This window comes from Nothobranchius furzeri, chromosome 14 (assembly GCF_043380555.1).
Source record: "Nothobranchius furzeri strain GRZ-AD chromosome 14, NfurGRZ-RIMD1, whole genome shotgun sequence".
Lineage (NCBI taxonomy): Eukaryota > Metazoa > Chordata > Actinopteri > Cyprinodontiformes > Nothobranchiidae > Nothobranchius > Nothobranchius furzeri.
In genome coordinates, this window is record NC_091754.1 from 43,514,563 (window position 1) to 43,586,651 (window position 72,089).

Genomic DNA, 72,089 nt, shown 5'->3' on the forward strand with positions numbered 1-72,089 from the left:
TGTGATCTGTGGGGGAAACCGGAGTACCCGGAGAAAACCCACGCATGCATGGGGAGAACATGCAACTCCACGCAGAAAGGCCAGTTTTGAACCTGCGACCTTCGTGCTGTGAGGCAACAGTGCTAACCACTGCGCCACCATGCAGCCCAGAGAACCTTACCTCAACAAGATTGCGGAAACAAGTTCCTACTTTGTCCACAGTACTAAATCTAAAAGAAGATGAAATGGATCAATTAGCCACCTTTCTTGGACACGACATCCGTGTCCATCAAGAATTCTACCGGCTTCCAGAGAGTACCCTGCAGCTTGCAAAAGTTAGTAAACTGTTGATTGCAGTGGAGAAAGGAAAACTGTCTGACCTGCAGGGGAAAGGTTTGGATGACATTGCAATCAATCCTGATGGTGAATTCTTTTTTTTAACATAGTTAGCTTTTAATATAACATTTGTGAATGTTCAGCAGATTCTAACATAAATATTTTGTCTTGACTATTTTCCCCAAAAAGATTACCAACAAGTGATGATGATTCCAGATGAGAAACCATCACTGACCCTCAACAACACAAAGGTATCTTGACTTGCCCAGTTTGTGATAATATCTTTAAGTTATGAGACTGGAGACAGTTAATAGGTTCCTGATAGTCATGTTAGATGGGCTTAAGGGACAGCAGTATATAAAATAGACAGAATGGTAGACACCATTCATTAATATGGTACTAAAAGATCTGGATACATTGAAGTCTGGCAAAATGCATAAATAAGCAATACAAAGGCAAATATTAAATATAAGGATTAGGAGGTCCACTTCTGTGAGATTAGGCACACAAGTTGAGAGGTAGTGCATGCAAGTAATGTGTTCCTAGGGAGATGCCTGAGTATTGATGAGTATTATTAGTAGATTATGTTCACATGTAAAATATTCATATCAAATGTAAAATTACACACTGCCCAATGCTGACTTTGCCTACAATGCAAACAAAAAAGCAAACAAACCTATTGCATGCATTACTTCTCATATTTCACTTACTTTTCAAAGGCTCAAGAACCAAGAAATCTGGAAACCAAAGCCACACACTTTACTCAACTTCCCTGGACAATATGGAGGGCACTTCTGCCTCAACCACCCTGGACAGCAAAAACATCAGCAACACTGCACCAAGAAAGGGTAAAGGCACCCGTATACAAAATGTTTTAAGTGAATATACTTGTTATCAATAGACATGTTTATTCTTTTCAGGCATGACACTATTAAGAGCTTTTATCATAATCTGTTTCTCCTTCTTTGATTCCCAGCAGAACACAGCACTTCAAATGGTTCATCCCAAGCATCCTTAAAGGAGCATTAAGCAATATCTTTTCACTGCTAGGTGTGCTGTTGTGCACTGCCTGTAAACCAAACCAAAGTTTACGGCTGGAGATCAACACAGAGAGAGGGAGTGTGACTTCATGCTGTACTCCCGATGAAATTACATCTCTAATTCTTCACATAGCCGTTCTGTGATGAATTGTGCTTATTGCTCCTTTAAAGTGCTCCAGTAGAAACTAAGGTTTGAGAACATTTTGTATTCACATTATAAACTAGAATATTTTCTCTCTTATCTTACATTCGCATTATGATTATTATTTTTTTGTTTCCATTTATGACAGCTGGGAAGGCGAGGTGCAAGTGGACAGATGCATCTGGCCCGCGGGCCTTGTATCTGACACATGTGCCGTAAAGTATTACATCCACAACAGGATCATAACATTGAAACAAAATGCAAGTTCAGGAATGCTGCATCAGTTAAAATTAACTTTATTTTCATTTTATTTTATTTTTTTACATTTTTGACTTTGTTGGGTTACTAATGACTAAGTTACTCAGTCCTTTCTCCTGGTTTTTGCCATCATAAGTTCATACGGTTTTCAGTTTAAATAAGCAAAGGAGACAATTTGTTACTCTCACAGTTATTTCAGTATTGCAGGTCTCTGCATTGCGTTGTTCTTACTCATAAATCTATTTATGGGTGCATTTTGTAATAAAAAAAATTAGAGAGGCAGATAATGTTCCATGTTTTCATTCACATAAACATTCACTGCAAAATGAATTAATGCAATATAATATTAAGATTAACCCTAACCCTATACAGCTCAGATTTACTGTGTTGTATTAAAACTTGAATGTCTGATATTTCTGTCAGAAGTTACCCGACTGGTCATCGTTACTAGTGTACATCTATGCCTATTATATTGTCATTTCAAAAACCTTTAACAAGAGCCAAGCTGAAAATACAGACGCTAGCCTTAGCGGGTCCTTATAAGTCATGTATACTTGAAAATTGTGTGTGTGTCTATTCAATTCAATTCAAGTTTATTTATAAAGCGCCAAATCATGACAAGAGTCGTCTCAAGGCACTTCACATAATAAAAATTCCAATTCAGGTCAGTTCATTAAGCCAATCAGAAACAATTTTTCCTATATAAGGAACCCAGCAAATTGCATCAAATCACTGACTGGTGTCAGTGACTATACAGCAATCCTCATACCAAGCAAGCATAAAGCAACAGTGGAGAGGAAAACTCCTTTTTAACAGGCTTCACAATTCACCTAAACATGAAATATCAGTGTGTGACCTTATGGTACTCATAAGTCACAAACCTGACAGTGTCCTCACAAGTAGCATTAAATTCAGGTTTGACCAAAATGTCGCCCTAGCCAAAATCTCAACAGATGGGCGTGTTCTTGGAAGCATGGGTCAAACTTTTTATGATTCCCATGCCTCTAGGCCCTTCGGAAAGGCACGTTCCTTTTTGTCACAGGTACTGATATATCATGAAAACACGTATGTGTGTGCGTGTGTGTGTGCATGTCTCATAAATGGATCTGCAACACACACACACACACACACACACACACACACACACACACACACACACACACACACACACACACACACACACACACACACACACACACTTTCAGTAAATTTCTCTAAGAAGTAAAATATTTTTAAGGTTACATTCAGACATTTGTCTAAACCTCTTCTCACAAAGCATCCTTTGTTCTGTAAATGCACGGCGGGGTTTTTTAAGCAGTGCCAGGAAGTTTGTGAAAGAGCTCAGCCACCCTCCATCAACCCAGAGCTCACCCACTTGTAAACAAAAAAACTAGTTCATCTTTCACCATCCATTTGGCTATTCACACACACTTTCAGAAATGCCTGACTCTAAGACAAGTAAAGAATTAAGAGTTACCAACTCTAAACCATTCAGCCATTTATTGTTTTATTCTTTTGTTGTACAGCACCTTGGTGGCATGCTCATGCCTATAAGGTGCTTTATAATTAAAGGCTGAGTTGAGCATGGAGACAAATGGCACCTCAGCCACAAACCATCCTTTGTTATGTAAATGCACGGCAGGGTTTTTTAAGCAGTGCCAGGAAGTTTGTGAAAGAGCTCGGCCACCCCCATCAACGAATGAAGGCTTCCACTTGTAAACAATTGTTTACAGCAAACCTCCGAGAAAATGCTGTGGTATCAGTTTACAATGAATGAAAGAAGTTCTACTTTTTAAGATTAGTTGATCATTTATAACTATTCAGCAAAACACACACACACACACACACACACACACACACACACACACACACACACACTCCTACCCCCTCTCTTCCATCCTCTACCACAGCACTCTTGTCATGCATTGGTGGAAGAGCCGCAGGGGTGCCGGCCATTCGGAGCCACCCCAGAAAAGACTGAGGCTGTCTCATCTCAGCTGCAACATTTTAACTGATGAGTTTTGATCCAAAAAATCCTCATTTTGCTTTGCTAAAAATGACTATTAAATTGCGCGGTGATGAGATAGGCCTGACATCACAACAGATTTTTCATAAACGTTTCCACGAACAAATGGCAGGTACAAAACCGGTCAACTATTATTTTTTGGATAGTAAAGGGGATTTTATTTCTGCAATAGAACAACATTTTGAAGGAGAAAAAGAAGAACCGATGGACACAAGTTAAAAATAGACTAATTGACAAATTACTTTAACACACACAAGTTAAAACAGACTAATTGACACACACACACAGTGGTAATAGAATTCTTTGTGGTGTTTTAAAACATTAACCTCGACCAATCGCGTCATTTCTATTCAAGATTTTTTTTTAAAAGACGGTATAAAATGTAAACGGATTTTTCAACCCTGATTCTCTGAAGCTACAGCGATGTCAGGTGAGTTTTTACTCAGACTCCACTTTTCAATGGTTTACCAATCTAGCAACATCTAATATATATTTTTTAGATGCAATTGTTGTATCATTGGAGAGCGAATGGGAGGAACTTCCTCTTTCTCAATTACCACGTACTCCCTCGCCACCGCCCCCACCCCCACCAACCCCTCAAGATGCATTTAGTCATCTTGACCAAGCTCTAAATAATCCCAGTAAGTGATTTCTACACGTAATTTAATAACATTCATTTTTTCAGCTGAGAAATATCTAATTTCTCAGAAAGGGAGGGAGCTAGAATGGAAGAGCAACGATACCCCGGAAGTCAAAACTTTAACCCGCCCACACCTCCATGCAACAGTCACGAGGAGACGGTCTCCCAGACAGATCCGCATTACATGACCATCGGTCAATATGGTGGCCCGCACCGCCCCGTAGCTGCCGCACAGAGACCTGGTAAGTGGTCAAAAAAGAAAGTTTTTTTAATTAAAAGATGATGATTCGTTCATACTCTCTCTTTTTTTCTCCTTCCAGAGCAGCCGCCGATAACTAGTGGTCAACAAGCTGCGCCACCCCCTCCCCCTGCACCATGCGGTCCCGCTGCCGCGCAGACACCTGGTAAGTGATAAAAAAATAGTGTTTAATAAATTAAAAGATGATGATTCGTTCATACTCTTTTTTTCTCCTTCCAGAACAACCGTTGTTGACCAGTGACAAAGACACCACGCCTCCCCCAGCACCACGCGGTCCCACTGCCACACAGAAACCACGTAAGTGAACAAAAAATAATAAAAAAAAACTTTATTAAAAGATGATTATTCGCTCATACTCTCTCTTTTTTTATCCATCCAGAATTACGTCGGAGGAGAAATCGGCGCCTCACTCCGCTTCAAAGAACAAACTGCATGAAAATGGCCTACTTGCTTCTTCAAATTAATTACGGCCTGGTGAATATTGTGGGAGACGTCCTGTTTTTGTAAGGATTATCCTGTGTGGAGGACCCGTGGATTTATTTTTTCTTCATTCGTCAACTTTATAGTAGGCTTTCTTTCTTTCTTTCTTTCTTTCTTTCTTTCTTTCTTTCTTTTTCTTTCTTTCTTTCTTTCTTTCTTTTTGTATCATGAGTCATACGACTGAAAATGGTGGTCTGCTGCCGGATTGGTTTGATGGACTTTCAGATCTGAGTGAAGTAGATGATAAACTAAATGCAAATGATGATATTTTAGATAGAATTATAGCTTGTCAAAATCCTCCTCCTACTCTGCCTGACAAAATTCTATTAAATTCTGATAATTTGCTGTGACCGGATTGGTTTGATTTAAGCGGACTTTCAGAAACGGATGAATTAGCTTCAAATGATGAGATTCTAGATCAAATTATAGCCTACCAAACCACTTCAAACGAGGTCAATGAAATTCTAATAAACTCGTTGGAGCCTTCTCCACAAGCTTTAGATGAAATTTTGAGGCAAATAGAACAACCATACTATCAGCAGGGGGGAGGAAGCGTTAATGAAGCTTTTAACCAGCGTGAAATTAGAGATAGCGTCTCTTTCCATGGAATCACAGATCCTACAGAGTTCTAAATTAACGTTATGGAAATATTGAACAGATTTGCTGAAAGAGGAAGTCATATGGCTCGCGCAAACAATAGAATTCAGTTTGAAATCAACACTATGCATACAAGTCACCACGTTAACTTTAATTATGATGGAACAAATATGATGCAGAATTTTCAGCAATTATTTGACAAATTAGTTCAATTGAATGAAGCGTTAGAGGCTGAAAATGATTTTAATTTCAGAATGCAAGTGGTTAATAATCCTTCTGTTGTTGGGAAACAAAAAATCGATAGTATTCTTGATCGTGAATTAGTGAATAAAAAAACGTAGTCATCTCAAGACATGAAAGTAAATTTCACTATAGTCGGTCTCTATCTGACAATGCTGTTGCATCTTTTAAATCAACTGTTCCATCTTTACTGTCCTCAGCATCTCAGAGGAACGTAGCAGAGGGCAATATATTCATTTCTCGCCCCTCACAAATTGATGCCTTAGTTCATAATGTTACTTCCTCTTTACGTGTGGCATTAGATGATGTTGCCCCTTTAAAAAAGAAGGTAATTAGGGACAGGAAGTTGGCTCCCTGGTTTAATTCTCATTTACGAGCTTTAAAACAAAACTCTAGAAAATTGGAGAGAACATGGCACTCTACGCACCATGAGGAGTCCTACTTATCCTGGAAAAATAGTCTTGTGCTTTATAAAAATAAGCTTTGACAAACTAGAACTGTTTATTTCTCAGTGTTAATTGAGGAGAATAAGACTAATCCTAAATTTCTTTTCAGTACTGTTGCCAAACTTACACAGAATCATAGCTCTGAACCATCTATTCCCTTAGCCCTCAGCAGTAACGACTTTATGGGATTTTTCACAAGTAAAATTAATTCTATTAGAAACAAAATCTTTAGCATCCTCCCTAATGCGATTTCTTCTTCCTCAGTAAGTGAGGCAGCATCAGAGGTAACTGTAGAACCTCATCTGTGTTTGAACCGTTTTGATCCAGTTGAGCTTTCAGAGTTATCAAAAATATTAGCTTAATCTAAACCTACAACTTACATTTTAGATCCAATCCCAACCAAATTATTTAAAGATGCATTTCCTTTGGTTACTGTCCCCATTCTAGATATAATCAAAATGGATATGTACCACAGGATTTTAAGGTTGCTGTGATCAGACCTTCACTTAAGAAGTCTTCTCTGGATCCAGATGACCCAATGAATTGTAGACCAATATCTAACCTTCCATTTTTATCCAAAGTCCTGGAGAAAATAGTGGCCATCCAAGTATGTGAGCATTTAAACGCTAATGATCTGTTTGAGGAATTTCAGTCTGGTTTTAGAGAGTATCACAGCACTGAAACTGCTTTAGTGAGAGTTACAAATGATATTCTCATGGCCTCAGATAAGAATCTTGTGTCTGTTCTAGTCTTGTTAGATCTCAGTGCTGCCTTTGACATGGTTGTTCACAATGTTCTTGTAGAAAGGCTTGAACATGTTGTAGGGATCAAAGGTAAAGTGCGAGGCTGGTTTAAATCCTACCTGTCTGATAGATATCATTTTGTAAATGTACATGACTAATCTTCTTCATACTCCAGGGTTACTTGTGGAGTACCACAGGGTTCAATGCTTGGACCAATTCTTTTTACTATATATATGCTCCCAATTGGTAAATTCATTAGACAGCATGGGATAAACTTTCACTGTTATGCTGACGATACTCAGTTATATTTATCAATTAACCCTGATGAACCTAATCGGTTGGGTAGATTACAGCTTGTCTTGAGGACATAAAAAATTGGATGACTAAACTCTTTGCTTTTAAATCAAGACAAGACAGAAGTTCTCATCTTTGGACGAGAAATCCAGAAATGGAAATTGCTTAGTCAATCACCTGACCTGAAAGGCATTACATTAATCTCCGAGAACAAAGTAAGGAACCTTGGTGTTATCTTTGAACAGGACATGTCATTCAAATCCCAAGTTAAACAGGTTTGTAGGATTTTCTTTTTCCACCTTCAGAATATTGCTAAGATTAGAAGCATCCATTCCAGGAGTGATGCTGAAAAACTAGTTCATGCATTTATTACATCAAGACTGGATTACTGTAATTCATTACTCTCAGGAAGTCCACAGAATGTAGTTAAAAGTCTTCAGCTTGTCCAAAATGCTGCAGCTAGAGTTCTGATGAGAATTACAAAAGAGAGATCATATCTCTCCTGTCTTAGCTTCCCTACATTGGCTACTTGTTAAATTCAGAATAGATTTTAAGATCCTCCTTCTCACATATAAAGCTCTTAGTAATCAAGCTCCATCATACATCAGTGATCTGATTGCTCCATATGTTCCTAACCGAGCACTTTGCTTTCAGACTGCAGGTTTACTGGTGGTTCCCAGAATATCTAAAATTAGGATGGGAGGCAGATCTTTTAGTTGTCAGGCTCCTCTCCTGTGGAACCAGCTCCCAGCCTTAGTCCGTGAGGCAGACACCTTGTCTAATTTCAAGACTAGGCTTAAAACATTTTTATTTGATAGGGCCTATGGTTAAAATATGATGTTAGCCTAGATCTGGACAAGTGGGGGACTAGAGGGAGGTGGAGTGTACAGTCGGTAAAGACGGCTCTCCCTTGCCCTGCCTCCAACATGCCTCCGTCTAAAAAGGCTAGGTTATCCAGAAAAATCTCTGTAGTTATGCTGCTATAGGCTTAGTCTGCTGGAGGATATACTGACCACTTTCCACACTCTACTACTTTCTTCTACAATCTGCTCTTTAACTGTATTATTTTCTGCAATTTCAGCTGTTAACTTTATTTTTTCTTAGTGCTTTTCTCACCAGAAGAAGCTACAATGATGTTCTGCTGAGCTGTGGTAGCCTCACGGAGGGGGCCATCGTCTAGCACACTGCTGCTAACCACTTAAACATTCTCCCTCTCCTGATAATAACTTTTTGCTTTCCTTGACGTTGGATGTGCTACCGCTAGTTTGCCCGTTTATTTATAGATTCACTAGGATAAATACAATAACGTTTATCTCTCGCCAAATAGAATATTTAGTAAGAAATCACAATGTAACCATAGACACATTGCTTGGTGTGTGTGTGTGTGTGTGTGTGTGTGTGTGTGTGTGTGTGTGTGTGTGTGTGTGTGTGTGTGTGAGTGTGTCTGCTCTGTCTTCTCGATCCCCAGTGAATCGTGGTGGATGGCTGCTTATACTGAGCCAAAATACTCTGGAGGTTTCTTCCTGTTAAAAGGGAGTTTTCCTCTCCACTGTCGCTATATGCTTGCTTAGTATGAGGATTGCTGTAAAGTCACTGACACTAGTCACTGACGATGTAATTTGCTGGGTTCCTTATATAGGAAACATTTTTTTCTAATTGGCTTAATGAACTGACCTGGATTGGAATGTTTATTATGTGAAGTGCCTTGAGATGACTCTTGTCATGATTTGGTGCTATATAAATAAAATTGAATTGAATTGAATGATGGAGGTGCTAACATGTGTCCGGTGGATTCATCTTCTCATTAGGAGGATTTAGTCTGCACAGATCAGACAGTAGTGACCTGGAATATGAAATCTCTTCTTGAGAAAGGTATGTAACTATTTTCCCACAACTCTTTCTTTGATTTGGTGTAAAATTACAGATTTTTTTTTACCAAATAATATATATTTTATGTTATTTATGTACATAATCCTGTCCATATCAGCATTTTGGCTTATTTTCTCTTTTCAAATACGTTATTTTTCTCTGTTATTTTAAATGAGTATAAATTTACAATATAAACTCTGATTTGGTGTAAAATTACAGATACATTTTCCAAATTATATACATATATCTTCTTCTGCTCGTAACCCAAGGAAAGGAAAAGCCCCAAGCTCATCTTTGCTGTAACACCCAGAAAGGGTCAATTTTGACCTACATAGTGACCGGTCATCTACAGAACGAATTTCACTATCTAGGTGGATTTTCTATTCTATCTTTTAACACCCATAAGATTCTGCAGTGCTTCTTGACATTCCATGAAGACAAAATTTTCAAACTAGGTCTCCAAACAAGGCTGTGCTCTTATCTCAGATTGTTGGATTTCACAATATGAATTAAAAGTTTACTTTTACAACTCATAGTTTAAATAATCATATGGTTGAATGACCCAGATGTTAAATGAAATGTTTTAATAATATGTGCCTAATTCAGTGAAGTTGAAATGAATATTGTTCTGCAGCGACATGAATGGCCTCATTTGTGATCCAAAGGTCACACTTCCTCAGCTGGGTCAAGCTGTCCTGGCTGTACTTCTATCTACAGATTATCCAAAACAGGAGACGCAAAGTCTGCTGTAAATCATCTTAAATATGACTGCCTTTATCTGACTGCTGTTCCATTCGCAAGATGAAGGACACTTCAAGATTCAAAAGAATTATTTCTAATAAACTCTTTTCACTGTCTATTACAATGTTCATAAATAATCATCACGGTCCATTATAAATGTATTTAATTACTGAAATGAATTATTATTCATTGGTTAATAATTATTATTATTTATGACAATCAGTAATGTTTAACAGTGACAAGAAGATCATGTGCACTTATACACACCATGCAGGACACAGTAAATCAGGGTTAAAGTTAACTGCACTCACATGTCTTTGTTCCATAACACCAGAGCTTTCTATCTTGAGAGGGCGTGTTCTGAGGTATGTTAAATCCCACCCTCTAACATGTCAAAATCTAATTCGTTAGAATAAGATTACCGGCCGTCTCTTAAAACCTAACTCCTCAGTTCAAGTTCAGTTCTTGAGCTCACCAAAATTCTCTCCGTGGCAACGAGAGTCCAGAGGATCGGGTCGGCCGCTAAAAACCTCTACTAAAGCTTTTCTGTCACGCGGATAGAATTGCTTCAACAGAAACGCCATCTGCAACAAGCTGACGCTACGGGATTCTTTAAGAATCTGCTCGGACGCAATACAGCTTTAGTTCATAATGCATATAAAAATACATTTATATAAGTTTCATTACCAATTTGTTTGATCTTTCTCAGAATTTAACAAAGCTCAATAGCAACAGCTTAAAGGACACTTAAACTCGGCAACTCTAGGACCAGAGAGTCGGTACCACTGGTCTACCCTACCGGATCGAGTACCCAGATGCTGATCAACGACCTCCCTTGACCTCCGGATCCGAACAGAGGGTCGTCTGAACGGTGAGGTAGAATACAGATTGCGTCTGAATGCCTGTTCTTTTAAGAAATAATTTAGCTTAGCTGCAAACCAAATTGTACCACCCAGAACGCGTTTTTCTCTCTCTAAGATAAAAAACCTTCGGAGACCTACATTCACACATCCAAACACACACTTCATTTTTAGTTTCGTCCAGACACAGATTGCTTTAATACCAAAGCTTTTATAAATTGCCATTTATAAATTGTCTTTTAAATTGTCATCTTTAAATTGTTAGTAATAGATTCTTCACTTTTTTTAAACATGAGTCTTCTTTGAATAAAACACAGAGTGGTGTATATTTGGTCATTGAACGAGCAAAGATGTCTTTAGATCTTCTGAATTAATAAATAAACTTTTGCTATTAATTTAAATCTCTTAAATTAAATACTAATCTTTTGATTACATATAGACCAAGCCAGTTGGTGTATGAACTTCTATCAATTATATAAATATCCGTGGATGTATATATATATATATGTATATATATATATATAAGTTTCATTACCAATTCGTTTGATCTTTCTCAGAATTTAACAAAGATGAATAGCAACAGCTTACATTCTAATTATGTAGAATGCCAACGCTACATAAAATGGCGAGCCTTTGCCAGTTGTGTTCAGATCACAACACCCTGTTTTTGTATTTTATCTTCAATAATTTGTAAAACGGGGAGCTGTGTCTCTTTAATTGTCTTCCTCCGGAACGCCCAGGAGGGAAGCTTTATACTGTAACACCATAACAGTGTTTCAAATTCCATTCTAATTGCTAAAAAGTAAGTGGATGTGTGTTTACTCGTGTGTTTATGCGTTATTCGCCACCTTGTCTGTATACGTTGTGTCACTCCTGAGTCAGAGAATTCGTTCTCGCTCTCTTCAAGTTAGCGCAAAGCTAATCGCTAGACAGTCTTCACAGCCTTCGGACCAACCAGACTGTGGTCTGAAGAGTGATCGTGATCAAACTCGACACATCACTGAATGTGCGCACTTTCACCTGCTTAGCTTAGTGACTAGCACAGCCTGCTACCGTCCGAAGCCACAATAGCGGTAGAGCGTTGCATCTGAACACCGCATAATATACACTAAAACTGGCCTAAGACAACGAGAACAAGTACACAGGTTCGTTGCAGTCGAAGAGGTTGTCCCAATTGGACGTAAACTAACCTATTAAGTACTGATTCTGTTCAAATCTAGGCCTTGCCAATGAGCTAATTAGCTTTGTCGTGCGGGAGATAGGAGCTGATAAGTCAGCACCGAGCAGAAAAACCCGCCGCAGATGCCTGCGTCTCCATTAAAATCCTTTTGGGTAAATAGTTTGGCTCTTAAAACTGCCGTGTTTTTAACCAAAAAACAGAGCTCAGCTAAAATAGCTCAGTTCGCCTGTGGATCTGATTAAGGGGAGTGACGCAACCTTGCCTCGCCTCCATTAATCATGTTCCTTTAGCCCGGTGCTGCCATCTACTGGCAGGTTTTTCACCCGGCTCAAAAAGCCCAAAGCTTTTCTTTCTTTCTAATTTCTTATTCCTCGAAATAAGGTTTCTAGTGCATCATCACAATGTCATACCAGCATGACTATCTGGTTTCGTTCCTCATTGGAATGGCAGAGGAAAGGAAAGCTGACATGCAGCGGCAGTGTTCCACTCCGAACCAGAAATTCCAAAACATGGAAGAAACTGTCTCATCTCTGAGTAACACGCTGGATGTAATTGAACAAGATCCTGATGTTGTTCAAGAATTAAATCTTTCTGCTGTTCTGCTTCCAGAACAAATTCTGCAAACAGAAGATAATCCTTTTGATTTTCTCCTTCTGGAAATGGGACCACCTGTTCCTGCTACACTGGAGACTGGTTCATCCGCAATGGACGAAATTTTGGTCCACCCTGTCGTCGAGTCCGCCAAAATGTTCTTGGGACACCTAGTGACCCAAGAGAGAGCTGGTAAATCTCTGGTGTTGGCCAAACTGACCCAGAATCTATTCTGCAACGCACCTCTTGACTCAGGTTCAAATTTTACACTTGTAACTTGAGCGATGTTTGACCGCATCTGCATTACTTGTGGAGCGGGGGTCAGACCCCCAGAAGTTGTTCCATGTTCTGGAACTGACAAGACTTACTGTCATGACTTAATCTTGTCTTCTAGGTCTGCCCTCCACTTTTCAATTGGTCCCATGACTCTGACACATCCCGTGTACATCTCCGAGCATGCAAGGATGTCCTTCACCCTTGGCATGGACTTTCTGAGGTGCATTGATGCTTTCATTGATGTGGAAGGGGGAGAACTATGGTCAGTGGTTGAAGAATCTCTGCCCAGTGGTCTGCCTCCTGACCTCCACTGTCTCACGGTTGGTAACTCTGAGCAAGCGGGAACAACATGTTCACCACCTAGCCCAGAACCTTTGCCACCACAGATTCAGCTTTTGTTTTCACCATCGACATATACATATATGGACAATGGGTTTCCATAGACTCCAATAACACGTTTTTGAGGAGAAATGGGAGGTGGCCACCACCGCCACTTTGACCGTGTCACAGGTTCCGTCAAGCCCAGACAATTCCACAAAAGGGAAGAGAGGTGGAGCTGAGGGTGGGGCTGTAAGGCTGTGATCAACTGACGACACCCGGTCGAACTAGCTACAAGCTAACGCAGAGGTGGTAGCTAAGCTAACGGAGGTAGCAACCTAGCCACAACCGGAGTTAACTGTGCACAACACCAGAGCTTCTGAGTCAGAGATACGACGGGCTGGCCGCTGGGTAAAACCGGGTGGAACACCAGAGGTCTCCCGAGAGCGCCACAAGCCGGCAGCCGCACAGCAAAGTGCCGCTGCGATCTGAGATGCGCAGAGCTGCCGCTGGGGAGAACCGTGTGGAAAGGTTTCCATCCCAGAGCTCCACAAGCCGGCAGCCCGCGCAGCAGACAGGAGCCGCGATCAGACAGAGATGCACCGAGCTGCGGGGAGGAGAGAACCGGGTGGAAAACATCGGTTTCCATTCGAGAGCTCCACAAGCCGGCAGCCCGCGCAGCAGACAGGAGCCGCGGCGATCAGAGATGCCCCGAGCTGTGGGACGGGTGGAAAAAAGAGGGCTTCTGAGAGCTCCACAAGCCAATAGTCAGAACCCAGCTCCACCAACATGTTATATTTCAACCAATTTTCCAAAGTGCAGCATTATGTTAAATGCACTGGGTTTTACCTTATTACATTTAAATTTCATGGTTAAACAGTACATGTTAAAATCTAAGCTCAGCTCGGCAGTGACCTAAAATACATAAATATAATTTTACTTACCGAAAAAAATGAAGTGGAGACTCTTTCGACGCTCAATTCGTGCAATTAATGCCACAGGAAGTCATTTTGTCCAACAATTGCACAAATAATATCCCAAAAAGAATACTCAAACGCTACAACTAATGGTCTAAGTTGAGAGACTGAAACTGACGGAACAGTTTTCAGGCGAGGCCGAGGCTCAGGCTGAGGCCTTTCCCCGGAGCTAGCTCTGTGGTCACGTGGGTCTGATGCTCATTAATTATACAGAATTTTAGGCTTTTAATACACTTAAACAGAAGAGTGGGAAAAAAATTCACCCCTCTCAGAGTTGCAAGGGTGTCAGTTTGTTTTCAGGATTGCTGGGGACAATAACCATACACTTGAGTGGGGTTTAAAAATTGCTGGGGACAATAAAGGCTTTTTTTGAAAGTGGGGGGGGGCACAGCTGCCAATCACAAATTTTGCCAGGGACATGTCCCCGGCGTCCCCGGTTAAAATGACGCCTATGCAGAGTTGTCATGAATGTAAACTAGATCATTTAAACCTAAAACATGTTCTGGAACGAGGCTGTAAACATGTTTATTTATGCTGTGAATTGGTATTTTTAACATGGGAGTCAATGAGGATTTGCTCGCTTCTGACACCAGCCCCTAGAGGATGAGGGTGGAACTGCAATTTATTTCACCTTAGCATTGGCCTCAATTTCTGTCCCGCATTGGTGGGGCTTGGTTTTCACTCATCAGCCACAGATTGCTGCTCTCGCTCACAGCCAGCTGGGCTTCCTACCGTGGTGACTCCCTCACATGTTCTCTCCTACATTAGTTGGTGACGCAGTGAATTAAAACATTAGGATTCCTAAAGAATCCCTCCTCCTTAAACAGGTTACTGGTACGGAAGCCTGGAAAGGCCAAAATTCCTCAAACGTATTTTTTCCTACTGGCTGATAAGGATTTATTGAATAGAACAGAATAAATTATTAATCCCACAGTGGGGGCATTCACTCAATACAGCAGCACGCACTTAGAGAATAATAACAAGATTACAGAAAAACTGATTCCAGCCATGTTTGCTTTCATAACTTCATGCTGATGACCCACATGAACATAATCCTCTGTGCAGTGGATGCAACTACATCATGAAGTTAGCTTAACGTGATAGATTTTATTTTTCTTGGCAAAACATAATGACCAGTACCTGCTGCTCCCTAGCGATGATATTGCACACCCCTAGATGGAATTTAAATAATTTTACATGAATTATAATTAAAAGTTCCTGAGACAGACAGATGAGTTAGATGATCTGGTTTTAACAAGTGTTACAGCTGTTGCTGTTTTGTCCCAGAAAGCTAACTCTGCAGAGGACAATCAGTGCATTGCCTCCTCCTCCTACCTGCACAGCTGCATTCACTTGGGCTGATCACCTCCTGAGCAGCATAAAAGGGAGAGCTGCCGGAAGGAAGAGGGCCAGTTCTGTGCCAGTTCTCTCATGAGCTCCATTTGTTTGTGTTCTTATGGCTTTTAAATGTGTTTTAGTTGTTTAAGCTTGGTGAAGCTTAACAACTCTCAGAGTTTTTAAACAGATGAGGGACCAGAGTGCTGGTTTCCTCTTGGCTCCCAAACTTGTGTATAGTCAGTGGACTTTGTGTGTGAATGTTTGGGAGCATTCAGATGTCTGTTTTAAACATAAACCCACTGCCATTTTAACACAGTGTTTTAAGTTCTTTTAGATTTAGAGCTTTTGTCGTTTAAAAATCCTTTTAATAAAATCATTGTTCACAATTTTAACACCTGAAACACATGCTTCTGTGTTATTCCCTGTCCTTCTCCTTATCCACCAGTAGAGGATGTAACAAGTTCCTCCTAATAAATTTTCCTCAAGAAAAGAGAACTTGTATCAAAGGTCAGTTCCCTCTCTAAAGTCAGAGGAATGTGTAGAAATAAATAAAATGTAGAGCACTAAAATTCTTATTGAATACTTTAAAAGATAAGTCCTAGAACCCCCCCCCCCCCCCCCCCCCCCAACCCCACACTTTAACGCATGGAAATGTCAAATTTGTCAGCCAACATATGAAAATACCTGAAATGCATTTCTTCGTCCATGTCCCTCAAAGGTCGCTCCAGACCTGGAAATTCAATTGAACTGCTTCTTCCTGGTTAGTGGCTGGGCAATCCCCCCGACGCTGCAGTCTCCTTTTATGCTCTCACTGAAATTTTTGCAAAATAGGCATTTTTTCTTGCAGATCACTGTTCAGTTTCAATCAAAATTCCTTCTGTGGCTCGCCATTTTTTTTGATCTTGGAAGTGCGTATCCAGGCAATAGTAACAAAAGATGCGACTGGACTGACTACTCCCTAGTGATGCTCCCTCTGTTGTCCTGGCGGGGAATTGCTTTCCAACACAACCCAGCAAACAGAGAAGTCTGAAAGCAAAACATTTTGTGTAGCTGATGAAGAATTATAAATCAGGTTTCAGGCAGACTGGCTCTGTCGTTCTGATCCAATCTGTTTTTCAAAGTAAAATTGTTATGTTCCAGATAAAACACAAGAGCTAAACTGAATTCTGACTAGGAAAAACTCACTTTAAACACCTAATAATTCTGTAGTATTGCTAGTGGTAAAACGTCTTATTTTAAATGGATACAAGGGAAAAACATCCAACTATCAGTAATTTTATTTTACATTTAAACTAGAACTATTTTCATTTCAGACAGGCAGAACTTCAGTCTTGTGCTGCAAACCCAACACACGAATGGGAAAGTGACTTCATGTGTTCGATATCTGAAGTGTTCGGTGTGGATAGTAAGAATGATGTCATGGATATCAACATGTACTTGGAACAACAGATTCATAGATATCTGGAGTAGATATCCAATGTTGTATAATGAATGTTGCTTAGTTTTTTTTTTTTACTTAGTTTTTTTTTCAGTTTCTTCCTATATTGCAATATTTATGGACTCTCAGCGTAGCAGGGTTCTGTTGAGTGGAGAGAATGCAGAGCTCTGATCGTTGGTGCACCCACTGCATCCGGCGTGCGATACATTCTCAGGGTGGTGCAACAAATCATTTTAACACATGATCATTCATATCTGTTTATATCCTCTGGTACTCTGTCTTATCATTCATGATGCTCTCCGCTGATCGTGTGCTGCGGTGATTTCACCTCACTGATGCAGTATCGAAATGCACACTCCGCTTTGCGGTCAGGAGATCCCTTTGATCTGCTCAAAAGTAACTGAGGTGAAAAAGTAAGAATCCAGGCTGCAGTTTTTCTGGAGAGTTTAAAGGAGATTCGGGAAGATGAGAGACAGACAGGACAGGAAAATGGTTACATAAAAACAAGAAAACAAAGCTTGAAAGTAAAATGTAGGTAGATTGATTTCAACTACACATTTTTACTCATAAGCAATAAGTTATACACATGTAATATTTATACATTTGATACAATTCAGATCACCTTAAAAACTCACGTCACACACCCAGGGCCGTTTCAAGGCATTTTGGGGGCCAAGGCAAAGCAGAACATTTACCCAGGAGCCTTTGTGTAATTCATACCCTGTCCAGGAGTATTAGTTATACAGTTTTTGTAAAAACACCTCACACAATTCTGGCATGTTTGTAAGAGGGGTAAATATGTTGCTTTTAAGCTTAATATACTACCTTTACTCATGACCAACACGATGTGATATTCTACATAAGTATAGGATATCAACCTGATTGATCTTTGAATGTTTAATCAGAAGAATTAGGATTCTTTGCTTTTTCAGTGATCATAAAAACACTTCGTATTAATGCAGTCAAGTTTATAAAAAATAAGGAATTTATTTTCTAAACAAATTATAAAACATGCCCAGCTATAAACAACTTTATGTGATAGATGAATATAAGTGGATGGAATGTGATGTATGATGATGGAATGGTGTGCGATGTTTACCAGAACCTTTGTATCTGAAGGAAATTATGAATTCTGGGTGTAAGAATTTTTGGTTGTTATAAGCTGACGAATTGATTTATCTAAATGGCATCAGGTGCAATTCACGTCGTGCCTACGTACCCTTGATCGGACACCTTCGTGGCAGATCCGGAATGTCGGGAGTCTGTGTGGACCCCCCAGGTAAGTCCGTAGGAACAACCGCAGTACGACCAATTCCAGTCTAGAGATGTCTCCAGGTCACAACAATAGAGGAAATCATTTGCATCTAGAACGGTTGGATTTCTAAGGAGTCGGAGCTGTGTCAGTTTTGTTCTGCAACAAACGTTTGCTGTGTCAGCTGCAGCGTGAAACCGGTTTGACAGCTTGTAAAGAGATGCGGTGGTTAAAGAGTTTTTTCCTCCGGTGGCCATTCTGAAGTTAGGCTCAAGCTGAATCACTCAGGAAGTGATTTCTGTTTTAATAATTGCCATATTATGATTACATGGCCAACCAGAATTTGACATGTAAAGAGATTTTTACCAACCAACCTCAGATACCACACCTTCCTCAGATACAGGAGTTCTGATTTGTGGATCAGAACGCAATGTGTCATGAGATTACTTTAACTTTATTATCTTGTCATGTGTATGAGTGTGTGTGCTTGTCAAGTCATGTACGCTGATTAAATATATGGGTCATATATTTCATTTCATCCTTATTAATTTAAGCACAGGTTACTCAAAACATTTCATTTAATCATGTTCATTTCATTATATGATTAACTCATGAGCTGAAATTTTTCACTTTTTCAGATGCAAGAGGAATCCTGTAGAAGCGATAAGAGGAAAGCTTGCAAGGCCTTGAAACAGGAACACTGTGTGCAAAGCTGCAGATGCCTGGACTTCAGCTGGTGGAATAGCAGAATCCAGCAGATTAAAGGCACCAGATGAAATTCATGTCTCCACTCGACCGGATACTGAAGAGGTGAAACTGTAGATGAAAAACTGACCATTTCTAGATGCTACATCCCCCCCCCCCCCCCCCCCCCCCCCCGCCCTCTTCAAGGACACGGGGTCCTGGCAGAAACCACAAATCGTTGAATTATCCCAGAGGCCCTAAGGGCTTAGCAGAGGAAGGAAAGGTTAGTTCTCAGGCATGGAGCAGCAGCAGTGAGGAGAAGCAAACCCCTACACCGGAGAATAGTCAATAGTAATCCAAACTTCCAGCTCTTGGAGGGTGCAGACGCTTTTTTTCCTCCTCTCCTCCATATCTCATCTTCAAGGCCCTTTGTCTGTCTGTGTGTGCTGGGTGCACGGCTGCTTCTGCATTTTTTTCTGGAAACTGAAATTCACTAAAATGGATCTCGTCAGATGGTCTCTCAACGCGATTGATACAATTTTTTTTCAACGATGAGAACGGCAGAAGGGGCTCCCGGATGCCCCTCCATGACAGACCCAGTTGGACACATCATGGACTCCTGGAAACAGTGGAACTTGATTTGTTTCTCAGCTGTCTGTGGAGGACTCTGAAGTCATGTGGATATTCGTGGTGTTGGTGTCAGGTTTCCTGCTCATTGGCCTTGGAGGCTACCTGGCTTACCGGAAAATTAATGAGCTGTCGAGGAATATTTGCCTGATCCCAGAGCTCAGAGATGGTTTGCACCGCGCTGTGAATTCAGACTCATAATTGTCGAGATGAATCGTAAGCTTGGAACTTTGGCCGAGATTCATTATTGGCACAAACGATGGATGCCATCAAGGATAGTGGACGAATCAGCACGGATTGAGATAGTTTAATGTCCATTATTGGGATTTTGAGAGGTTGAGGACCTACAAACTGTAAGACAGAGAGGAAATCTGTCTGGCCCCAAAACAATTTCTAATCGGAATCTGGCGCCCTTGAGTCTGCAAGGCTACAACGAAAACTCCCCCCCTCAGAAGATATGTGGAATGTGCCGTTGCTATGGCAACTCAACTCTTGTCTCCTTTCCCAGCCTGGGCGGGACTGCGGGAATGCTGCTGAAACGTTCCAGGGTCACTGCAACCATCCAACCCTCAATGCTCTTCCCCCTATCCACTCTGAGGTGACATGTGCTGCTTATTGTGGCTGCAGGAACTGAAGTGGAGATATGGAGATAGTCCCAACCCACCATCCCACGTAGTGGACACTTATGCAACAGACTTCAGACAACAGAACATATCTGGCTGAGGTGTTTTTTTTTTTTTTTTTTGCAGATCAAAGCTGCCCTCTAGGTTGAGGGTAGCTCTGAAGTGCCTTTTTTCCCCTCCACCTGAAACCTTCATGTAACTCTCTTATCTCTATTAAGGTACTCAGGGCGACTCAGGGTTGCGAATGACCACAGTCAGCAATTCTTGTCATGTGTCTTGCCCATGTATGTCTGATGTCTGAATTGTGTGTACTGAAACTCTAATTTCCCTCTGGGATTAATGAAGTATCTTTGGTTTGATTTGAACCCGTAATCCCAAACAGGAAGTAGTAATCCCACTTAGCGGATTCCGTAGGCAGGAAGCAGATGGGCAGGAACAGACCAGACCCCAGTGATCCGTAGAGAGCTAGGGAACCATAGGATGTCCAGAACCAGTAGATGAAGCAGAGATGTTATCCCAGGAAATGAGGACATCTAGCGAAACTCAGCAGAGGAGCAGAGCACACATGCAAGGCACTTGAATGTAGATACACATAGATTGTGCCTAATGCAAAGCAATAACTAAAAATCAACCTAGCAATATGTAGCACCCCCTTACCCAGTCTAGTAACTGTGCACTAGAATCTAAAACAGGTGGGGTGTCTTCTTGGGTTCGCTGATTTCTGGTAGAAACTTAGCAGTTTCACCTAAGATAAAGTAATCTTTTCCTTTTGCTCTAAACCATTACATTAGCATTATCACTTAAACCAGAATAAGCCCAGACAACTTTCTAAGTTCACAACTACGGCTCTGAAGTTTCGTTGGTCTCTCTGTGCTTCTTCCACTGCTGTGCTTCTGCTCTCCTCTTCCCGCTTCTCCGTCCCGTCTCAACCGCCCGCCGTCACTCTCTCCCTCTCGCTCTCTCTCTCTGTCTCTCTCTCTCTCCCTCACCCGCCGTCTCCCTCTTCTCGAACTTTCCCCAAAGCTCCCCCTAGTGTTCATAGCTTGCTATTGCTCCTACACAGCTTTCATTTGTTTAAAATTCAGTCCAACATCCTTAGACTAAACAATCAACAAAACGATAATACACACATAAATAGAAACAAAAATTTCTCATCTGAGGCCTTTTCTCCACCGAAAAATACTAAATATAAACTGCATAACTTTAGTGGCAACGTTACAGTTAACATTATACATGCACCTCACTGTTCATGTTGATACAAAGTAATGTCAAACCTGGTTTACTACATTGAAGGGTTTTAAGTAAACTGTGTAACCCAGGGGGCTACAAATATATTTACCTGTATGTGCTATGTGAAAGCATATTATGTGAACAGAGTTCAGGTGAAAGAAATGGATGTGGTAAACTACGTGTACTGGAAAAGTGTTGCCAAAAGAATGAAATAAACAAAACCCAATAATATATGTAAGGGAAAGTTAAAGCTTTTGAGCAAACTATGTACGTTCGGGTGGAAACTTAAAAGTAAGTATTCGCTAGAATACTAAGAGAAGGCATTTAGAGGCCCTAGGTCCCATTGCATCCACGACCTAGCCACCTAAGCTGGGCTAGGGGATGTGTAGTTTTTAAAGGGGTGGTGTCAATCTGAAGGAATCCAATTAGTGCTTTGAGGATCGGCTCAGATTCAAGCGTGTGTTGTGCCAAATGTGCTGTGCAGTGGGGAAGCTATTCCTCATATAAGACTGGGCAACATTTCAGGTCCTGATTCCCTGGACCGCCACACCCTGTGTGCTTTGTTCCTAGAGGCGGAACTCAAGGGGGGCCGCATACTCACCCCCTACCCAGAACCCTTCCGTAAACAGGTCGGTTGTTGACACCATAAGGTTACTCCGACTTGCCCGGGTAAGGCTGAAGACCCAAACTCCATTGTACCTGTGAATAATCCTGCGTTAGGACTCCAGCCAAATTCTCCTGCGGTAGAACTCCAGCCAAATTCTCCTGCGGTAGAACTCCAGCCAAATTTCCTGTGGTCGAACTCCAGCCAAATGCTCCCATGCTAGGGCTCCAGCCAAATTCTCCTCCGTTTAAAACTCCAGCCAAATGCTCCTGTGTTAGGTCTCCAGCCAAATTCTCCTGCGTTAGGGCTCCAGCCAAATGCTCCCGTGTTAGGGCTCCAGGCAAATTCTCCTCCGTCAGGACTCCAGCCAAACCCCTCTGAGCAAGCAGAAAAAGGTTTAAGTTGGACACCGCCGTACCCCAGAACCACCCTCAGAGGCTTAAGGAGCCAAGGGCGCCCAGACAACAGCAAAGATATGCTGCAGTTCTGAGCTTAAGTTGCTCGTGCTCCGTACACCGCACAGCTCCAGAGCAAGTATGACAAAACTTTGTGTCCCATGCACCGCACAACTCCAAGGTTTTGCCTGTGACATCCACAACAATCAGCAAAGCAAGAAGCTTACCCGTGATTGGTCTGGATATCGAGTCCCGATTGAATGGTGGGGTGATTTTGCCCAGGAAGTCATTGATCCACATGGACAGCTGGGAAACGGTTTCCTTTGTAACCCCGCCCATTTGATATAAAAGAGTTTATTATTTTCTTTAAAAACAAATTCCGACCATCGAACCAAAATAAATAGAACCCCTTAACCCTTTGATGCATAATGGTCACTACAGTGGACAGGTACTCAAAATTGTTATTTATTTGTTTTTGCTATTAAGCACAGCTGTTGAAAACTTTATTGCATTTGAGCCCCTCCGTTTGGACTTCAGTAAGCCAAGCCAAGATATTTCATGCTCAGAATGCACGCTGTCCACTGAGATGGACATGTAATAAATTATTTGTAAATTATAAAATTTTACAAAAAATATTTGTTGAAATTTGTTTCATTCACACCTAAAGACAAATGAAAAAAATTGTTAAAAATATCATGGTTGAAGATTTCATAATTTATGCATCAAAGGGTTAATATTGGCGATTGCAGCGTTGTATAAGTCTTAAGTTATTATCATCATTGCAACTGTTAGTTTAGTTGTTAAAGTTGAAACCTGAAAACATCCATCCTGCCCTAGGCCCAATCAATTTTATATAGTTCGTAACTTGTAAATGGTACATCCTATCCGGGTTGTTCCTAATTCATATGAATCCTCATCTATAAACAAATCAAATGTTTTATCGTTATTTAGGGCTAATGTTTGAAATTAAGAGTTTATTTCCGTATTTGATGGAAACCCCATGTCAACACGGGGAGTTGTGTAATGTTGTCCTATCTAAATTGTTTGTGACCCATATTAAAATGGAGACATGGACCAACTTAACCCCCAAATTCCACTACCTCCGCTCCACTCCGACACGAACGCCGGAGTAAAATCGGTCCCGTTGTAGTCAATCAGAGCAATTCCACTACTGATGCCGTGCTCCGGCAGTGCGGCGCCATGCGCCGCCCTCTGTTCCGGCGTCCAGCATAAATAAAATCGATCCTATTTTCGCCGGACGCCGGAGCACCTCCACAGTAAATGGACAGAAATCACAACCGTCCAACAGGAAAAGGAGCAAGCACAATTTCCGTTTTTCACAATAAATCGATAAACAAAAGGCGTTTTTTGTTTCATATGCACAGGTTTAACAACTTTTAACAACTATCAATGGCGGCTGAAGTTTAAATGCACAAAAGTAAGCCATAAATGCAGTTTCTACTATCAAAGTAGTCACACTTTGTTGATCCAAACACTGCTGATCTCTCAACACAAATGATGGGCAGATTAAACAGTTCATTTCGATGCTTCTCCCACACAACGGGTGTTTGGATCTAACTTCCGCGTTTATTGCTCGGACTATATCGCAAGATCTCGAAAATCCCGCGCATGCTTGTTTGCCCCCCTCAGGTCTCCGCACCGGAGTGGAGCCGTTGTAGAGCGGGTACCAGTAAAAATTGAGTTCGGAAGCGAGCGGCTGCGGAAGGCGGGGGCGGACCGGAGGTAGTGGAATTTGGTGGTAATGGTATAAGTTACGTTTAGTGTTTTATCGTTATTAAGGGTGAAATTTAAAGTTTAAAAGTTATAGTGCCATGGCTGAGCTAAGGCTCTATGCAACACGGTGGATTTTTCCAGTTCATCCTATCTCGTTCGTTTATAAGCCGAATTAATCCTAAAAACTAAATGAATTCAACGGTATCAATGACGCTGAGCATTTTAATTTTTTTAAGAATAAAACCTAAAATCGAAAAATGTCCTTACCGCGGTTGAGCTGAGATCTTATGCGACCCGGGGGATTTATCCAGGTCATACTATCCAATCGTTTGTGGGCCGAATTAAACTTAAGACAGAGAGGAATCCAACAGTATAAATTACGTTGGGTGGTTTATTTTTATTAAGGATAAAATTTAAAATCTAAAAAGATAAACGATTAAACCAATGACTTCCGTGTATAACGGAGGCCCGTTGCATCATGGGAGTTTTTTTCCAAAACTTTTTCTATTAAAGTTGTTTGTGGACCGAATTAAACTTAAGAAATAGAGGAATTCAACGGTATAAATTTCGCTGGGCGCTTCCTTATTAATGAGAATAAAACTTAAAATCTAAAAATTCCACTTCCGTGGTTAAACTGAGAAAGTATAAAATAACAAAGAATTTTTCAGTTCCTACTATCAAGTGCGTTTGTGGGCCGAATTAAAGTTGAGAAAAAGATGCATCCAACGGTATAAATTATCCTGGGTGTTTTATTTTTATTAAGGATGAAATCTGAAATCTAAAAAATTAAAGGAGTAAACCATGAACCTCCGTGCATGACTGAGGCCCAGTGCATTATGGGAGTATTTTTTTGTAACATGTGGGAGGAGACCCGGATTGATAATGGAAAGCAGTAAAGGATTTTAATTTAAGATCTATCCCAAACCAATTCCGTTAGGATCAAAATGAAACTTATTTGGTGAGTAGTAATCTATCATTTTGGAAGTATCATTGTAGTGATAGATGTGTAAGTAACCGGTAATCTTAAAACCCCTTACATGTGTAGTTAAGACACAGTTCAGACGCAGTAACTAAGCCATGAGTCATTCAAATTTTTGTATTTATTATTGTCCCATACAATGTTACAGCATAAAAAATTACATGGTAGTGCCTTCTATCAAGACCAATGACCTGGTCATCCATATGTATAAGTTCTTATACATACTTATGCTTATACTTATACCTGTGTCAATTCTTATACATACCTACTATTAAAAACTGATAAGACCTGTCAGTTAGGGATCATTCAGAACAAAGTCCTGTTTGGTCCAACTCGTCATTCAGGCCTTGTTTGTCAGTTCGTATTTATTTATAATAAAAATTGGATGGTAAGAACATGTTCAGGTGACACATATACATTCAACTTCCACTGATTGTTACAGGTTATACAGAACTTTACCAGAGTTTCTGGTAATTCACATCTTTTTTATGTAAAACAAACCATAATAATTATGCAAAATATTCTCCATGCCCCTATATTTACATGATTATCTTTGCTTTCAAATCACCGTCTCTTCACTGGAGTTAAATTGTGTTAAGTCCATTCGGTACGTGACGTCTCAATCGTCTGATCCATTGTCGTTCCCTATATCTTCTTTGTCCCACTGACCACACTGTCCTACTTTCCAGAGGTGAAATCTTTAGGTTTTTGAGTCCATGAGCCCGGAAATGTCTCACTAGAGCCGTTCCTGTCTTGCGTCCATGTCGGATGTTATGGATGTGGCCATACAATCTTGACTTCAGTGCATTTTTGGTTTCCCCCACATATTGTTGATTACATTTGCTGCATTGTATGCAGTAGACACAGTTAATGGTTGAGTGGTTTAGTCCCTGTTGTGTGCAGAAACCCGTCTTGTTCCTGTACCCCTTAATCACTGGCTGTTTGTTTGAGAGGGTAGTTTTGGGGTTAAGGTTTGCTCTAACTAAAATGTCTCTGAGATTTGGGTTCTTCATGTATGCCGAAATCACCTTATGATTTGACATGCTTGTGTTGGCCATGACCGATTGAAAGTTTTTCTTAATGGTATGGTGTGCTCGTTTAGTGTGCGAAGAAAAGAAAGAAGTAAGAGGGACGATTTGGACATGTCTGTCTGTAGGTGTTTGTGTATTCAAGTCTTTTTGAACCCGTCTTAAGAAGGATCTAGAGTAGCCCCTTTTGCGGAGTACTCTGAAAAGTGTTCTTCTTGCCCCGTCAAAATCTTCCGTTCTACTGCAAATCCTTCGGAAGCGAAGGAGTTGTGATCTGATTATTCCCCCGAACGTGTGTAGGGGTGAAAACTGTCCTTATGCAGTAGAGAATGGGAGTCTGTGTGTTTAAAGTACACTCTGGTATCCAGTTTGTTTGTCCTAGCAAAATCTTGACCTTTGAAGGTTATGGTGTCCAAGAAATTGATCTCCCTTTCATGTAATGTCGGTTTAATCCTAATGGAAGGGTGGTGATTGTTTAGTGTGGTTACAAAGTTAGAGAACTCCTGCTTTGAATGGGTCCATATCCCCCAAATGTCATCCAGAAATCGAAGGTAAGTTAATGGTTTCTTCGTGCAGTTGTCCAACGCCGTTTGTTCCCAATCTGCCATATAAATATTGGCATATGCTGGAGAGAATCTTTTGCCCATTGCTGTACCCTTTACCTGTAAATAGGTCTGTTTATTGAAAGTGAAGTCGTTACATGTGAGGTTTATGTGAAGGAGTTCCAATATTTCTCTATCTGGTCTGGTTGGGTCCGGGTGATCCTGAAAAACCTTTTGGATGGCCCTCATACCTTTGTTCGTGTCAATATTTGTGTATAAATTCTCCACATCCATGGTGAAGAGAAACTATGCTTCTGGGACCCTGAGGGATCTGATTTTCTGGATGAAGTCATAGGTGTCCTTAATGTAGCTGGGGTGAGTAGTTGACAGTGGGTTTAGAAAATGATCAATCAATTCTGCTGATCCATAGGATTCACTACTGCAGTCTGAAACAATTGGCTGTCCCGGTGGTATTTGTGTTGGGATTGTCCATGTGTCTGGTGGTTTATGGATTTTTGGTAGTAGGTAGAACTGCCGTTGTCTTAGCGGGGAGGTACCTTTTAGGTAGAGGAGTTGTTTATTGGAAAGAAAACCTTTTATTTTTAGTGTGTCCAGGATCTGATGGATTTTGTCTGTTGTCATTGGGTATATGGGTTTGTCTAACTTTTGGTAATAAGTTGTGTCCTGTAGTTGTCTCAGGGCTTCATGAACATAATCCTTCTTGTCCATTATTACTACCGCCGAGCCCTTATCTGCTGGTTTAATCACAATAGAGTGCATTGATTGTAATTCCCTGAGAGCTTGTTGCTCCTCCAATCGCAGATTAGGTTTTTCAGCTTCGAGTATCAATCTGGAAGTTTCCCTTTGATCCATTCGAATCAGGTTTTTTAATTCCACTGGTAGATCCTTGTCCGAAGGTTCCCAGGTAGATTTCAAATGAAAGGGAGGGATTTCAGTCTTTTCTGCAGAACCATAATAACAAGCCAGTTTTAGCCATCTATGGTAAAGTTCTAAATGGCCCGCCAATGTCTGTTTGATGTTGGGTATGATATTGGTGTTTGGAACGAAAGAAAGTCCCCTCTCCAGTAATTGACAGTGGGCTTTAGTGAGATGTAGAGACTTTGCTAGGTTTATCACTGACCGTTCCCCATTTATTACAAGAGTTCGATCCCCTGGGAGATTAAAAAAGTCAACCAATGTGTCCACATTGCTTCGCCCATCTCGGTTGTCCATTGGATTTGATCTATTTCTGTATCAAAATGTGCAAAGTCAAGGTAAGGAATATAGTTGTTCGTGTCTCGGATAATCCGATTCAGTTCCCTTATGTTAGTATATGTTAGTATTCATCATGTTTTCTCTGCTTTTAATTGAGATTTTTATCCTTTGTTTTAGCTCCTTGTAATGGTGTGTTTTGTTTTAGCCTGTGCAGCACTTTGGGCAGCTCCCATGCTGCATTTTAAATGTGCTATATAAATAAACTATGCTATGCTATGCTATGTTCCGTTGAATGTTGGGATGTAAGTCTGTGGAGAAGTTGACGAGTGGTACAAGGAGTTTGGCAAAAGGGAAGGTGGCTCTAGCTGTTGACAACAGCCGAGTGACATATGTTTTGAGGATCTCTGAATTATTCTGATTTCTATCATACAATCCAAAAGACAGTATGACCCATTGGGTGTCATCTGTTGTTTGAGTGTTATTCCTAAGAATGTGGATTGCATGGGATAGGGTAGCTCCCGGAAAGCAGTCTACTTGGATCTTATCATCATTAATAAGGGGTAGATTGGCCAGGTTTGAGTCCCCCATGACAACTATTGGTCTTTGTGGAACCAAGTTCCAATTCTTAGTCCTGCTCCCATGGTGTTCATGTTCCGTGAAGAGTACCGGTTTCTCATAAAGTCGGTATAGTTTGGCCCACATTTGTTATTAGAAGTCTCCGGAGGACTCTGTGGGTAAGCTATTGGTGGTGGCGAGTTTATACGATTTGAGAGACGTTGGGGTAGGGGGTTATGGGCTGGTGCTGGTTCATCCCAGTCATCCAAGGTTAGATTGTTCAGCCATTCCTGTACAATTTGTGGGGTCTCTGTTTGAATTGTAGGATTGTAGGAAGAGGTGTCGGTCTGATTTTCCAAATCATGTGTTCAGAATCAGAATCAGGTTTATTGCCATTGTCAGTGAACAAACAATTCACAAACTAGGAACTTGCTTCGGTACTAATGTACTACATATAACATGAATAATAAGATTAAAAATAGAATAAAATATAATTATAAAAACTATAATAAATCTTTCAGCTATAAAAATGGCAGGTAATGGTACTGGGACTCCTGATGAGTATGGGACATTAAAGAGGTGTCGGTCGGATTTTCCAAATCATGTGTTACCACTTGTTGTGGTATTCCGGGGTCAGGGTCAATCTCTATTGTACATTCAACTTCAGACTCTATGGTGGGTTTCGGTATGTTGGGTCGGGTTTGGGTCCCTTGATGGGTGTGGCCGGTTGGTAGGGGTTCATTACACTCCCTATTTGGTACTACAGATTTGGTTGTGTCTGTGTAACAGACTGTTCTGGGTTTTTTGGGGTTTGAGGGTTCCTCTGCTTCGAGTCGTTGACGCTTGTTTCTGTTGATGGGGCTTTGTGGGTATGTGTTCAGGTGTGAGTCTGTCCTCACTTCCAGTAGTTCTAGTTCCCGTAATTCCTCCTGGGTCTACATAATAGTCTCCTGTTTAAGGTGTGGAAAACTTCATCGGATCCAATTTATTTATTTTTCAGTTATTGTTTGTTAGAGACAGGTTAAAGTTTTAACTTTAAATACAATGGTTTTTAATTGTTGAGAAGAGGTAAGGGGACGTGTTGAGCTGTACATAGAGAGAGAGAGAGAAATATGACATGATAGTGCCTTCCTTTGTAGTAATAGACCTATATAAGTGTAGTTAATCGTAAAATCCAACCCATGTGTAGTTAAGACACCGTTCAGGCGTGATAATTCGGCTTATTATTACCCTATATAATGTTACAGTATAGCTGTACATGTTTTATCTGTAATTTAAACGGGTTATCTTTATCATAGCCTTAACCCGTCCAAAGGGTCAGGTTTAGGGCAAGGGTGGGGTTAGGGTGGGGTTAGGGGTTAGGGGTGGAGGTGGGGTTAGGGGTGGGGGTGGGGTTACGGTAAGGGTGGGGTTAGGGTAAGGGTGGGGGTTGGGTTAGGGAGGGTCCTGCTGCCCAAGGCAGCTGGACCTCCCGTGCACAGACACCCTGCGTGTAGTCTGCCGGTCAGTCCACTATCTCTCATTGAGTCCTCCGGGGATATGTGTTTGTAACCTGTTGATCCATGTTTTTTCAGCCCTTTTCCTCTGAGGGGCTGACCACCTTGGGTTGGATTCCAGGACAGAGGCCGTCAATGCATCCCAGCCATGATGAATAAAATGTTTGACCAAGGGGATGTGTGTGTCTTTCTTTTGGATGATGTTGTAACGATGTGTGGTAAAGCGTGTTAGAATTGTGTTGGCTGTTTCTCCCACGTATCTAATTTTGCAGGTTTTACATGTTATTAGATACACACAATTCTTGGATTTGGGTCCCGCTGTCAGTGTGGTGGGGTAAACTGATTTGTTGGACTGGTTCTGAACCCAGCGTAGTTGTTTGAAGAATTCCCCGTGACCTTTGACCTTGTGCTCCCTTAGGGGTTTAATTTGGGCTTTCACCAGACAGTCCTTTAGATTTGGATTTTGTTTATAGGCCGCAATTACTCTGAAGTCAGTTAAGAGTTTTGATTCGGATTGGAATTTTGTAAAATTGTTTTTAATATTGTGGATCAGCCGTCTGGCTGATTTGGAGTAGGTCATGATGATTGGGAGCATAGGTGCTGTACTGGGGGGTCTGGACTCTAAAAAGGATGCTCTGCATGTCTGCAAAAATGACCTTGATTAGCCCCTGTTTTGCAGGGCCGAGAAGAGTGTTTTTGTGGCCTGTTCAAAATCCTCCTGTCGAGTACAGATTCTGTGAAATCTGAGTAGCTGTGATTTCACCAGTCCTGCGTATGTGTGTTTGGGGTGGTGGCTGGACTTGAAAAGTAGTGCGTGTGTGTCGGTTGGTTTAAAGAACACTTTGGTGTCCAACTTGTGAGTGTTTGTAAATTGTGGGCCCTTAAATTTGGTGGTGTCCAGGAAATCTACTGACTGAGTGTTGGTAGTGGCCTTAAGTGTGATGGACGGATTGTGGGTATTAAGGGTTAGGAGAAACTGTGTGAAGTCCTCTTCTGAGTGAGTCCAGACGCCCCAGATGTCATCCAGGTACCTGTAGTAATATAGTGGTTTTTTGGGGCATTTATTGACGGCCTCTGTCTCCCACTGAGCCATGAATATGTTGGCATAGGCTGGGGCAAATTTCTTGGCCATGGCTGTCCCTTTGATCTGAAGGAAATACTGGCTGTTGAATTCAAAATCGTTACATCTCAGGTTAATATCTAGTAGTTGGAGTAATTCTTTGTCCGGACGTTTGCTGTTTGGGTGATTAATGAGGATGTTTTTTACGGCTGTGATGCCTTCTGTGATGTCAATGTTTGTGTAGAGACTGTCTACATCCATTGTAAATAGCATCGCTTGGTCGGGTATGGTTGTGGATTTAATTTTTTCTATAAAATCATATGTGTCTTTAATGTAGCTGCTGTGTAGAATCGACAAGGGGGTGAGGTAGTGGTCAATGAATTCCGCCGAATGGTAAGTTTCACTCCCACAATCTGAGACAATCGGATGTCCTGGGGGAATCTCATATGGTTTGCTCCATTTGTCAGGTTACTTATGAATTTTGGGTAGCAAATTGAACCTCCGGGCTCTCGGTTCTGTTGATCCTAATAAATAATTCCTCTGTTTGGCATCAATGAATTTCTTTTCATATAGATGTGAAATGATTTTTGAAACCAGGGGGATTGTTTCTGGGAAAATTGGTTTGTTTAATTTTTTATAATAATTGGTGTCTAGTAGTTGCCTTTGTCCTTCCCAGATATACTGCTCTCTGTCCAGGATTACAATAGAGCAGCCCTTGTCTGCCGGTTTTATAATTATATTCCCATTTTTGGTTAGCTCATCCAATGCTTGGCTCTCCTCCCTGCTTAAGTTTGGTTTTGATCTGGACGTGTGAAGTCGTTCGTCAAAATAAATGAGGTCTCTATCAATTAGCCTATTCACCTCAGGTGGTAGAGAGCCAGCAGGGGGCGTCCATTGAGATTCTGAGGTGAACGGCTTGCTCTGTTTTATTTTGGTGGTGTTATTATCTGTGAAGTGAACAGCCAGTTTTATCCTTCTGTGGTATTTCTGTAAATCATATCTAAGTTGTAGTCTGTTGTCATCCATTCTGGTTTTGTTCCTGGATGGAATGAAGGTTAGACCCTTGGATAAGAGTGAACACTGAGCCTCTGAGAGCACAAACAGTTTAGACAAGTTGCAGATGTTATTTAAAGACCTTTGAAGCCCATCCTGCTGAGGCAGGCTCTCTGGGCTCTTTATTTTAAACACTCTCCCCAGTGATGGAGTAACCGGTTTGCAGTGAATTTGGTCCAGTGGACCTTGTCCTTTTTTACCTTAAATTTGCTCCGTTCCAAAGCGGGGATGCAGTGTCGGAGGCTGAGGATGAAGCTGTTCTGGTGTAACAGCATCATTTGTTCCTTGTGGGGTAGAGCTGTGGAGAAATTGATTGCAGGTACCAAAATCTCCGCATTGGGGCACTTTTGTGCAGCACAGTGTAGCGCTGCCCTGATCTCACTGATTAAACCCTTCTTATCTGTGTGACAACGGTTATTGATACCACAAGACAGGATTATTTGTTTCACATCAGTTGAAACTACAGCCTTACGAAAGAGGTCAGCAACATGCTTCCATTTCGCCCCTGGGAAAGAGTCTTTCTGTACATTCTGTGTGTAGTGGTTGGCAAATTTGCTGACATTTGAATCACCCACAATCACCCACTTTTCATGTAAATTTAATGACCAGTCACGTGTTTTATTGAAGGTGTTCTGGTGCCTGTGCGGCCTGTTTACCTCCGGGGGGGTCGTGGTCACCGCCCCTGATGTATCAGCCGTGGAGCAGGTGGGTTTGGGCTGCGACCGCAGGCTGTAGGGGAAGGCAAGTTGGCGCAGTGTGCTCATCTCCATCCTTCTTTGTAGGTTTCTGGATGGCACCAGGATGTGGCCACATCCGGGAGAGGTTCCCCGCTGTGGTTTCGGGCTGTTGATTGGGCGTAAGCTAAAGCCACGCTTGGATCCGCGTGGCTGTTGTTCGGGAGGGGGGGCTGGATCCTCGGGTTGGACGTCATCAGGCTGGGTCGTGGCGTCCTCGATGTCATCTGCAGCCTCAGCCTCTGTCGGGTCTCTGTGTATTTCTGCCACAGTGGTGGCTTGCCTTGATGTGACCCTTTGCTCCTCCGCCCTTTTTCTGACTCTCGTTGTCTCCTCGCACTGTGGGAGGGCTTCCGGTGTCGGTGGGGGGGCTGTTGTGATCGGAGACGTCCCCCGTGCAGGAGGTTGTGGAGATGGTTTCATGTCCAACGCTGTGGGCGACCATCCTGTGGCGATCGGCTCCGTCATGGTGGCGGACGTGGTCCGGTCCGGAGTTGGAGAGATGGTGCGTTGGGCAGGACTCCCCTGGGTTGTCGGTGGGGGCGGGTTGGGGATAACCGTGGGTCTCCTTCGGTCTTCCGTGTTCTCCCGTCTGTCGGGTGCAGCTGCAGGCTCATCCATCCGGCCAGACAGCACGTAGGTCTGGATCTCGTGGAACGTTTCAGTTTGGAACCGGTTACCCAGGTTCCGTCTGATCCACTTGGTCGCTATTTCCAACGGAGCTAGGAAGTCTCCGCTGTAAGCTTTTAAAGTTTCTTTCTCCGTTTGCACCTCGTCTTCATAGTGTTGCTTTAGGATTGTAACCGTGTTATAGGCCCATGATCTTGCATTTCCGTCTATCAGTGTGAGAGTTCTGCTGCTTGGGGCCGCCGGTTTAATCACCGTTGCTAGGTGCGTTGCTATGCGCTGAATTGCTGGTGGATTTCTGTTGGTGTCCGCCACATTTTTCAGGTGATGTGTGGCTTTGAGTAGCCTGTTCAGAACTCTAACTTTCGCAGCAAAGTCCAGGTCGTTGGATCTTTGTGTTTGGTTCTGATGATTCTGGTTGTGGGCGCGGGATGGTGCCCGGTTCTGTGCGCCTCTGTCGTTGCGATTCCATGTTCCTTGTTGGAACCAGTGGTTGCGCTCTGCGTGGCGTTCACCCGTCGGTGGTCTCCATGCATCCGTTGGTCCGGAACTGAGCGCCTCCGTGTAGGAGCGGTGCCTCGGAGGCTGTTGGGCAGGGCGCCGTCGTTGGGGGTATCCGGAGCTGTCTCGGAAGGCCCGGTGGTCAGTTTGTTCCTGACGACGGTTAGGCTGTTGTTGACGGCAGCGCCGTCCAGGCCTCCGGCGGCTGACCCGGGTCCATCCGTCGTCGTCCGGTTCATCCCCGTACTCCCACATCTGTGCTGAGCGCACCGATGGTTTTGTTGAAGATTTATTCTTCAACTTTCTTACCTCACTAACTGTGGTGGGCTATCTGTGTTAGCCGTGGAGTTCAAAAATGATTGAGGCTCACAAAGTGTTCTCTGGGAACTTTCTTTTTAATAATGCAAAAAAGAGGTAAAATAACATAAAAGTACATAATCTATTTACAGTGCAAGCTCATAATCGCGACGTTTCGACCCATGAATAGGTCTTCTTCAGGAGCTTGTGAGGAGTGCGTCCAGCTAGGTTGCTCTCCCGTAACTGAAAAAAAAAACTTTAAATAGGCTTGACCATAAGTTGCTACCTACACCATCAGAATAGAGTGGCTTCCCTTTAACAGGAGGTAGCTGGAAGAAATCTCCAACAGCCACTACACTGACATTCCAAAAGGTGAAAAGTCACCCGTTTGTTTAATCTGACGTAATCTACCATGAACATAGGACAACAGGTTATGATCTACCATTGATATTTCATCAATAATAAGACGCTGCAGATCACAATATTTTGTACGTAAAGAATTTAGTTTTTCTTCACCCAGAGGAGTGTATAGTTTTTCTTCACCCAGAGGAGTGTACGGTAAGCGTACATCCTTTACTATAGACAGTGTAGTGTGGATTATTGTTGCACCTAAATTATATGCTGCAATCCCAGTAGGAGCTGTCAATACTACACATGCATTATCAGGATGTCTACAGGTTGGTGGCAGTAATCTCTGTTTCATACTCTATTGCTCGAATTAAATGACTTTTCCCAACGCCCGCCCCGCCTGTTACAAAAACATGCAGTGGTTCAGGGTTATTACCATTAACTTTATCTACACACCACTGCCTGATTTGATTAAAAACAGAAAACTGTTTATCATTTAAAGACCTAATCAATGCCAGACCTTCACCTCATCGTGTTTCTCTTCTCTAGATGTGCAGTTTGGTTTGAACATGGAGCCAAATCTGGGATTACTTCTGCCTCGTCACTTACTGTTGGTTCTGATTCTTTCAGTATTTCAACACGCTCCAAACGTTCCATTTCAACTGCCGGACACAACTCACACCATGCATCTTCTAACATTACATCACCAACTATATTATTCACAGCATCCAAATGATCAGATTCTAACTCAAATTTACCCCGATTTAAATGTACAACAGCTTTTACCGAGTGGTTTGTTCTATCAAAAAATCTAATTAAACCAGTTCTGTAAAATTCCTCAAAGGTTTCACAGTTAAGCTTAAGTTCACTATCATGGTGATACGGCAAAAACAACTGCAACATGCTTTGATAAAATTTCTCTGAGTCTTTGGTTTCAGAGAAACGCGCGTAACGAACAACCGCTGGTTTAGTCTGAGTACGTTTTGTAACAAATCCTAAATCATTACTTAACTTTATAGGATTTTTACTTTTTTTGTTTTTACTCAAAACACGATATTCTGATGCAAACGTAGCCAGGCACATATCATTGAACACATCATCATTTGGCCTCCTCTTATAACGATCAACTAATCCGGTCATCCACATGTCATTTGAAGTAAGATCCTGTGATGCTGCTTTTTGCCTCAAAACAGAAATGGGCAAACTCATTTTCACTATATTATCACCAGTGGGAACAAACACAACTTTCCTAGAACACTCCTTTAGATGCATGTTAGTTAGCCTGTAGACTGCTTCCTGAGCACAAACATCCCGATTATGAAGGTAAACATTACCAAGACTCTTCAAGGCCTCTTTAGCACTAAGATTACCATCTTTGGCTGCTTCTCTTTGAGAATTAGCAAGCAGAAGGCCAATTTCCCGTTCACTTTTAGACATGTAAGATATTATGTATACACAGCATGCATAAGCATCGACGCAATACTGGATATCAAGATTAGCATTTCAAGCTTTTAACAGCAACTTGCTATACTGATTAATCCAGATTTCATTAACTTCCCTTTTCAAAACAACATGTGTATTTCGACTAAATTGTTTATATGCCATCTCAAATAGTTCCTGACTGATACCCAGGCCCTGAAACAGACCTTCTACACTGTTATATGGACAGTCTTCACTAGAAATAGCAGTCTTTACTTTAGTTAAAATGGCACTTGCTGCTTCTTTGTCCATTTCCTGTTTACGTGCTTTATCTTGAGACGCACAGGCACACTGTACAGTGCTATCTGTTTTGTCACACTTGCAAGTCTTCACTGCATCTTGATACTTTTCACCGCGAATAATAAAAGTTCTAACAGATGCAGGTCGTGGAAAATTAAAATGACAGTTTTTTTTCTTTCTACAAGTCTTTGAGTGCCGTTTAGAATGCTGCTGGACAGATGAGACGACTTCATGTAGTGAATCGTCTTCAGAAGGAAGTTCACATGTCACATATTCATCAACAAATGCAGTGACCTCCGCATCTGTGTTCTTATCTAAAATGGGAGCACTAGAAACCCAGAAAAGGCAATGACAGTGAGGAGAACCACGCTGCTGGAACTCAACACGATAATAATAATCTTTTATTTTACCAATGGGATTGGCAGGAGACATTATCACTTCCCTTAAGAAGACATGCCATCTAAAATCAAACATTCGCGCAGCAGTTACTGGATTCCTACGTAGGAGGTCACATTTATCAGCCCACTCCAGCTGTTCCACTGTCTCTGTTCTGCCTTCCTTTTTCAAAATACTATAAAGAAGGTTAGTCCACCTCCAGCTGTTCCACTGTCTCTGTTCTGCCTTCCTTTTTCAAAATACTATAAAGGTTAGTCCACCTCAAATCTGCCGACGAAAATGATGCGAACCAAGTAGGTTTGCCAAACATTTTTACCCAAGCCAGGAGGTCTCGCTGAGCAGATTGCCAAAAAGCAGGTGTGCCGCGAATTGGTTTAAGAAACCGGTAGCCATCATCAAACTCTAACAGCTTATTTAAAGAATCCTGATCCTGTATCAAATTACCCAACTTCTGAGATTCACCGCTTTTACCTTTACGCAAAGCTATAGAAACTTTGGACACAACTTGCTCTAGTTCAGACATGTACTGTGCAAAAAATATATATTCTACATTGTTAGCAAATTGACCATCAACATGAAGAAGCCTGTTGTTGAAATACTGATTCAGAGTCAAACGAAATTGTCTGCTTTCATAGTAAGTATTAGATCCTGAAGGAAACAAGACGGGAAAACATTTTGCTTCATTTGTAAAATCTGAAAGCAATTTCACTGGATTGTTACCTTCACCTGGAGCTACATTTAATGTTATCTACATACTGATCCAACGTTTCTTGTCCTATACCTACTGGCATGAGACAGGTGTCCTGAAACTTACAGTGTTGTTGTCTGTCATTCAATAACTCATCTTCTCCATCTATGCAAGTATCTTCATCTTTACTAGAACCACTATCCTCTTCCAAGACAGATGACTCATCTTCCTGAGTAAATGTGTTAATCCAAGACTCATTGAACTCTATATCTTTATAATGCAAATTATGATGTTTTAAATACTGAAGAGCTTCCTGAACATGCTCTGTGTCAACATACTGATAATCATAGTGTCCTTTATATGTCAATTTACGCTTTAACTTTACAGGTAATAAAGACCCCATGTTGGTATGTGGTAACAAACTGCAATTCTGCACTATATTTGCAGGTACACAAGTTACAGGACCATGAATTCCATTTTGTCCACCTTTAGGCAGAGCCAACATTTTCATGAATGGTATATTCATCGCTATTAAATGTTGCTCTAATGTATTTAAACGTGCCAGTTGAGGTGGGATGGGATCAACAGTCAGCTTGTTGATTGAACTTTCTGGGGGTATCTGACATTTACTAATTTTATAATGACACGTGTAACAGATGTACAATTTATTTCTACATACATTCAATTTGCAAGGTAATCTACATGCATCATTGCATTTGTGCAGATGATTGTCACTTACACATTCATCTGCTATAAGTGACATTTCTTAAATTTTTCTATAGTATTCTTGATTACAGTTTAAGACCTGATGTCTAAACAACAACCGTGAGCAGACACAACACACAAAATCAGGTCCATCTTTCACTTTCTCTAAAAATTGATCTACAACAAAATTAAAGTTTTGTGTATTTACTTTAATCAGCTTTCTTTTATGCTGGATACTTTCTATTAAACATGTTTTATGCTCAATATTAAGGTATTTCTTTCTACTCAGCTCTTTCATTTTGTCACGATGAGCGAAATTATGATGGTAGTTATACACACTCATCTTTTTAAGCTTTTCTTGATAAGCCAAATTATGATGGTAGTTGAAAATGGCCCTCCGCTTAACTTTGTCTTTGAGAGCCAAATTATGATGGTAGTTGAAAATGGCCCTCCATTTAACTTTGTCTTTGTGAGCCAAATTATGATGGTAGTTAAACAAAGCCATCTTTTTCACTTTCTCTTTATGTGAAAAAGAAATTTGTATTTAAATTTGGTCACACTGATCTTTTTCACTCTGTAAGCAACATTTTGCTTGTATGCATTTTTCTTCTGACTTTTTATTTTGTCTTTAACTGCATTTACCGTTTTATAATTAGAGGCTTCTGCGTAAGGCCTTTTTTGCTTTAAATATCTGGAAAAACTCTTCCTCGTTTTCATCTTTCCCATGTTTGGGTCAGCATTTAACTGCATCATAGTTGACCTTCTGCATTTGTTTACGTTGTCTGACAAAGAATCAACTTTACAAAACCCAAAACATGTTTCTTTATTACCCAGTCTTATGCAAAGAACGGGTTCAAAATGATTATTACAGTTTGATGAATATAGTCCCTCAGTGACAAAATTACCAGTTTGAGAACTATATTTGACCCAATCTGTGCCATTGTTGATAAATACGGGTAATCCTAAAACACTGGCTGTAGTTCTAAATTCTACTTCTGTAGCACAGTGACCGACATAATTCATCTGTGATTTTTTTATGTATTCTGACACAGAAGCATGTTCTTTTCCCAGAAAGTTCTCATACTCTTCATTTTTGGACATATGAGAAACAACAGCGAGTCTGATCTTACGATGGCCCTTCTGTGACCCACAGAATTCTGTGTGAATTTATAAGTTCATCTTCAACTATGTCTACATCTCCAGAAACAAAATCCCCATAATTCAACTTAAAAGTCTGTTCGCCCATAACAATTTCCTTTGGCAACTCTGGAACAGAAAGAAACACATTCCCAGCACTTATTATATTACTGTCACGCAAATATGTGTACAGCTCATCGCCCAAAACAACAACATTGTCCAACATGGCAAAATCCCATGAAAAACACTTTGTATGTTGTGCTTAGTTAAAGCAACAAGACTAATTGCTGCACACTGAACGCCGCCATATTTAAAACGCCCATCGCTCTGATTAAATGATCCTGTAAGTGAGCTTAAAATTGTATCATTGTCTACAATACTGTTGTCATCATCAATATTAACCACACTTGTGCTACATGAAGGAACACGAGATGATTCAGCAACCATCGCAGACTTTACATTCAGACGTTTACTCAACACCTGTGACACGTCTCTAGAAAAAGGACTGAAATGAAAATCTTTAGTACTAGCATCATCCATCTGAACAATATCCACTCCAGTGATCTCAAATAACTTCTGAGATCCCACCAGTTTACTAGAAAACCTCTGAAAATGTTGAAAAACATTATCAAGGTTCGCAAAGTACAGAACTACACTCTGTCCTATCGGGTCTACCATGCCGTCTGCAGAGCGTGCATGGGAATCTACTACAGCATAACGTCCATTATCACAAATGATAGCGCAAGTATTGCCACCTAAAGTCATAATGCAAGTTTCATGCTGTGTGCACATCTTCTTCAATCTATCCAGGAGAGGAGTGTACACACCAGCATCTATTAACTCGCCTTCAACTACATCTACATCTCCTGAAACAAAATCCCCGTACACAAGCTTAAAACGCTGTTCTTCCATGTCAATTTCCTTTGGCAAGTCTGGAACAGAGAGAAACTCATGTCGACCACTAATCTTTTAGTTGTCGCGTAAATCTGTGTACAGCTTATCACCTAACTCAACAACCTTATCCAACACGGCAAAATCCCAAGAGAAAACACTCTTCTGTTTGTGCTTTGTTAAAGCAACAACAGTAATAGCTGCACCCTGAACTCCCCCATATTTAAAATGCCCCGGCGGAGGTGGACGATTGCTGTGCTTAGCAGCATCTGCCTTGCGTTTGGACTCTTTGCCAGGCATGGTGAATGCTGTTTGAAACATAAAACACATGACAGCACTATTAGAAAAGCAACACCAACACTATAGATTTCTATGTTATCATGTGAGTCCACAAAAATAAACAATGAACAAGAGTCTGCTTCTAGGCCTGCAGAAAGAGAAAGAAGAGAAAAAATGGGACACACAACAACACAACAGGAGCAAGCTATCACTGTGTCAACTTGAAGAAATACAATCACACGATAATAATAAATCATTGTGCATTTAGTTGCAACGACAGCCTTAAGACATGTGTTGAACGTGCCCAAGCCCATACTTATGAGAGCACCGTGTGAGCACCTATGTGTGTACACGCGTTTGTTTATGTAAGGTTTCTCTATAGGAGCGTCCAATAGAGAGTGTGAGGGGCCACAGATCTGCCCCCAAAGATGTGTAGGAGACTAAGAGAGCTCCAAGTCCCAGAGATCCAGGCACTGCCTCAGAACACAAAAACCCCAAGGAGACCGCAACCAGAAAGGCCCCCGCCCCTTTGAGAGGCACAGAGAATCGCCCCGGGGGGCCACAACCAGCAACTGGCAGACCCGGGGGATATCAGCGGCAAGCCCACAGGCCCACCTGCAACCTCCCACCCACCGCCTGGGACCCTGCAGAGCCCAGGTACCCAGACCCCACCAGGCAGCCACCACGATTGATCAGGCAGATGCCAAAAATCTTAAACCCCCTGACCGGGGAGCCACGAACATTCAGGCAGACACTCCACACCAGGTGTGGCAGGGAGAGGGGAGACGAAGATCTATATCATCGAAAGAAGTCCCAGGAAAAGGGAGGAGTCAAAGGCCCCACCTGACATACAGTGGGGCAAAAAAGTATTTAGTCAGCCACCGATTGTGCAAGTTCTCCCACTTAAAATGATGACAGAGGTCAGTAATTTACATCATAGGTACACTTCAACTGTGAGAGACAGAATGTGAAAAAAAAATCCATGAATTCACATGGCAGGATTTTTAAAGAATTTATTTGTAAATCAGGGTGGAAAATAAGTATTTGGTCACTTCAAACAAGGAAAATCTCTGGCTCTCACAGACCTGTAACGTCTTCTTTAAGAAGCTTTTCTGTCCTCCACTCGTTACCTGTATTAATGGCACCTGTTTGAACACATTATCTGTATACAAGACACCTGTCTACAGCCTCAAACTGTCAGACTCCAAACTCCACTATGGCCAAGACCAAAGAGCTTTCGAAGGACACCAGGAAAAAAATTGTAGACCTGCACCAGACTAGGAAGAGTGAATCTACAATAGGCAAGCAGCTTGGTGTGGAAAAAATCAACGGTGGGAGCAATTATCAGAAAGTGGAAGACATACAAGACCACTGATAATCTCCCTCAATCTGGGGCTCCACGCAAGATCTCATCCCGTGGGGTCAAAATGATCATGAGAACGGTGAGCAAGAATCCCAGAACCACACGGGGGGACCTGGTGAATGACCTGCAGAGAGCTGGGACCACAGTAACAAAGGTCACCATCAGTAACACACTACAACGGCAGGGAATCAAATCCTGCAGTGCCAGACGTGTTCCGCTGCTGAAGCCAGTGCATGTCCAGGCCCGTCTGAAGTTTGCCAGGATGATACAGCAGAGGATTGGGAGAATGTCATGTGGTCAGATGAAACCAAAGTAGAACTTTTTGGTATAAACTCAACTCCTCGTGTTGGGTGGAAGAAGAATATTAAGTTGCATCCCAAGAACACCATGCCTACTGTGAAGCACGGGGGTGGGAACATCATGCTTTGGGGCTTTTTTTCTGCTAAGGGGACAGGACGATTGATCCGTGTTAAGGACAGAAAGAATGGGGCCATGTATCGTGAGATTCTGAGCCAAAACCTCCTTCCATCAGTGAGAGCTTTGAAGATGAAACATAGCTGGGTCTTCCAACACGACAATGAACCCAAACACACCGCCCGGGCAACAAAGGAGTGGCTCCGTAAGAAGCATTTGAAAGTCCTGGAGTGGCCTAGCCAGTCTCCAGACCTCAACCCCATAGAAAATCTGTGGAGGGAGTTGAAAGTCCGTGTTGCTCGGCGACAGCCCCAAAACATCACTGCTCTCGAGAAGATCTGCATGGAGGAATGGGCCAAAATACCAGCTACTGTGTGTGCAAACCTGGTAAAGACCTATAGTAATCATTTGACCTCTGTTATTGCATACAAAGGTTATGTTACAAAGTATTGAGTTGAATTTGTTATTGACCAAATACTTATTTTCCACCCTGATTTACAAATAAATTCTTTAAAAATCCTGCCATGTGAATTCATGGATTTTTTTTCACATTCTGTCTCTCACAGTTGAAGTGTACCTATGATGTAAATTACTGACCTGTCATCATTTTAAATGGGAGAACTTGCACAATTGGTGGCTGACTACTTTTTTGCCCCACTGTATACAGTCATACACAAACACAGTCATACACTCCCTCTCATGCTCACACATACACATACAACCAAAGACTTACAAAAATGCACGCCAGACACCCATTCATGCTTCCCATACACACCCTAGTCCCGGTACTGCTGCACATGGGGTACAACCATTACCGGTTACTAGAGTTTGACCCTTTCTGCTGGGGTGCTGATGAGCAGGCTCCCCCGCCCAACGCTGAGCACAGCAACCCACCACCCCAGACCCCAACCCGATGGCCAGATCCCCCTCCTAGCCTCCAGCCCCGGGAAGCCAAGCAACAACAGAGGTGTGAAAAGACCCCTAGTCTCCCTCCGCCTGCTCCAATATAGTGTTCGTTGATGAGGTGCTCCAATATAGTTAGTGTTCGTTGATGAGGTGTATTCCATGGCTGTGGTGAGCGGGCAGTGCGGGCATTTTCTGCCCATGCCAGCTGATGCCACCACACCACCCCACTTGCACCCACAGCCCTCGGTGTCTAAGTGCAGTTTAAAATTGGAAGTGGGCACCGGCACTCAGGAGGAGGCTGAGAAATCCCCCTGCCAACTGCTGTTGAATGTGCTCACTCTCAAGGCCCTAAGTGTGTGTTTGAGTGGTTTTACTTATTTGTACATTAAACTTCGCATGACTAAAAATAAACTTTGACAATATTACATTCAAATGTGGAAAATTGCAAGTTTCTGTTAGAAACAAAAAACAGAAGTGACCCAAATATGCACACACAGTGGTAGACTATAGTACATAGATTGTGCTATGTAGTGAATCAGTGGACTCCTTTGAAAAACAGCTGATGACTCACTTGTTCAAGCTGGCTTTTGTATGACCACCTTCACCACTCTCCTTGTTCTGCTCTCCCTACCTATTCCACCTTCCTCAGGATCCACAGATTTCCCCCTTTCCTAGTCACTCTCGCTTTCTTAACATTTATTTTTCAATCACAATTGTCTATCTTTTGCTCATTTTAAATATATATATATTTAACCATTTTCTAAATTCTTTTTTATATTTTTACATTTTTTTGTGAAGCGCCTCGTGATTTTTATCTTGAGGCACTATAGAAACATGTTTTTCTTCTTCAAGATCTACACGACTGATGGAAGAAATGACGTAGCAGCTGACCGCCATCTTGGATCGGTTCCCACTCACATCATTATACTGCGAATATAAAGTGACCTTGAAGTTTAAAAACCCATCCAAAATGGCGGAAACAGCGCCATCTTATATGGGAAGCCATTCAACACATTGCATACAATGGACGTCACTAGGATTGAGCTATGGGGGGGGGGGGGGGGGGGGGGCTTACCATGCAGATCTCCTCAGCATCAACCACCTGGTCTCTCTCCTGTTCCTCACTCACTCTCTTAAAAAAATCTTCGTATATCCACCTAGCCAACACATTGAAACACATTTTCAATTTCTAATGCAAGAACAAATGCTACTATGCCATTTAGTTTTCACTCACAACAATTGAAACAGCCATTGGTGGATAAATGGAACAGAATATGGACAACTGTTAGCCTAATATAGCCTATGTTTGGTTGGTCATGATGATGGCATTTTCCATAACGTCACATTAAGCTGCCAAAATTTATGTTAAAGTTAGATGAGTACAATATCTCCTTTCTTTACCATAGGTAAACATAGGAAATATTAAGCAATTGACAATCCACATGGAAAGAATTCATATAAACCTATAGGTTTTAATATATGTTTTGATGCAGCTTTTGAATGTATGTGTCATATATAAAACTGGCTGTTTACTATATTATAGATACATATATGTACCTATAATATAATATGTATATAGAAAAATATATAAAATAGAAAAACTGTCAATAATACACATTCGGCCATATTCTGATTCAGGTTTTTAGTGCGGAGTGATTTTTGTGTCACCAACTGGAGCGTGCAGTGCTAAATCTGCAAGAGCACAACCTGCTCTGCAGTCGTATGCAGCCCTCTCTCTGCATGCTCAACTCCATCTCTGCCTGCGCAGATCTCTCCCTGCTGTTGCTCAATTTGCAATTTTTAAAGCAATGTAGCCTCTCCGTCAGCCAATCAGACAGCTCTCCATTATGCAATCAAAGCATGTCCAGGAAATACTGCCAGGAAAATTGCACTTTTTTCAGATAAAGAGGACTTTATATAATTATTTAATTAGGTTGATTAACCCTCCTCTTTTCCTGGGACATTTCCACTGTTCACTTCCTTTTACACATCAAGGGATCATTTTTGTCTAACCAAACAGAGAAGAAACACTTTATATGTTGAAATTAAAAGTCCTCTTTAACTGACTAGAGTTCAATTTAAAAGTTTTAGGAATGGGCAATGTGTCATTTCTGGAAGTCAAATATGGTCACCCTAATCATGACACATGAATTACAACAAAGTATTTTGCAGGCAGTGGATGGTGACTGGTAGCTAACCAGCAGCAGAAAGCAGTTTAATAAGCTGTTAAATGGGTGTTTTTCTGTAAAGCAGTATTTCCTGGACATGCTTTGACTGGATAAAACAGAGTTGTCTGCAGGGCCGGCTTTGGCGACAGGCGACACAGGCGGCCGCCTGGGGTGCCATGTAATGGATAGGGCGCAAAATTTAAAAAAATAAATAAATAAAGTTTATTACATTTCTGTTTGTTATATGAAATGCACTCTCTACATACTCAAAATTCCCCTCTGAAATGACATGAAATTAAAACAGCAATATTTAAATTCTAATGATCTGGCTGCATGACGAGCTCCTGCTTGGGCCAGCGCTCCGACGCATTTGACCGTTAAGGGTGCCGTAGGTCACGTGCGTGGGCAGTACTGTCGAAGGACATCCTGTTGTCGCGTTTAAACTTTTGATATTTTATGATGAAAAGAACACCTAAGCCATCGGGATCAGCATTCCGAAAGCGAAGGAAGGAGGAAGAAAAAAACGGGCCCAAAGCAGAGGTATGTAGACTTTATAAATGGGCAGTCTCGCCTTGGGCACCAAATTACCTAGAGCCGGCCCTGGTTGTCTGTGATTGACTGTTGGAGAGGCTACTTGTTGAGGAGAGCAGGGACTTTGCATGCGCGGAGACAGAGTTGAGCCCATAGAGAGGGCTGCAGGTTCTGTTTGTGCAGACTCATTACTGTACGCTGAAGTTGGTGGCACTAAGTCACTCAATGAATTGGCTCGTTAATCATGTCACTTCAGGGGAGTTTCCCGACCATTTTACTTGACTTCAAAGCTTTTCATTATGGATTGCGGCATGTAAACATGCTAGCGGAGTTATCATTTGCATGTTGGTGCGGTAGCATTTTCCTCTCTCGTCTGAACTATAACCTTGAAATGTTAACGGTGTGCTGCTGTTGCTGTCTTACCCTAATGTGATGTTGACATGACGTGATGTTACATGAGCGCTGAGCAGGGTTTGCTCATCGATATATAGGTTTTGCTGTATCGCCCCTGCCCCCTGACTTGTCAACAAAGCTGAAGTGGAGGAAGTCCTTTCTTGATACGTCCTGTGTGTGACGGTGTAGTTCTATATTCATTAATTATTATTTCTGTTTCAGACTAAAAACTCCTGTACCAACTACACGTGTCGTGATTGTGTTGAGCATGTAGATGTGAACAAATTTAAAAAAGTTAACAGAAAAAAATAAAATAAAAAACCCAAAATGATGGGGGGGGGGGGCTTGTGATTATTTTAGGGGGGCTGAAGCCCCCTAAAACAGACCTAATGACGTCAGCGTTGTATACGTTAGATGGACAAGTTCCCTTGCATTTTAAGACTGAAACACCCACCCAATATGGCGGATGGGCCATTGCTTCTCAAACGCACATGTATGCATTTACGTCTTTATTGCTATGCAGAAAAATGTTCAAGTATTGACTATTAAATAAAACGTGACAAAAATGACCCACAAAACGAAGATGTCCACAACTTTGTAACATAATTCAGCAATCAATATTGAAACCGTTACATTCGTCTGCGTCAGTGCGGAGACACACGGAGCACCTCCGCAGTCAATGGACAGAAACCACAACCGTCCAACAGGAAAGGGAGCAAGCACAACTTCTGTTATTTCACAATAAATCGATAACAAAAAGCATTATTTTTTGTTTCATATGCATAGGTTTAACAACTTTTAACAACTATCAATGGAGTTGAACTTTAAATGCACAAAAATAAGCCATAAATACAGTTTCCACTATCAAAGTACTCACACTTTGTTGATCCAAACCCTGCTGATATCTCAACACAAATGATGGTCAGCTTAGCACACTGTGCAAACGCTTTCACTTTCTGTGTAACTGAATCCACAACATCCAACCAGTTAGCTTTACTCGGTTCCAAATTAAATCACAGGAATAATAAAGCTGCTTGCATAAAGATCTACACAGCAAATATTTATCAATTACTCACCACAATTAAAAGTGAACACGCGAGATGAAAACAACTACAATTGCTTAAAAACAAACAAACGATACAGATAACAAGAAACACAACAGAAAATCTCTCAAATGCTGCTTTGCAACGCTTTGAAAACAAGGTGAAAATCCAAGCGTACGTGGGCACTCTCGGACGAGTCTTGTAAAAAGACGGTTAGTTGCGGCTTGGTTTAAACACTTATCCAAACTGTGAGCCAATTAGTGGGATGGAATACATCACATGGAAAAAAAAAACTACCAATAAGATTGAAGTCTATAGAAAAACAGAGAACCAATCAATAAGACGTAGTCAGACTTTTGAATTTAGACCAATGAAATCTTTGAACAAAATGCGTTAACCTCCAATCAGTGAGGCATAATCGGAAATTTCAAAATAAACCAATAAATTTCTTGAACGACAGACCAACGTTACATCCATCTCTGATTGTCGAAAAAACTAAAACTCTAACTAAAAGTAACATTCTACTACGGGAAAATCCAGTAAACAGGATCCCTGCTAATATCTAACCTTTTGACTTAATATAAACATAACGTGACTTTCACACATCACAAGGGTACCATTTTCTGCAAGTTTATAAACTCTAGAGCTTATGCACGAACCACTCCCATTTTGCTAAATGGGCTGCAGCACTTCCTGGTTGTCCACAGGTACTGCTAACCGTGACCGTAGTTTTCTACACGTTGCGAATATAAAAGTTTCAGATAACCATATAATATACCGAGCGACTTCTAAAACTCTTGCCACAAAAAAGAATGAGTGACTTAAGCTGTACGCCTCATTTCATGTCTGTGTCTACGAAGGTATGTAAAGCTGATGTTTACGTTAGCTTCGCAGCTAGTTACGGATTCACTTAGGAATGTCGTAACAGATCGAAATTGTCATTGTTCTGTGTTTATTATTTCCTTGATAAGACTCTTGTATGAGCACAATGTGTGTTTTTAAAGTTTTATTTCATTTTAGCCAGTATCAAAGACAGGGTGACCGCAGCGTCAGCATCAGAGCCGAATATCACAGAAATGTGCGCAAAAAACGAAATTAACAACCAGCTGGCTCAATGTTGGTGATTGTTGTGTGTTCGGTTAAGCGCTAGGTCCTACCTGTTCCACTTGAGGGACAGTATTAATCAAGCCTCTCAGGAGAAATGTAGAGTAATAGACTGTGCATCTTTGCATATGTTACTTCTGGGACGAGGCTGGAGTTAAGATTCCGATTCCAGCTTTCGATTCGGGAAACGGCTAAAAAGCCAATACACCCAATTTTTCTCTACTCTGACCATTTTTAATCTGCTCTAGCTCAAACTACAACAGCCACACTGTTCAAACCTGTTCTAGATTATTCTACTATAATAGCAGATCAAATTAAACACAGTGTGGTATTTGTGAAACCTTTTCCTGATTTGTGAAACTTCAACTTCAAGAATGGTTTATGGCTTTACCAACGGAAACATTTTAATATATATTTATTATTATTATTTATCTAGTGTGCCCTTTGGGTACTCTGCTCTAAGACAATATATGTTAAGAGGCTCGATTAGCAATCCATGCTTGTTCAGGGTTCAGAGTAATTCTCTTCGTGTAAAAAGATTATTTTACACAATATTTGGCTCAGTCTATACATTTTTTTGTGCATTATTATACAGCCTACTTGATAGTGTAACATAGTCATCTTCTGATACAGATAGTCTCATGTGCATCTGTCATTTTCAATATTAACAGTTATAATTTACCATCTGTATTTGTCAATGTATCTAAAACTGCTTTTCTTTATACTTTTGTGCACATAGAACTTGGTCCTCATTTCCAATCCATGCACCTGTGTAGCTGCCACTGCGATGTGCAACCGCACTGTTGCTTTGCTGTGTCAAACAGCCCACTCAACCTGCAAACTGTACGTCCTCTTCATGCCTACACAGAGACCGACCAACTGTAGCACGAGCCGAAACACAAGTAAGTGATCAGATGTCATTGGATCACCTCCTGTTCTACTCATCACCTAAAACCCTAGTGCATTTCCCCTCTGCCCTTTAACAAAACACCATAACTCATTTCCATTTTATTTTCATCATTCACATATTGGCTTTGCAGAGTTAAATTATTAGCATGAAGTGCCATTGTTCCATTCTTTCCTGTTGCTGCAAAGCATATAAAAACATCAGTGTTTTGTAAAAAGAACATTTTAGTTTTGATTTTCACAGAATAGTTATTGATAAATTTGTCTTGGAAAATGGATAGTTTTGTTCAAGAAAACTATACTAATAACTTGTATTTTGTTTCACATGGTAGTCACAATCATATCCTTAACCCTCTGGAGGCAGGTGTTGCAGATTTACAACGCTGGTTACTCCACGTACGTATTTCATGAGCATTTTTTCACTCAGAAGTACCCCTGAAGGACTTAGTTGTTCGTCTTTCATCAAAACTTATTTTAAGCCTGAGAGGGTTAAAACCGGTTTTACAAATATGTCCAGTTAGAGATATTTGCTTTCAAGTTGAATAAACGCAGAGCTGAAAAACTCTATGCTAAAATGTTGTTGATCTTTTGGTAAAAGGTATAAAAAGTGTTACATTTGTACTGCTACATTTTAAAATGAATTTATGTACAATGCATGTCTGATTTCACTTTCATTTTACTCTATTATATTCTATTCCCTTCACTGTTAACCATGATAAAATCACAGGGAACAATAAAATAAATTAATTGAATTAATATTTGATTTGTATATTTTATCTTTATAGAAAGTGTAAAAGAAAACCTCCTTTGCAATATTTTGTGGCATTTTTAAAAATTTAATTATGGCCAATATGATCTCATGCTTTTCTGATATGAATTCTGATACAAAACAGAATGAACGTAGCAAATTAAATTACAGAAAACTCGCCTGAATTGGAAGTTTGCTAGTTTACTATTGCACCTGCACAAACATTGAAATAATTTATCAAATTCCCTAAAACAATCCCTGGTTAAAAGAATCACTACATTACATCTATATCTTAGTCTCATACACAAACATCTAATTTATTAGATTGACTTGAAATCATGCATCATTTATTAAATTATGAGATTTTTAATTTACCTTTTAATGTGAAACAATGTTTAGAGAAATTTAAATGAGACTTTCATGTTTTACTAGTCCAATCTACAATTGCATTGGGTACTGTGCTTGAAGACACGTGCAACAGGTAATATTAAAGGAAACATACTCTCATAAGCTAAAAAAATCCAGGATAGTAACTTATGAACTATTGTACTTTAAATATGATTAAAGCAGTATGCGAGAGGCACACACAAATTAATACTGCATTTTCACTAATAATGTCATTGAAATTTAACTTGTTTTACTAGACATAAATTATACTATGCTGTTTGGAGTACTACATTATATTTCTTGATTAAACAAATACATTTTTCCCCCAAATTTAACTTCTTTTTGTATTTTCCTTGGTGGAAAATGTAAAAATTCCAAAACATTACTATTGCTGAATGTATACACACATTTAAAACTTTCCCAAAAGCCACTACAGAAACATAAAATTAAAATTAAGTTAAATAATAATACCATTCACATTAAACTATTTAATTGTTCTAAATATCGAACACACGTCTTTCAAAACCACAATTCTAATTACACAAACTTTTATTATAAATGCATAATAACAATGATGCAAAAACTTAATAAAAACACAAAATAAAGCTTGAATACTTTATTTTTCATATCAAACATTATTTCTATAAACACACACTTCTAATATATATACATAATCAAAACAAGACTGGCAAAACTTCAAATGACAAATTTTTTTTGCATTTTATTCACATATTAAACACACATCTTTAATAACAACTCAAGCCACACTTCTAGAAAAACACTCTTCTAATATGAACAGAAAAACCAATATTACAAAAAAAAAACATTAAATAGAACTTACACCTCTTGTGCAAAGTCATCTTCTCGACAGACAAGATAAACTACAGCAACACGATCTTCAGGAACTTCCACAGTGGCAGATCCATCACAATTCATGTCAACTGTGCTTGTGGAAGCATCTTGTCGTTCTAAATATATGCACCACAAAAATTTAAAATTCTATACAACATCAACTTTTAACAATTGTCAGCTAATATAATAAATACAGATAGTCCTCTTTACTTAATGTTTAAACATTGTCCTGCCAAAAAACAACCACCAGCACCAAAAAAAACCCATCACATACACAACATTTTTGGACATAATTGAACTTCGTTTATGGCACACATTTGCTGAGACATTGTTTCCATAAACTTCTGCAATGTCCCAAGATTAATTTCCATCCAGAGTTGTATTAATTTTCACCCAAATCTTACATGAATGATAATAGTGTCTGATTGCTGCACAAAGCCTTATCCAGCACACCCCAAAGACTCTCATGGAGGTTTTTCTCTTAGCCTGGCCTGGAGGACTCTTCTTCTGTTTAATTCTGCACAGAGAATGAGTCTGGAAACTCTCCCATGCAAATAACCCCACACTGTAAATTGCATTTACGCCTTTTTGTTGTCCCAACATTTGATTTCATGTTAATATAACAAGGCTTTTGTATTGTTGTTGTTATAAATTAGAATAATTAGTTAAACACATCTCAACAACACTAAAAATGTTAAACAATAATTTTATGTCCTGTCAAATAAATTATCCAAGTCTACTTGACTTTTGAGCATTAAAATATATGTCCACTGGGTGGCGGTAAGTGGCGCAAAGTTTGTTTCGCATGTGCCTATGATAACGGAAGAAGAAGTCAACGGAGCTCTCAGCTCATTCAAGCAGTCTTTCACGCGTGCAATGTTCTGTCCAGAAGGACTAACGACTCCATTTAGGGTTAAAACCAACTACTTTGTCCATCTAAAGGTGACACTGAACCAGTTCAACAGAGGCCCACCACTTTGGTAAGTTTTCTTTGGGTTTATGTTCAATTTGAATTTGTTAGTTGTTAAATAGCATTAGCTTGATTAGTCATAGTGAAATGAATAAATAAAAGGTCTGAACCTGAAAGTAAATCGTGTAATTCTAAGTTTAATGTTGAATGCAACTTAGTATATCTTATATTTGAATGTTAGAAGTAGGTAACTCGCTGTTTGTTGGTTAGCATAGCAGGGTTGGCGGGGAAATTGTTTTGGGAAATGTTTACTCGGTAACACGTTAATTAACCTTTTTTCCGAAAATGTATACTCATAAAATTAAGCTAAATGCTCAAAGCCGGGTCCACATGTGCGCATCTGTGGCGCGAAACAGCAGCGGAATCTCGCAGCATCTCAGCCGTTCTCCTCGCTAAACTCCGTACGTCATGTGACCCTCAGAGAGTAGACGCCATGCGTTTACTTCACACTTTAAAACCGAATAAATTGTTTTATATAGTCAGTATTCATTTAAATAATGAAACATAAATAATTAATCAAAATATTAGGTGATACTTGCAAGTTAGTTCTGTGAAATGTTGACCTCATTAATCATGAATTATTTACCTAAGTTTTACCTATTTCAGATTCTATTTTAAAGGTGCCCATGATGAAAAGGCCTTTTACACCGTATGAAGTGGACCTGTAAACTTGGTACTTTTTTCTGTGGAAATCGTAAGTGCATCATTGAACCTTATCAAAGCAATCACAGACATTACGGCAGAACTTGCCCTTTGCCCTTCATTTACAATTACTGCTCACAGTATTTCAGATCCAAACAATCCTTGCATGTCCATCTGAGAGATCATGGACTCAATGAATACACTAACGGACTAATAAGCTTTAAGGTAAAATGTTTGTTGTTGTAAAATTAAAATTGTACATGTGTTGCAAGTTGGCAACAAGATTTTTTTTTTTGTTCTTGAATGTTTCTCAGCCTGGTATTTGGAGCACCTTCATTGTTACGAATTCTGCAAGAAAGATCCAGATCAACTGATGGCCACTGAACCCAGTGAACTAAACCACTACCTTCCACTGTCATCCTACGCTGTCCAAGGCCGACTGGTGATTTCTCCAAAGGTGTTTCTTGTACATTGAGGTGAGTTATTGTATTTTGGCTATTTTTGTTCTTTCTCCAAATGTTTGTCACCCTAAAAGTAGTAAATGGAGCTCAACTACTTCCATGAATGGTGTCAACATTTATTCATCTCTGAGCCATTGGATGGTACTTAATGATACAAGACAGTACTAAGAGCTCATCACAAAAACATGTTTTTGTAAGCTGAACCTTGTAAAATTTTAGCAATATTGTCCACAGACAACCTTGTAATGTAGCAAGTTGGTGAAATGATGGACATCACATTCCCCCTACGAAGAAAAGAAATAGTTGAAAATCAACCTCTTGCGGCTGAAGTCAAAGAAAGGTGGCCAGCCCTGTTCAAAGAACAGCAGGTACATTTCGATTTTTCTCTTTCACACATTTGTCAACTTTTTGTCTTTTTTAAAAAGTTGTTTAAAGTTGCAAATTTTGTTGTTGTCACCTTCAATTACAGATTGAAGCAGAGTTTGCTCGGCTGACATCTGTTGACCTCAAGAAGTCTTTCTTCAGTGGACTGGATCAGCATTTGCTAAGGTTCCTGGAGCTGTTCAAGGCCAAGAGTGGGAAATCAGCTGGACTAAGCAGGCAGCTTAAATGTCTTGATGACGTAAGCAAATAGATGTTCACATATTTTTGTTAGTATTAGTAACATTTCCTTTGGAGATTATTTACAGTTTTACCGGTTTTCAGTATTTAACAGTATTTTCTATTTTCTAATACAGAGAAGAAGAAAATTATGTTAACATTTTGTTGGGTTATTGTCTTTGGGTGAATAGAATTCAGTCATGCCTTTTAGGAAATCCATCAAATTGAAATTATCTTTGAAACAATCTGCCTGTGTAAATTTAGCAAAAAAAAAAAGCATGTTTCTACACAAAATTACCACAACCCCGGTAGCTTTCCTATAGTGATAGGTCAGAGCTGGAAAAACTTATCAGAAAAATTCTATTCCAAAAGCTATAGTATTTAGAATAAAAAAAAAATGGCTAAAGGCTGCCAAATCCCCCCTCCCAATAAAACAAAAACAGAAAAACTGTCAGTCAAAACAAATTCTGTAGCAGACTTCTATTGCAGTACAGGTTTGTAAGAAGAATTTGAAGTGAAAATGTCCAACTAATCAATTGAGTATAGAAAACAGAATAAAAGAATCAGGATATCAATAATTTGTTATTCTCTTTATAATTAGTTGTTTTGTCTTTGTTTTTTCTCAGTCCTCTATGCTGAGGCAGAGGTCAGTTGTTCTTCCGGTGCCTTCCGTATTTTCTCAAGGATGATCCTTCAAATGCATTCAAGACTGTTCAGGTGAGCATTTGTATCAAAAATGATCTGTGAACAATTTCTTTATAAGTGAAAGTAGTGATGTGATATTAGATGTAGTTATATAAAGAAGGGTTTTAAAGCCATACTATGCAACTTTTTCACATTATTAAATCACTTTCTGGAGCCAGTATGTGCTAAAATGAACCTTTGCTGGGTTGATGAAATGTCACACAGACCCTAAAGCTTGGTTTATGCTTGACGCATTCACTTTCCGCACGGTGATGCGGCTCGTGGATGGAACACGCTTCACAACTCGCAGCGTTTATGGTTCGTGCGGCTTGTCTCTGCGGTGAGCCAATGTTCTCCCAAACTGTAGGGGGCAGCATGGAGCTCTACGGCATGCATCCAACACTACACCATAGTAGAAGTAGAAATTACTGTTTATAACATGGCATTTCAGCATTTTTAACAGCGTCCTCGTCTTTTCCGACAGTGTGAGCTATTTCTCTCCAAGAATTATTAACAACAAGTTGATCACGGTGATCTCTGAGAGCTGAATCATACAAATGTCTGTATATATGAACCTCTGCCATATTGGTTCTTGCCGGTCCGCCATGTTTTTACGCGTCCAACTGTCCGCGTGGTTAGAAATTTTCCTAGGTGCGCGTTGCGGAAATTTTGGGCTGTGTGGAGATGCGGTGGAGGGGCCTGGTTGTTAAAATGACGCAACTTTTCCACGCGGAGCTGTGCGGACACGTCAAGCATAAACCAACCTTTACCGCCCTCTGTTCTGCAGCTCTCCTCAATGAGAGGGGGGATGGGGGCGTTGCACACGTTCCGCTGCTGTTTCTCACCAGTATCAGCTGATGGAGGACTCTAGCTCCGTTGTGCCGTTCGTGTCAGCGGACACGGTCGGGGAGGGGGGCGGGGCATGACGCTTAGCCTGGCGGGTGGGCAAACAAAGCCTGCTAAGCGCTGGGGGAAACCCTGAAATATGAAAAAGTTGCAACGTATGCCTTTAAAAGGGCAAACTCACAGCGAGGAGATACGTTTCAATTCTGCTTTGACCACAGACAGACACCAGGGGGCACTAAAAACAAGCAAAACTGCCTTGTCTCCTTTTAACAAGGTTGTCTGTAGAATTATCCAAATATTGCAAGGGGTCATAGTGAGAAATTTGCTTTATAACTTGTGTAGGCCATTGACGAGGAAGCCACATTCACTCGGGGAATGCAAGTTGGAGTTCTGCTGGTGAAAGATGGAGAGGACATCATTGCCACATCAGTCATTCTTGAGGAACAAGTGGTCCTGCCTGATGTGGAGGACATTCCTCATGCCATTGCTCTACTGATGGGTCTGCTTTTTGCCTTTAATATAGACTATCCAAAGGAACTCAGGTACACATTTGAAGTTTTTCAAAAGGTCCTGATGAACATCGGCGGAGGTCAGTGTTCCTCCCTTGTGCATGGTTTGAGAAACAGACTGTTACAAAAAACCATGTAGATTCTCCTGAAATGTCTCATCTCATGACTCATGGATGTCTGAGCTTTTTGAAAGCATTCAACGTTTCCTGTTAAACATTGTTCCAAAGGTCATATAGAAGTTTGGCACATGGTTTGGAATTCTTGTTTTGTTATTTCATCTGTTTAGGTTTATTCCATCAGAAAATATAGTCATATTGGTTCAAAGCCAATCAAATGCATAGGTTGATAAAAAGTATTGCAATAAAGAGGTCAACATAAGACCAAACGATAGATGACAAGATTAAAATGTGCACTATTTGTTTAGAACTACTATTTTGAATAGTATCATTTTGAATTTTATTTTATTGTTTTTATTTGTGCAAGGTTTTGTCAGATGCTTTAAAAGTTTATGCACTTGAGTTAATGTGCAATGACTTGTCTCATTTAAGACACTAAATATGTTCTAACTATAAGACCTTGATAAGCTGCTGTGTTTATTAATGTCCTTTTTGAGTGCAGACTGTTCTAAAAAGTTTTCACTATTCATTACAAAACAAAACAGCTTCAGTAAATGTTGCAGAGCTGTAACTTCATTACTACTAAATAAATAAAAAAACTAGCTGAGTTGATGAACATGTTTGTATTGTTTCTGTTTTTGGAGGTGAAATTTATCACTAAATGGATCATTTTGTGTGAAATGTACATAAATTAATCATGAATGTTTTAAATTTCCAATATACAGTGCCCCCATCTTTTTTCGATATGGCAAATGTTTTAAATTATTTAGTTAAGTTGACTTAAACATTTCTTCCAAATGAATTCATACTTTAAAATTGAGTCAACATACATTTATGGATTACACGGACTGTACCAGTCAGTTCTCTCAATACCCAAACTTGTTTTGACAACGTAAAATTATTAATTGTGGTTAAAGTTAAAAAAAACTAAAAGAAGTTGAATCAACTCTTGATTATAAATTAAACTAACTTAAAAACATGTTGGTATAACAAGAGAGTTTAATTTGGGATAAAATATGGTAATGTTAAGACAACAAATTTTGTTTTTTCATTTAACTCAAAATTTTAATGCAGCCCTTTCACTCGTATTTTTAAGTTGAAACAATATGTTTTATTTTACAGTGCACCCTCTGAGAATTCTAACCAAACCATTCAGCTCTGAGCAGCAGTATGTCACACACCGCAATGCTCAGTTTCTCATAAACAATGAAGATGGTGTTTGAAGTGGACTTTGCCGCAGCTCTTTCCTCTTGGACACGTCTTTAAAACCACAACAACAACAACAACAACAAAAAAACCACTACAAGCCTTTCTTATAAACATGCTTCCACCATCACCAGCTACCCTTTTTGACTACATTTAAAATACTACAGCATCACACAGTACAGTCGGCATGTCTGCATTTTTCTAACTGATCATTTTTGAGCTGGTTAGTTCCACCTCTTATGTGCCTCTCTACCTTTCAGTAACCAGATGTATGCTATACAGTGCTGATTGGCTCGACTATAATTCTCAGAGGGTGTGGTTAATTGCATGCCAGAGGTACCAGACTTCCTCTGTGCAGAATTAAAGAGAAGACAAGTCTGACAGGCCAGGCTAATTTTCTCTACTTGATGTCAATTATTTGACATTTTTCAAACAAATTTACATCTTTTCCACAACCACAAGATATGTATTCCATATGGTTGTTTGAATATTGCAAAATAATAAATTGCACCAATTGACATTACGTAACTTGATACCAACTGAAAGTAGTCACACAGGCATTAGTTGCTCACTTACTTAAGTCCAAGTGTCCACTTTTTGGGGGGTCCTGGCAATGTACATATGCATCTGTAGCAAAACACTTACCATCTTGCAGAAATGCTGACATCGCTTCCAACACTTCCACACACATCTGGGACTCCACAAGCTTCTCTTTGCATTCGCTGATTTGTTTAACCAGAAAATTGTTTCTCTGTTGAGCTGCTTTCAGTAATTGATGTTTTTAAGTGGCAATAGTAATTAGGTCCCTGCAAACTTCGGACACTTCTTTGAAAGTGTGTTCTTTGGAAACACCTGGGTCCAAACTAAGATACTGCAAAAATAAATAAATAAATAAATAAATAAATAGAAATACAATTTAAAAAATTTAAACAAACATTACAATTGATTTTTTTGTTTTAAAAATAAATACCAAAGCAACATTAGTGCCACCTAATCAATAATACCACCATCTACTTACATTGATTACAAAAACAATATTTATATACAGTACAGGCCAAAAGTTTGGAGGCACGTTCTCATTCAATGTCTTTTTATTTTAATGACCATTTACTTTGGGAGATTCTCTCTGAATGTGTTCGTATAACGTTTTGCTGGCCTCAGTGAGAATCTCCCAGTGAAATGGTCATGAAAATAAAGACAACACATTGAATGAGAAGGTGTGTTCAAACTTTTGGTCTGTACTGTATGTGCCTGCCAAAGTGATATTTAATTATAATTTAATCAAATACAAATTTTAAAATCAACCCACTGCTAATCTTTCTATCTACCTAATTGTATCAAACTAATTAATTCCTAGTTTCAGCTACTTCTTTACTTTTACTATAAGTTTTTTGTATTACATAAATTAACTCATGACAAAACTGCTAAATTGCCCACTACACTTTCACATACTTACACAGGAAATTTGTGCTCTATGCGTGGCAGATTGAATTTCTTCATCATTGCATTTCGGAAATTTTGATGGAGAATATGTGGACATTTTCTGAAAAACAACAAAACAAAAAACAGCCTTAAAAGTAATTCTGTTTCAATATTCTCAGCATTTTAAATGGACTGCTATTAGAAGATTTACAAACATTTAAAATGGTAAACATTACATACTTAAACCTTTCAGTTGTTTACCAAGCATTTCAACATTATGACCTAAAACCAGTTTGTGTTCCACGTCTTCAGTAAAACACAGGGGAACATCAGACCCAGTGGGTGTCCGTCCTGACTTTGTCCACCAGGAAGCAGCATCGAGTACACTCCTGAAGCAAGAACGCGGGCTGCTGTAACCGTAGACTGCACAAAAACGGCCTTAGTTGCTCTCTCTACGTTGATTTAGGAGAGAGACATCCAGTATGGCGGGGATGCTGCTACGCTCTCCAGCGCTCAATGGGGCATCTACTGTACGTATTAATTTATAGGCCGGTATCAGTACAGGATCTGCTTGGGTGCAGGATCGGCTCGGGGTCCTTCGACTGCCGATGACATCACATTACTGCAAATCGACTCAGCTTCCATGCACGTTTTGGAAAGACATCAGCAGTTTTGTTAATAAATTCTTGTTTGTTAACACCTAAATGTTTTCTTTATAATTGTAATTTGTTAATAAAACACCATATTATCTTTGTTTTGTAAAGAATGTAAATCTGCATAAAACCAACATATGGCTGATGTTAATAATAGTTACTGCTAAATGAACACAAGAGAACATATAATCATTGGTAATGTGTGTGATGAGAATCTGACTCTGCAGTTCATTAGATACTCCAGATGTTCCTGTTATCTGCTGCTCACCCCTCCTCTCTGGTGTTATTCTGCACACAGTGTGAATAGGTTCCTGTTTTCTATTGAGATAGTAGCCATCCTGTTTAACCATATCTCAAGGCTGCAAGTCTGCTGTTTAGAGGATTGTTCAAATTTAACCTTGTACACACGTGTCCCCTCCCTGCTTGAGTGAATACATCTAGCCGTTTCAAACTGAGAAATCAGAACACTTCTAGCAGCTGCTGGAGCAAGACGGAGTCCTTGCATGAGAGCTGCGTGTTCTCCCTCTGCAGCGGTGAATGTTATTTTGACTGGTTTTTTGACTCCAACATCAACTCAGAAGCAGACATCTTTTTCTCCAATCGCTCCGAACCTGTCTTGGTCTTTCAGGACCAACACTGACAAAAAATTAGAACAGTTCTTATATGTGAAGCCATATCTGTTCGTATTAATGTGGAGTTTGTCTGTATATTTCCTTAGTTGTTATCTAAATACATTCTTTGACTCAAAATATTGCTTGGTGTCTTTCAGTAAAGTTTTTATATTTTATTTTGTCCCATTTTATCAACATCAAGAGGTTTTGAGGGTCATCGTTTATCATTTGCTTATATTTTACATTTCCTTTAGAAATTCAAACATATTTTCTCCCAAAATTGTTGATTTTTGGACTACAGGACTACAACTGCTAAGACTACGACCGCAAATTTGTTCTGTCCAATCAAAATCATAAAGTGATAACGTAACTTCCGTAAGCTTCATGTTTAGCCAGTCAACTACTTTGACGTCAACGGCAGTCGAAGGACCCCGAGCCGATCCTGCACCCAAGCAGATCCTGTACCGACACCGGTGAAGAGCCGCAAAACAGAGCTCTGGTGGTGATATCCTACATACAAAGATCGGCAGAGTAAAAGCGGCTTCTTCTTGGCATGAAACATTTACCTCATGTTTCTTACTTTTACTTGGATCACCATGTTAAATCATAAATGTTATTTAGTTTTAAGCCCCGTTTGGAAACCAAGCTACGAACAGCGGTTGCATAACAAGACAACCATCCTCCATCACTCCAGCACGTGGATTAACTCCACAGCATAAACAGATTACACTGACAAATTAAACCACCACATAGTTTCCGTGCATACCGTAAATCCTCTAATACAGACCCGGGCCTGTATTTGACTCAAGCTCATCAAGCTCCAGGCCTTTATTGGAAGGAGGGCCAGTATTAGAGGCAGGCTTCTATTTCTATTTGAGCAAAATGAACTAATGGTTCGCTGGAGTTTTTGACAATTAAAAGTGCGCCCACATTTTCAAAGTTAAACACATTTCTTTTAACAACGGTAGTCCCTGCTTCAGCCCTCTCCCCCCTCCCCCTGCACAGCAGCCGCAAACTCACTGATGCACCTGCAGCCTCTCGGAGTTCCTGCTGCTCTAAACATTAAAATAATTATTTCATTTTCTGTTCCTCACTTCTGATGACCTTCAATGGTGTCTGTTTGTTGCAACAGCAGGTACAAAAACTAACTTGTTTTTATTTGACAATTTTTCTGTCCTGTCTGTTTATTATCTTCCTGCATCTCCTCTCAATCCTAAAGAAAAACTGCTGTCTGGGTTCATATATATTCACCTCATGAGTTACCTTTGAACTGCAGTTCTAAAAGATCTACCGACCGCAAAAACAGCGGAGCGCTTGCTGTTTGGCGGCTGTATCAGTGGTCAGTGCGTCGGAGGACAAGGTGATGCGCGCAGCGTCCCGCTCCACAGCATGCAGCGAAACACATCAGGCGCAAATAAAAGACAGAAAACATTAAAGGAAATGAACTGACATGAACGATCGCGTGTTAAATTAGTTTTTGAGGTGGCGACACCTGATTGTTACTGTGGCCGTGCTCAGGAGGCAGATCTACCGACCGCGAAAACAGCTGAGCGCTCCCTGCTGTGATCTGTGGGTCGGAGGACAAGTTGATGCGCCCCGCTCCACAGCAGCGATACACATCAGGCGCAAATAAAAGACAGAAAACATTAAAGGAAATGAACCGACATGAACGATCGCGTGTCAGTACCTACGGTCTGGCACTTGAGTTTTACCCCCCAAAAGAGAATGTGATCATACGATAATTCAATAGGGAGCGTGGTTTCACAGACGCGGAAGTGATAGCGTCGGTGCTCTAGGAAACCCCCGAGCGTTCGAGCGTCAACGAAGTGACATGGAAATGCCGGGCTTTCCAGAAGTAAGTAAGATAACTTACTATGAGCTGATAGTTCGTTGGATTGATCGGTAGGTTGGAAACTCTGATCGTGAATCTGAAGAAACGATGACTGAGTGGTGAGCTGGAAAGGCGACTTCCGTTTATAGCCGCGGTTTGTGACGTAGGTGTGACGTGAAGGGAATCCCCGCGAGGGGCATGCTGGGAGTCCCTACTTCGCGGATTTTCACCTATCGCGGCCAGGTCTGGAACGCATCTACCGCGATAAACGAGGGATTGCTGTAGTTCATACACCCCCTACTGCTGCTCCCCAGAGTGTTCTGCAGCATAATCAGCACGTTGTCTTTGAACTTGATAGTGTAATGACCTGGCTGGGGTTGTAAGCCAGGTGCATTCTGGGTATTGTGTTATATGTGTTTCCCATCGTTCTGCTAGTTCCTATGTGCTGATTTGCGTGTTGTGTGAGTGTTATGTAAGCCACAGGGAAGGTGATGTGTGTTCTGTGGAGCGGGTTGAATTAGCATGGTTAACTGACACCGTGACTCTGTGTGGTAGGAGCATGATAGAGGATCGTGTCTGTAGCGTTACAAAGCGTTGAAGAAAAGGCCTAAAAAAGGTCTGCGTGAACTTCTACTGCCTCCTGCTGGTTGATTTGGGGACTATAACCCTGCCGCTGGGACGCTCGTACTTGCTTGTTACCACATTCCATCCGGCCACAATAAGAGACCGGCTATTGTTTACCTCCGCTGACTCAGACACCGGCCATAATTGGAGACCCGGCCTTTAATTGAATACCGGCCTGTATTAGAGGATTTACGGTATGTGTGTCTTAAATGTGGAAGACAAGTGCGACAACTTTTAAACCCCTCCGTCATTTCACTGGAAAACAGCCCCCCCCCCCCCCCCGTTCCCAACTACTGTGAAGAAAAAAAAACTACTTTCCGAAAAATAAATATAAATCATTTATCTGTTATAATAGACTAGTAACATCGACATTAAACCATAAAACAAATATAACTGCATACAATACCTTCAGTTTTCTGCAATCAGGAACACACTGGTTGTGGAAAACTTGTTGATAGACCAACTTGCTGTCGAAAACAATACGTTGACTTTTAATTCCGGTAAGTTATGGGCGGAGCTTACAGTGAAACAAAACTTATATATATAATTTATATACTAAAATAATAAAAAACATATATACTTTCTAAAATAAAACAATTATAACAAATCTTGTTATAATTGTTTTATTGTCAAAAATATAACTACAGTTTACAGGGGTGGTTCTACACCACATTTTCCAAGGGGGCCACAGAAAGAACACTGCTTTTTACATGAAGGACCAGTATAAAAATACAAACAAAAATTGGCTACATTTAAATTTGTATATCTCTCCCCACAACACTCATTTTGTATGTGCACACCAGCTCATCAAATCAAATTCCTACTAATATCAAAATAATCCAACACTTCATACAAAGAAATTTCATTCTCTGGCCTTTTCATTTGTTCACTCTTTTTTGTATTTTTTAACCATATATTATTTATCAATAATATTTCAATCATTCTATTTATTCTCTACCCAGAGTCCCATGATTTGTGTACTAATGAGCCAGTAGCTCATCAGGTGGCAGAGTGTGTCCAGTGAACAAAAGGTTGCAGGTTCATTCCAGACTCCTATCAAATATTGTTGCTGTTGTGTTCTTGCGCTCCAAAAATAACTTTATGATACTCAACATGTACTCTGAGTAAATCCTGAGTAACCACAAACATCACTACAACAATACCCTCCGAAATAATGTTCCATAATATGTTCTAGTTTGAAAATGTGCTGTCTGACAACATCACTTCACCAATTGTTGTCAAGGTCAGCTTTATTTATACATTGACTACAGCAACTACCACCCAAATTGCTTCTGTAGATAAAGATCAACTTTGCTAATGTTTTCATCACTTATACGGTTAACGTTACCGTAAATAAAGAATTTGTGAGTCAAGGGGAAAAGCTCTGATGCTTCTGTGTCAGGACCTAGAACTTAGCCAGAACACACTTCAGCTTTAGACAGCAGGATCTGGAATCTTATCTCTTCATATATAGACAGTTCATTGTCACTTCCTAAATCAAAGGAGTGAATCAAACACACTTCCTGTACTATTTAGTTGGCTGAAATTTATACAGAGTGCTGAAAAAAAGAATATTTAACCCAAGGATGACTTTCATAACAACTTGTCTGACAGCTCTGTCTTCTTTCCCCATTGATATGACCAAAGATATCCTCAAATGATGTTGAAAAGAAGGATCCTCCTTGCAGTTGCTGATATCTAAAAGGACATAAACATAGATCAGAAAATAAAAGAACAATATCAGTTCATTTTGTATCTTGTTTTTCTGATTATTGAATATTATATGGAATATTGATCCAAAGTCATCATGCTTCACATACATTTTACACAGCATCAGCTGCAAACACACACAAAATGTTCCTTCAGTATCACAAAACTGATGATCTTGTGTAGGTGCACATGGCCAAAAAACCACTGGTTGTCCTTTTTTCTGTTCCTCCCCATCTCCCGTACAGCCTCATCTTCCTGCTCAACCTCAGGATGGACAGTCTCTCTCTCTCTAATCTCTCCACTTCCCCTTAAAGCAACTTCCCTTTCTTTGAGTTGAGGTGTAGCAACCACTGGATGGTTAAAACTAATAACGTTGGTTACGTATTGTTACCCCAGATTCTATGAGTCTAGTCGCAGCCCTTAAGCTAGCTGCTATTGGAAGGATGATCTCAGCATCAGCCAATCATGAAGAGATTAAATGTACGCCCACCAATGGTGGGCACCACTGTGGGTATATAAGTGGAGCGACTCCACTGTTTGCCTCCGATGGCTCTTAGTGCTAACAGAACCAGTGGGGCCATTTGCTTAAGGGCTGCGACTAGACTCATAGAATCTGGGGTTACAATACATAACCAACGCTCTATTTCATCTAGTCTTAGCCCTTAAGCTAGCTGCTATTGGAATAATGCGCAGCTGGATGGGTTTACGCCACACTGGTTAGCTCAACCAATGGACACACCCAACATGTCTCGTTTTAGCGAGGGTTGCTCAGCCTTAGCCCAGGGCTTAAAAGGCTAAACAGCCAGAGAGAAGAGTGGGGCCCCCACTAAAAAATATCATCCACAAGAGAATGAAATTCATTCAAGTAGGGCTGATGTGGTGCCATAATGCTTTCACTCAGTCTGCTGAGGTCCAAGCACTGAACGAGTGATGGATCCTGAAGACACATCCCGTAAATAATAATGAGTAAAGGAACAGGGTGAAGCCCATGAAGCAGCCTGACAAACGTCTTCCATCGACACACCACTGTGGAGCGCCATAGAAGAGGAAATCCCTCTGGCTGAGTGAGCCCTGAGTGTCTCAAGAGGATCCCGCCCTGATGATGTGTAAGCGAGTGAAATGGTGTCACACAGCCAGTGTGAAAGACGCTGGGTTGACAGCGCTTGCCCAAGGGAAGAATCTCTGTAGTGCACAAACAGGCTTTGTGAGCGGCGAATCTCTGAAGTGCATGACACATATCGTGCAAGCGCACGCACCGGGCAGAGAAAGTGGGAAGCCGCCTCCTCATCAGAATTATGGGGATGAGGAAAAAGTCCAGCCAATGAAATTGACCTGGATTTGAAGGAAGTATTAATGTTTTTGGGCACAAAGGCTGGGTTGGGGCATAAAACAGCAGACCCGCCATCTTCCCGGATCCTGAGGCATGCGGGAGCCACTGAGAGGGCGGTTAGGTCGCTCACTCTCTTGACTGATGCCAACGCCAACAGCAGCAAGGCAGTTTTGAGTGACAGGAATTTGAGTGAGACCTGGTCCAAGGGTTCAAATAGGGCTCCAGATAAGCAGCGCAGAACCACCGTTAGGTCCCACTGGGGAAATAGCGGGCGTGACATAGGTCTGTTCCTTCTGAAACCTTTTAGAAAACGTTTTGTGATGGAATGATTGAAAACAGATCTATCTCCAAAACCCTGGTGGCAGGATGAGATAGCTGCAGCATATGTTTTAATAGTGCTGAATGCGAGGCCTCTGTCCATCAGTATCTGCAGAAACAATGGGACATCCGCCAGCTGGCAGGAGAGCGCTTGAACATTCCGCTCTGTGCACCATTTCTGGAAAGCTGCCCATTTAGCAGCATAAGATGTGACGGTAGAAGGCGCCCGTGCACTCTGAATCGTGGCGACCACATCATGCGACCCAGAAGCCTCTAAGCATGACCGCTCAGCGGCCAGACCCACAGCTGTTGGCCTTTTTCCGGAGGATGTTTGATTATCCCATCCGCCTGGAGAAGGGCGTCCGCCCTCCACGGGGAGCCAGACACTATAGCGCTCGCAGGTCTGGAAACCATGACGCGGACAATCGTCTGGGAGCTACCAGAAATACAGAGAGCTATTCCGACCGAACTCTGTCCAGGAGACGGGGAATCAGTGGGACTGGCGGAAACACATACAGGAGCATCTGAGGCCAGGGCTGGTATGAGAAGGCGTCCGCTCCGAGTGGGGGGGTGGTCCCGGGGACTGAGGGAAAACCACAGGTGACACTGAGGGTTTTCGCGAGCCGCGAACAGATCCACAGAGGGTTCCCCGAACTTGATCCAGATCTGTGATATCAGTGCGGGATGCAGACGCCAGTCGGAGTCACGGGGTCCCCCTCTCAACAGGTTGTCTGCTGCCACATTCAGGACCTCCGGAATGTAGGTGGCTTTGATGGACAGCAGGTGGACATGTGCCCAACACAGTAAATCTGTGGCTACGCGCAACAGTGGGAGGGATCAAACTCCCCCTTGGCGATTTATGTAGGCTGCCGCCACCTGGTTGTCTGTGTGAACTTCGACATGACGGCCCTCGAGAAGGGCAGCGAAGTGTCTGATCACATTCCTCACTGTCATAAGCTCCAACACATTTATGTGCTCGTGCGTGTGGGAGGGCCAGCGATCTGCCACCGTATGGGACAAGCACGTGCCCCTCCCCCCATCCCAACAGTGACGCATCCGTAAACACAGATACGTGTGACATAGGACGTCCGATGGGAACCCCGTGTGAGAGGATGCAAGGATTGCCCCAGTGAGCGAGGTCCCCGCCCACTGAAGGGGGAACCCTCAACATACGTCTCTTCTGACGTATCGGGTGTACCCGGAGGCAGATTAACCAACCCTGTAGGCGTCTCGTGTGCAGTAAACCTAACGACACCACAGCGTGGGCTGCAGCCATCATGCCCAGAAGTTTCATGACTAACAGGGCTCTCACGATCTTGCGGGGTTGCACGCGGAAGATCACCGTGGTGAGATCTGCCGCTCACGCCGGAGACAAACGTGCTCTCCTTAGGGAGGCGTTCAGCTCCACCCCGAGAAACACAATCGACAGGGATGGAAGGATGGAGCTCTTTTCCCAGTTTATGGAAAACCCTAGGGTTGACAGATGCTCTATTAACTTCCTGGTTTGCTCTGACGCCTCGTCCTTGGACCGGGCGCATAGGAGCAGATTGTCCAAGTAAAGTAAAACCCTCATTCCCGCCGTGTGCAATGGCTGCAGTGCGGTCTCAGACATTTGGAGAAGGTGTGCGGGGCTAGTGAGTAGCCAAAAGGGAGATGATTGAACTGGTATTGAACTCCCTTGAATGAAAAGCGCAGGAACTTCCGATGTTTGGGAATTACTGGGATGTGGAAGTATGCGTCTTTCAGGTCTATTGACGTGAACCAGTCCCCGGAGCGTACGTATTCTAGGACTTGCCTCATTGTTAACATGCGGAAATGCAACAGCGACAGCGCCATGACATCCCGTCATACCCTACGTTGTGGGGGGAGCGGGATACATTGGGCCTGGCTGGAAGCTAGGGCCGGTGCGCAAAACGAGCGCACCCGTACAGCTGGCCGTGTAATATGACTGACTGCGGGAACATGCAGATGTGTCTCAGTGCTTGGTGTGGGGAACATGTGTGAGGATTCGGCAGAGGATTCTGCAGAGTACTGTAGGATTGTGCTCTCTAAGTGACGTTTTTTGGGTTTTATTTCAAAACCAAAATCATTCACAGAGTTAACATTACAGTCAGAAGCACACACATTTCCCCCAACGAGTCATTTTCGTGGTTGCTTTCGGCGAGGTTCCTGCGACTGCCAACACGGTGTCTGCTGACTCTTTCTGAACCGTTGGCCGCCAACTCTCTGGTCCCGCTGAGGTGGAGCCGAAGCGGGAGGCTGGCTCCGCGGGGCTGGCTGCGCAGCCGGGCGCCTGAAGTTTCCGCGCCGTTCATCCCATCCTCTGGAGGAATGGCCAGAGTGAGAGGCTGACCAAGGGTGGATCAGGTCTTGCACCGTGGCTGACAGTTCAGCTGTCTTCTGAGCCCTCTCAATGACGCTCCTAAGATAGGGACCAAACAGAACGTCAGAGGTGATGGGGCATTCCAGTATCTCCCTATGAAGGTGTTCAGGAATGGAGGGCAGGGCCTTGAGCCACAAGGCCCGCTGGATAAGGGTCTGCCAGGCAGCAATGCGAGCAGAACCGGTGAGCACAGCAGCGCACAGATTGAGAATGGCATCAGCAGTTTTAGTAATGATGGTTTTTGACTAATCAGGAGTGTCAAGCTCTTCCACCATTTTGGAAACGCCAGAGGCAAGAAGGGCGATGTTATTTCCTGCAGCGCCGGTCTGGAAGGCGTACTGGTGTGCGCGATCAGTGAGCCGCATCAGCAGCTGGTCGTGCTTAGAACCGGGAACTTTTCGCGGGCCAGCGAGGTGGTTCTTGGCGCCAAACAGCGAGGCCAAGTCCGGCTCCAGTGGAGGAACGGATGGCCAGCCTTGGTCAGAGAAGCTCTCGACCTTGGTAATGGGCACATATGTGGAAATTGGCGCCTTGAGCTTAGCAGGTTCGGAGAAGGCGGCGGACCAGCAGCTCAGGGCAGCGGGGACGTGCGGCCAGATGGGGTCTGGACAGCCCGTCTGTGTTGCCCCAAAAATTCCCGCCAAATCATCTGCTTCAGGCAAAGCCAGTTCTGGCACGGCTAGCCCCTTGCAGACCGCAGCCGCGGAGATGATGGCAGGCAGTTCCTGGAGCAGTGCTCTAACTGCTGGCAGGGAGGAGCGAGAAGTCAGGGGAGCGGAAGAACCTGCTGAGCGAGGCTCGTCGACCTCTGTGTTGTCCAGGAGGGAAGAAGGACTATGGTAGTCAGCCTCGTCGAATTCCTCACTGTCGATGACAGCGTCCGGTTGGTAGGAGCCAGCTGGCTCCTGGCCGACGTTGAAGAACTGTAAGGCCTTGTCCAGGGAGTATGTGTCAGCCATCGGAAATTCCTCGTCGGCGGCGGGGGTGAAGTACTCGACCCGGCAGATCTTTTCAGCCACGGGCAGAGCGGCACAAAACGGGCACGAGGCCTGGGGGGGTCAAGGCCAGGCCAGTGTGATGAGCCCCGAGACAGACCTCGCACTAAGAGTGCAGGTCGCCGCTGGAGATGGAGCCCGTCTGGCAGGCCGGGCAAGTCCTGGCGTCGCTGGACATGGTAGGTGAGTAGAATCTTCTTGGATAATTGCTCTTTAAAGGAAGCTCTTAAGCTTGGCTTGAAGAGATAATGGAGGCGAACAGTGGAGTTGCTCAACTTATACAGGGTATATACAGCAATCCTTAAGTAAAATTTACTACTTTTTAATACTTTTTTTTACTACCTTCAGAATTTTTTTAAAAACATCACAACACTAAATTAAAAAGGGTTAATCAGCGACCTATTTACACATATTTTAACATATATAACATACAAAAAGAATAGACTTAGAGACTCACTGATGTTGACAACATATTGCACATATTTATTTTACTTAGAAAATAAGCCAGACACTTCTGTTCAGCGGTTCAGACAGTTGACCACGAGGCCTGAAATGATGCACAACGACCACTGAATATGACGTCATCATTATGTGACCGGATATGCTAAAGTAGGGCTGCTCGATTATGGCGAAAACAATAATCACGATTATTGTGACTGAAATTGAGATCACGATTATTTAGGACAATTTTTCAATTTATCTTGATTTTATTTGTTTTTATTCAGTCATAAAATTGCTCAGGGCACAATCAGGGCAAAAATAAACAAGAAAAAAGATGATCACTAAATTAACTCCTGATTCCCAGTATAAAAAGACCAATATACTTATAGCAAATGACCCAAGGGCTATGGACCTTGGTTTCACTCATTTAAGTCTAACCAGTACAGACCCAAATACCAATATCTTGCAAATACTGACAGCAAGAATTATACAGTGGCATTTATAACAAATACATGCAAATTGATGTTCACTAAATTTTGCATAACATTTATTTAGTCATGTCAAGGTGCTGTAGGAGAGTGCTCAAGCACCATGTCCTCAGAGAGATTAATTATTTATCAGTGTGAGGAACTTATTTCTACCTTATTTATAAACTATTTATTTACAAGTCCATCAGTTAATGTAATAAATGTCCCAACCACAGCTGCACCCCCCACCCCCCAACCCGGTCTCACAGCAATCAGGGGCAAGCTGCACATGTGTTTAGCATGCTGCACGCGCACATTTAGCCGTTTTTATCGGCGCAGGAGTCCGCAGGTACGGTGTGTGTGTCACTCACTCTGGTTACTCCAACATAGAGCCGGCTCTGAGAGCCGTTTCTTTAGCGACTGACACATCACTACATCATTCCCTTTCCTAATGTCCTGAAGAACGGTCCGGAGCGCAGGCGGAGTGTTTAGCTAACCTGCAGGAAACGTCGACGACAGTTATCCAGAAAGTAGCTAAGGGTTACCAGAGATGTTTGAGGTGTTCGCTAGGTACTTTTAAGATTTAAAAAGTCAAGAAGGGGGTCTAAAAAGCTGCTAGAAATGGCGTCAAAGTCGCCAAGTTGGCAACACTGTGAGGAGCGCTTCATTTGCAACTCAGGGCAGCACAAGTGGGAGGAGCAAATAATCGGCTTGTTTTATTTTTATAATCGTTCAAAACATTTCATTCGGAATATATTTCTATGTCGATGTTCAGAATACGACATCTGATAGTCTGAAAAAATAATAGCTAATTTGGAAAAAATAATACCTCTGAGACCAAATTTAACACTTTTAATGGCCTTAAATTTGACTATTTTTATTTATCACTTTTTAATACTTTTTAAAACCCCGCGGACACCCTGTTATATTTCCACAGGGGTGCCCACCATTGGTGGGCGTACATTTAAGCTCTTCATGATTGGCTGATGCTGACATCATCCTTCCAATAGCAGCTAGCTTAAGGGCTAAGACTAGATGAAATAGAACTTCTGTAGACAAGGTCACAACTCTACCAAACTTTCTTGACATCATCACACTTCAACACTGAGCACATTCATGCTACAGAATGTGGATGGGGAAGAAAAATAGATGATGCGAGGCACTCTGAAAAATGCTTTTATTACAAGCAAGAAAAAAAAAAGGAAAACCTGAAGCGTTTCGGTCACACGGAACCTTTTTCAGGGTTTAAACAGAAAGAAAAACCAGATGATCCTAAATAGTAGGCCTCTGATCATGTAACAAATAATTAGGGAGATGGCAGCATTAACAAATAAAGATATAGAAAGACCAGACAGCTCCAAATTTACAAATGTTAACATAGGTTTAACAGACTCCTGAGACACACGTTGATCCCCATGACTTATGTTTGGTCTGATTTGAACCTATCTACACATAAATGATCTTCGTCTATCTATAAACATCTTAATGGAATAGAATTATATCTTCAAACATGGCGCTCTGATTTTTTAAACAGGTGTATCTCAGTGATTCATATTGAAATTTTCACACAATGTGCTGGGCTTACTAGTCGATCAGTTTCCTTATTTGTATTATATTTACCATTTAAAATAGCATTTTCTGTTTTTATTGCATTCAACTATTAACCTATAATTGTTTTTAAAGAAGATTGATTCCTTTCATTTGATTTGACATTTTACTTGAAGCATCTCAAGTTTTGGAAATATCACCTACTGGCCAAACACCAAAAGTGCTCCTAAGGGTCAGCAGAGCAATGCTTAATGTTATCTGGATTAACTGACACTGAACTAAATCTAAAATTAATAAAAATGAAAAAGTAAGACAGCACAAGAAGCTACTGGGGCTTCAGTGTTGCCCAGTCATGAGCTTGAAACATTAGGGAAGCATTCAACCAGAATAAAATAAAATGAACATAAACCTTTTATTATTCCACAAATGTTAAATTCAAG

At 41.3% G+C, this 72,089-nt stretch overlaps 1 pseudogene; it reads right to left on the bottom strand.

Moving 5' to 3' along the window:
- Positions 1-34,528: 34,528 nt before the first annotated feature.
- On the bottom strand, positions 34,529-40,488 carry LOC107396617 (uncharacterized; annotated as a pseudogene).
- Positions 40,489-72,089: the final 31,601 nt, after the last annotated feature.